Source organism: Acomys russatus, chromosome X, assembly GCF_903995435.1.
Source record: "Acomys russatus chromosome X, mAcoRus1.1, whole genome shotgun sequence".
NCBI classification, from domain to species: Eukaryota; Metazoa; Chordata; class Mammalia; order Rodentia; family Muridae; genus Acomys; species Acomys russatus.
Genome location: NC_067169.1, coordinates 76,823,923 through 76,896,011, shown reverse-complemented (window position 1 = coordinate 76,896,011; position 72,089 = coordinate 76,823,923). Strand labels below are relative to the sequence as shown.

The 72,089-nt window shown below is 39.7% G+C and overlaps 1 protein-coding gene across 1 annotated transcript; it reads right to left on the bottom strand.

Annotated features, from left to right (window-relative positions):
- Nucleotides 1–14,602: 14,602 nt before the first annotated feature.
- Cenpi (centromere protein I) lies at nt 14,603–71,252 on the bottom strand. The gene is made up of 20 exons (XM_051142496.1): nt 70,625–71,252; nt 68,848–68,985; nt 65,639–65,757; nt 65,239–65,346; nt 56,800–56,848; nt 56,421–56,467; nt 49,700–49,789; nt 49,143–49,271; nt 48,639–48,797; nt 48,280–48,400; nt 46,819–46,910; nt 45,704–45,821; nt 44,922–44,986; nt 44,029–44,123; nt 38,987–39,122; nt 37,279–37,403; nt 34,850–34,898; nt 34,204–34,422; nt 15,552–15,593; nt 14,603–14,923 (listed from the first exon to the last, which is right to left on the bottom strand). Exons 1-20 carry the CDS (start codon nt 70,839–70,841, stop codon nt 14,786–14,788), a joined length of 2,256 nt encoding a protein of 751 aa, XP_050998453.1. The 5' UTR covers nt 70,842–71,252; the 3' UTR covers nt 14,603–14,785.
- Nucleotides 71,253–72,089: the final 837 nt, after the last annotated feature.

Below are 72,089 nucleotides of genomic sequence, written 5' to 3'. Positions count from 1 at the left end.
ACAGAGACAGGCAGAGCTCTACAAGTCAAGTCCAGTATGACCTATATAACAAGTTTCTGGCCATTCAAGGATACATAATGAGACCCTGTCTTAAAAAACAAACAAACAAAAACAAGCAAAAGCCAAAATTGCTTGAGGCTGAGGGTGTAACAGAGTTAGTACTTGGATGCCCAGGACCTAATCAACTGAGCATGGTGGCACACACCTACCACCTAAACACTTATCCCTGTATGTTACTGGCTTAGGGTTTGCACTTTTCATACACATGAAACCAAACCAGATCCATTCTTTTGTTTATGGTTTCTTTTAATTGAAATTCTACTGTGAAATGGATCCACTGTGATGCAAGAAACTGGTTCACAATTTTATCACTGTGTAATCAAATATTCAGTCATATAAACAAACATGGCCAGCCAGTCAGGCTGTATTAATAAAGTAGGCAAGATTAGGTAAAATACTGAACTAGATAGCATGCTTAAAATGACCAAGACAATCAAAGCCTAACTACATAAATAGAAAAGCTTGAGGCAAAGAAAAACAGTTACAGCTGCTTTAATTTAAAAAAAAAAAAAGGCGAAAGATTTATACGATCTGAAGAGAAACCCCAGGGGTCCCACTCAAACTAAGGCACCAGCCAAGGACAATACAGGAGGTAAACTTTAAACCCCTTCCCAGATCTAGCCAATGGTCAGAATATTCTCCACAGTTGAGTGGAGAGTGTGATACGACTTTCTCACGTACTCTGGTGCCTCACATTTGACCATGTCCCCTGGAGGGGGAGACCTGGTGGCACTCAGAGGAAGGACAGCAAGTAGCCAAGAAGAGACTTGATACCCTATGAGAATATACACTCAGGAACAGTCATAGGGGAGGGGAATAATGGGAAAATGGGGGGGGGGAGGAATGGGAGGATACAAGGGATGGGATAAACATTGAGATGTAACAAGAATAAATTAATAAAAAAAAAAACAGGAAAAAAAAAAAAAAAAAAAAAAAAAAAACTACCAGGACTGAAAAGATTGCTTAGTGGTTAAGAGCACTTGGTGCTCTTCCAGAGGATGCAAGTTCGATTCCCAGAACCCTCATGGCAGCTTATGACTGGCTGTTTACTCTAGTTCCAAGAGATCCAAGGCATTCTACTGGCATCTGTAATCACCTGGTACACACAATAGTATACAGGCATCCATGCAAGGAAAACACACACATAGAATAAGAATAAAAAAAAAACTAATTTTAACCCAAAAAAACCCAAAACTATTATGTAGAAGAGAAATTAAACATATTCTTTGACTTTCCAAAGGCAAAAATTTGTGCCCATGGATAGATGGCATAAATAGGATATCCCCAGCCTCTTACCACTATACTATTGTCTGTATTTTTTTTCTTTTCTTTTTTTCCCCCTTTGAGACAGGGTTTCTCTGTGTAGCCTTGGCTATCTTGGACTAGTTTTGTAGATCAGTGATCCACCTTCCTTTGTCTCCCAAATGAGATTACAGGAATGTGCCACCATGCCCAGCTTACTATCGTCTCTATCAATCTATAAAATTTTTTGAGATAATTTGAACAGGTAGCCAGGCTATAGTAGCACTACACATATATAAATTAAATTTATCTTCATAGTTTTTTTACCTGAACCCAAAGTTTTCAAACTCAATAATAAATAGTTCTAGTATTCTCATTCTTTCATTCATTTATTCTCTTTCTCTGTCTCTCTGTCTCTCTGTCTCTGTCTGTCTCTCTCTGTCTGTCTCTCTGTCTCTGTCTCTGTGTGTGTGTTGGGGCAACATAGGCAAGACAACAGAATAGGCTAAGTACCTAGCAGATGCTAGCTCACTGTATAAAAATCACAAGAACTGTGTAATGCTCAGGCCTCTGAATTAGAACATTAGAATGCCATCTAAGTTTTACACTATTTGAAAAATAATTTCCTGTGCTTGTAGATCATGATGCAAATCATTCTTAAAAACTGTGACCCTGACTATGTGAAATTAACAGATAAAACAGCTGAAATTTCCCAGAGTCTGTGGATATGTAGGCAGATATGTGAAGAGTTTGTGCACTCATGCTGTTGTCAGATCAATTATAAAGTTCAAACAAGGTAAGGAAATTTTGAACACTTCATAAACGCTACATGTAAGATACATTACATTAGACACTGAATGATGTAAGTACAGGGTTTCAAAGACTCCTCAGAATAATAACCCTTGAATTTCAAACCAGTGCCTACTTAGGTGACGTGCTTTTTTTTTTTTTTTTAATTAAAAAATTTTATGTGTATGGGTGTTTTTCCTGCAGACATGCTTGTGCACCACATGCATGCAGTGCCTGCGGAGACCAGAAGAGGGCATCTGATGCTCTGGAACTGGATGGTTGTGAGCCATAATGCTGGACATTGATTGAACCCCTGTCCTCTACAAAAGCATTAAGTGTTCTTAACTGCTGAGTCAATCTCTCTAGCCACTAGGCAGCACAATTTTTAAGAAATAAAATTCTGAAAAATTTACTGGTGAAATTCTTGAGCAGAATTAAAAAACAAAAGAAGAATTTATATCTGATGAATCTGGAGTTAGTTTTATGAATAATGAACAAGCATAAAAATGTATACTAGGAGATTTTAGATCCTTGGATCAAATTTGTGTTATGAAAATGACTTTTCTAATTTTAAACCTATCTGAGTGCAGCGACAGAGGGTTTCCTTTTACAAGTTTACCAACACAGTAAAGAGCTTGCATGAGTGGTAATTGCAGAGGTGATCAATAATCAAAATTAGCTTTGTTAAAATTTCTAATCACATATAAGAAAGAGGTATAGACTCTCATATTACAGAAAATGGTAGGAGTAAGAAGGTCTAATAGGCCTCCAAATTCTATCTTAACATTTTGGCAATGAGTTTGTAATGTATAAGGATTTCAGTTATACCCTCTTCAATTTACTATTAGATATAGTACAATGAAAGATATGGTGTGGGATGTGGAGTCAAAAATAACACACTAATTAAGAAAAAAATCTCATTTAACAAAAAATAGCAGTGGTTGGAACTTTTTGAGACTAGAGGAAATGAAGACAGCGAAGAATTTTAATGCTCTTTTACAGATGTAGAAGAAAAGTATTGATGCAGTTTTTAAAAATCTAAACCAACGGATGAATGAATATGTATATTGGCTAGATAATTCACGTAATATGTTAATTTTATCCTAACTGATACATAAATCCACCACACTCTCAATAAAAATGACAGGTTGTTGTGGAAATCAGTAAGATTTGTTTATTTTAATCATTCTACATTTCATACACATTATCAAATATCACATTATAGTCCATAAATATAAAATGGTGATTTTTTTCCAATGAAAAAGCATTAGTTTTAAATGCACACAGAAATGAAAACATATTTAAAGCACCAAAGCAATTTTGAAATGACAACAAAGCCAGAGGGCTTGCACTATTAGAGACTTTCCCTAACACTACAGCAATTGAGGTAGTATGGTATTTGTGCTATGATCATCCAAAAAGACCAATGAAACAGGATAGAAAACACAGAAACAGAATTACCTCTATCTGCTTATCAGGTGGCATGAAACTCAATGGGAAAGCTCAGCCTTGTGATAAATATTGGAGTTCCTTCTGGACATTTATATAGAAAAATATAAACTATCTCAACACACACAAAATTAATTTGAAATGGATCACAGATTCTTTTTTTGGTTTTTGTTTGTTTGTTTGTTTGTTTGTTTGTTTGTTTGAGACAGGGTTGTTCTGTGTAGCCTTGGGTGGGCTGGACTCACTTTGTAGACCAGGCTGTCCTTGAACTCACAGCAATCCACCTGCCTCTGCCTCCTGAGTGCTGGGATGAAAGACGTGCTTCACTACTGCCTGGCTGATCACAGATTCTTAATGTATTACAGCCATTTGCATTTTTTGTGTGTCAAAGGCCAAATATTTTGGGCTTGGTAGTCCATACTGTCTCTCTCATAGTATACTGGCTATATCGGGACAGCAGCTATAGATAATATGGAAATGAAGAGACATAGTAGCTACATTCCAATAAAACATGATGAGGGCCAGATGTGGCTTTCAGATTGTAATGTACGGCTCTCCTTCTACAGACTCACATAGGAGAACATCTTGTTCTTAAAAATAGGCAAAGATTTCTTCACATATGAAATCAAGGGTTTCAACTTCATGAAATTGATGAATTAAACATCATTAAAATTAGAACTTTCCTGCCGGGTTTGGTAGTTCATGCCAATACAAAACTAAAACAGGAAAGTTCTCATGCCTGTGAAGCCAGCCTGGGCTATAGAGCAACAGGGTGTCTCCAAAACCCAAAATAATTTAAAACTTCTCACCAAAGCTCCTATTAAGAATATGAAGAGCCGGTGTGGTGGCGCACGCCTTTAATCCCAGCACTCGGGAGGCAGAGGCAGGCAGATCGCTGTGAGTTCGAGGCCAGCCTGGTCTACAAAGTGAATCCAGGATGGCCAAGGCTACACAGAGAAACCCTGTCTCGGGAAAAACAACAACAACAACAACAACAACAACAAAAAAGAATATGAAAACAACATGGTCACTCATGCCTTTAATCCCTGCATTCAAAAGGCAGAGGTAGGTGGTTCTTTATGAGTTCAAAGTCAGCCTGCTCTGCATACGAGTTCCAGGACAGACAGGACTACATAGACCTGTCTTAAAAAAGAAAAATAAGGTGGAGACTAAGGAAGACACATGACACTGCCTTTTTCCTTCCACTTGAATACATACACACATGCACGTGCACCCCCTTACACATGCATGTGAACACACAGACACTTAAGTAAACTTTTAAAAGTGGAAAAGTGGTATGTGATAGCATCATATGTCCATCCTAGTGGTCAAAATAAAACAGATGTGCACCTTTGTTGTCCCCTGACAAACAGACAGGGGTCATTCTGTTTCTTTGCTATCCTGTCCCATTGGTCTTTTGAATGATCCTAGCACAAATCCCATACTGCCTCAATTGCTGTAGTGTTAGGGAAAGTCTGTGATAGTGCAAGTCCTCCTGTTGTGTTGTCATTGAAAGATCTCTTTGGCTCTTCCAGGACTTTTCTGTAGAGCACAGAGTTACTAAAGCTGGCATACATTTCTGTTAGGCACATAAGTTTCTATATTCCTGCAACTTTTACTAAAGTTAAACATACATCCGCACTACAACCAGGAAGTCCCACTCTCTGTGCTAATATGGATGCTCATGTTCCCTGAAAGATACATAAAAGGTCACTCTTAGCATTTTGTTGTTGCTATTGTTCATGACTCTGAAATCAGAAAGCCAAATGTTCTTCTCCTCCAGAATGGAGAAACCAATTGTGGTAAATTCACATAGCCAGATCAGCAGACAGCTTCAAAGAACAGAAATATGTACAGTGACAGTCACATCACATCAGTGTAATGTTGAGCAGATCTAAAATATACAAATACACAGTTTGATTTCACTAAAGACAAGCATATTGAAGTATCTGTGTTAGGGGCTGGAGAGATAGCTCATGGAAGAGTGGGGAGATAGAAGGATCCAGAAGGTTCTAGAAACGTACAAGAATATCATCAAAGGCTGGCGGATCTGGACCCAGGGGAGTCTGCTCACACTACTGTACCAACTAAGGACAATGCATTCAGTAAACCTAGACCCCCTTGTTCAGATCTAGGCAATGGACAGCACATTCTGCAGAGTTGTGTGGAGAGCAGGGACTGACTCTGACATGAACTCTGGTGCCCCAGATTTGATCACCTGATAGGCTGTGATCATATGGTAGGGGAGGAGTTCCCCATCTCTCAAAGGTCTAGGGGAGGGGAATAGGTGAAAGAGGGAGGGTGGGAGGGGGAACGGGAAGATACAAGTGAGGGGCAAAACAACTGGGATGTAATCTGAAATAATAATAATAATAATAATAATAATAATAATAATAATAATATAGCTTATTATTTAAGAGCACTGTCTGCTCTTCCCAGCACCAACGTTGCACCTCACAGCTGTCTGTAACCCCAGTTCCATGGTATCTGATGCTCTCTTCTGACCTCTGTAGGCGCTACATGCACATAGTGGACTTACATATATTAATAGAATAAAATATGGTGTTGCTAGATCTTAAAATGGTGGTCCCTTTCAGTTACTGGTTGGTAGAGGTAAGTAACTGTTCTGATGTTCTAGAAATGCTCTGCCTCTTGATCTGTGTGTCAGATGATTGTGTGCACGCATGTCTTTGCCTGTGCACATGTATTAGTGTGGATGTAAATAGAGTGTTCTTACAATCTGTGACCTTTAGTGTGTAAAATAAAGAATATTTTAAAAAGAGAAAAGATGTTATCAATTCAAAGAGATTATATTATTACATCAAGATTTAATAAGTAAATTATAGCTTCTTTCTCTAATTGATAGAAGAGCAAATATCCAGTAACAAAAGCAGTCATTATTTTCTGCTTCAATAAGAGTGCTTTATAGCCAGGCGTGGTGGTGCACACCTGTAATCCCAGAGACAGAAACAGAGAGAGGGGGAGGGACGGACAGACAGACAGAGAGACTGTGGAGGGCAAAGGGCAACCTCAGGTGTCATCCTCAGGAACATCATGCATCTCATTTGAGATAGAATCTCTCATAGGCCTAGAGCTCACCAATTGGTTGACCAGCAAGCCAGGGATCTCCATGTCCCCTCTTGTGGAGGCCTGAGATTACAACCGCCAATCACCACAGGTGGCATTTTTCCTTGTGCTTAAAGGGAAGTATTTTATCAACTAAGCCACACCCCTCAGCCTACGAATACTTTTTTCTTCCACACACAGCAGGTGCGGGGGAAGGGGGCAGGGGGCAGAGAAGTGAACCAGGTGCCCTCTACATTCTTTACTCAGAGTTTTCAAGCATATTTTTTTCTTTGAAGGAAGTTTTGATTGTTTTTCACCAGAGGTCTAGCACAGGGCTACAATTCAAAATATTTACATTATGTAAAGCGCTTAGTTTTATTTTTCCATGCGAGGAAGTAGTAGCTGGAGAGGACATTAACTCAGTAATGTTAAAGTGTTAAATAGAGAAGAAATTCAATTTTCTTTACACTTGTATGATTTATTATAGTGTGGCTCATGCTTACAATATGTATTTCCTCTATTCCAGTATTGGCTTTGTGTGATGCTACTTGTCTTTGAAAAGAGGTATTTTTCTGAAGAAAATGCATGGAGCAGTTTGCAATATCATATGATTTTATTCTGAAAAAGGTATTTTAAAAAGTAGAGAATCTGTGTCAGCAGATGTGAAAAGGCTAGACTTGACTCCATTATGAATGACTGTAAGAATTACTTAATCTTTCAAAGCTCACCATTTCTTCACCTGTGAAATGAGACCGTTAGCATAATGGCTGCCATACCGAAGAAATGAAATCACCCATATAATATCTTAAACTATGAAATGGATATGGTACTACTCTTTAAATTACAGTAAAATTAGAGATTACAGAGATTTAAATTCTAGTTTCAAAAAAAAACTGTAGTCAAAAGCTCACTATAAAAATTTCCATACTGATGGTAATAGAAATCTGTTTTTTAATGGGAAAAGAGTACTTTCAAGTTCCATGGAATACAATACTTTATTACTGGGAAGATGAGTATAAATTAGTTTTGGAAGAAAGGAATTCATAGAAATGAGATGTTATCATGATGCCTTTATGCTCTAAGCCATTGGTAAAGGCCTAAGAGGAACCAAATGATACTCTTACACTATAAAGAAAATAAGAAGTAAACAACAGCATACATTAAATACATTGCCTTTAATTAAGACTGACAGGGGGGCTGAAACTTCTATTTTCAACTCTCCAACTCTGTGAAAGTCTTCAGACATTGTACAGGCAACATTTGTGAAAGCAAGCATCTGGGAGGAAAGCATGCGGAGGAGGAAGAGACTACTGGGCCTGACTCGGGCCTAATAATGCAATGCAAACTGCATCCTCTAGGAGGAGCACTTGTCAAAAACCAAATACAGAAAGCTGTACTTAAAAGGGGAGAGATTTCCAGGACCCTCTGGATCCTTCTATTCCCTCATTCTCCCATACTCCTTTCACCTAGAGTCACAATAGGATGTCCTCCCCTCTGTCCCACTTTCCTGGTGACTGAAGACTTTCATGGGACATGCCCCTTGGGCTAGTGTCCAGATGTAAGTGAGTATATACCATTTGACTCTTTCTGCTTCTGGGTTAACTCACTCATTAGAATCATTTCTAATTCAACCCATTTGTCCACAAGTTTCAGGAATTCCTTGTTTTTAATAGCTGAGTAGTATTCCATAGTATAAATGTACCACAGTTTCTTTTTCCATTCTTCTACTGAGGGACACTTAGGCTGTTTCCAGGTTCTGGCTATTATGAATGAGGCCGATATTATGATGGGCGGATCTGGGCCCAGGGGTTCTGCTCAAGCTATGGCACCAAGCAAGGACAGTAAGTGCAGTAAACTTCGAACCCCTACCCAGATCTAGCCAATGGACTGGAGAGTGGGGACTGACTTTCACATGAACTCTGGTGCCCCATATTTGACCACATCCCCTGGATGGGGAGACCTGGTGGCACTCAGAGGAAGGATAGCAGGCTACCAAGAAGAGACATGATACCCTATGAACATATACAGGGGGAGGAGGTCCCCCCCAGTCACAGTCATAGGGGAGGGGAGTAAGGAAAAAATGGGAGGGAAGGAGGGAGGAATGGGAGGATACAAGGGATGGGATAACCATTGAGATGTAATATGAATAAATTAATAAAATAAATAAAAGGGGAGAGAGATGAAAAACTGAAGTGATAGATAAGCTTTTTCAAAAAGATCCTGAAATCGAGCATGGTGGTGCACACCTTCAATCCCAGCACTTGTTCCACCGAAAACGTTATCACTGAGCTGTGATCTGTCTTCTGTATCTTCTGAATACAAGATTACCAAGTGATTTCAAAGTATTTTCCATTTTGTTTTCATTTCACAGTTGCCTTTTGTTTTGTTTTTAGACAGGGTCTTGCTATTTAAGTCCAGACCTAACTTAATTTTACTTTCATAATGGTGTTATTGGAAGCATGGAAATTCTTTTTTGTTCTTGTTGTTGTTGTTGTTGTTTTCCGAGACAGGGTTTCTCTGTGTAGCCCTGGGTGTCCTGGAACCCACACTGCAGACTAGGTTGGCCTCAAACTCAGAGATCTGCCTGCCTCTGTCTCCCAAGTGCTGGGATTAAAGGCATGCACCACTACACCTATCCTGACGCATAGAAATTCTTAATTTTTCTTTTTTCTTCTTAAAAACTTATTTTTTGTGTGAATTTCACAGCATACATCCAATCCCAGTCATCTCCTTATCCCTCCATATCTGCCCTCTATCTTTGCAGCCTCTCCCACAAAACCCAAACCAAGCAAACAAAAACAAAAAAATCTCACCATGGAAGCTGTGGTGTGTCACGATGTGTCCCACAGTACACCCTTTTGCCCAAACAGCTTTACTGCAAATATTCATTGCACTAAGTCATCTGTCTGGTTCGAGGCCTCTGGCTTCTGCTATACCATCAATACTGGTCCTCACGGGACTCCTCTAGGATATCCTGATGTTGCCCTGAGTCATGGAGGTCCTGCAGTTTGAGTTCTGCAAGACCTGCCTCTTCACATGCTCCAGTAGTTTATAGATGCAGTAGATGTTGGGGTGGGACAACTCAAAGCCCTGGATCTGGACTTGGCTGGTAGCTGAGTTGGTCAGCCCACCAGCTCTCCCATGCCTATACCACAAGGTCCAGCTCTCTTGCTTTGCCCAGGTAAAGGATGGGCCAGCTCTCTCAACTGCCACAGGCAGTATACCATGGCCAACGAAGGGTGGGGCCAGCTCTGCACAGCCCTCAGACATTAACATGGCCTCAGGTGGCAGCCCAGACCAGGGACATCTGCACAGCCTTTGGTGATAACACGGGCCACCAACATCAACACAGAACCTCTGCTGCTGCAGAGCCATGGATCCACCAGACGGGACCCTCAGAGGCATCATGGATTGGAACTTTCCCATGGCCTCAGGTGGCATCACAGGCTACTCCCATTAAGTTTATTTTCACCACCCTAGCATCTCCAGTTCCACCTCTCTTCATAGTGGACAAACGATTCAGCTTCTCTCCAATCTCTCAACCACATATTTGCTCATCATAGCCAGCATATGTGTGTGGGGGGTGGTGCTTAGTTTTGACATTCATTTTTCATTTATTCTGTGTGCCTTGCTTGGTTTTGTTTGCTTTTAATAGCTGAGTAGTATTCCACTCTATAAATGTACCACATTTTCTTCACCTATTCTTCAGTTGAGGTACATCTAAGATCAAAAACTCAAATGATGGCACATGCTAGCGAGGATGTGGAGAAAGGGAAACACTTCTCCGTTGCTGGTGGGAGTGCAAACTTGTTCAACCACTTTGGAAATCAATCTGGTGCTATCTCAGAAAACTGGGACTAGTGCTACCTTAGGACCAAGGACCTAAGGACCCAGCTATACCACTCCTGGGCATAGACCTGAAAGATGCTCCACTATACAACAGGGACATTTGTTCAACTATGTTCATAGCAGCTTTATTCATAATAGCTAGAAACTGGAAGCAAATTTTTGTATATGGCATGATATAGAAATCAAACCAGAATCTTTTGCATTTGGTTATCATTACTCCAGGATCACTCATTAAAACACTGTGACTGAACCCCACTGAGTTTCCTTGGCAACCAGGCCTCAGGTCAAATTACCCCAAAGGTATATATTTATTTCTAAATTCTCAGTTCTACTTCATTGACTTCTATCTATTCTTTTTTGTGCATGTGCTTATGTGTATGCATGTGATCTATATTTATTCTTTGTGTGTGTGTGCTTGTGTGTGTATGCACATGTTCACTCAAATGCCTGCAGAAGTCAGAAGGGGGTGTCAGATTCTCTGGAGCTGGAGGTACAGGCAGCTGTGAGACACTTGATGTGGGTGCTGGGAACCAAACCAGGTCCTCTGCAAGAGCAGCAAGTGCTTTTACCTGCTGAGCCATTTCTGCAGCCCTAATATATACTCTATTCTCACACCACACTGTGATTTCAATAGGCCCCAAACATTAGCACAACTGACTCCATAATGGAAGTGCCAATTCAGGCCATAAAACTGAGCACAGTGACAACCCCCTCATCCAAAACAAAAACAAAGATCTAACCCATCCAAGTCCTTATTTCTGGGAAAGTCTCCAAATGTCCTAACCTTGCTCATTTGCTTCAGTAGTTCTGTTTCTGGATAACACTTCTTGCTAACAGACATCAACCTATGATGTGCTTAATAGCTCACCCTGTTAAAGGCCCAGGGGCACACTGTAACCCCAAACATGCAGTTTAGGTACTGGCTGGCTAATATTACCTTAAAACAGTGTCTGGATAGTCTTTTCCAGTGGCTACCCACAAAATGTGTAGTAAGCTTTGAAATCAAGAAACGGGAGTCTTCTAGTGATATCTAGTTGTGTTTGTTCCTCAGCACTATTTTAGTAATTCAGAGTCCCCTACATATCTACTTTGGGGGAGAGCTTTATTAGCTTATCAATAAGTAGGTTTCATTAGGCCATTGTTTTTCAAATCTTTGCTTCTTTCCCTGTCTTCCTCTCTTAGCACCCTTATGTCCTCCTACCTGCTCTGACTTCTTTCTACGCTCACTTTACATGTGACCTCTTGTCCTCCTCTCTTGACCTTTCTTGTTATCTTTATATGATCTCCTGTTTGAGTTTTAAAAACAATTTGCTGGTTTCTGTAAGTGCCAGCTGGAATTGAAAAAAAAAAAGGATTGCATTAAACTGTACAAGAGCATGGTAAGTACTGCCTTAACTATATTCAGTCTTCTAGATGAATATGGAATGTCTGCATTTATTAGACTGTCTTTATTTTTAAAAGAACATTTTGACACGGCATATTAACTGATTTTGCAATGTTAAATGAACCTGGCATCCCTGGAGTGAGTTCCAGTTTTGTCACAGAATATAATTACTCCTTTTTTTGTACAGTATATTACTAGATTTGATTTGCTAATATTTCCTTGGGCTTCTTGTAGTTTTGCATCAAACTTAGGGTACCACTAATCATAATTTAAAATACTTTATTCTTTCCTTTTCTGTCCTCTTAAAAATATATACTCTTATGTGGATGAATGTTTGTCTGCATGTATGTGCATCATGTGCATACCTATGACCAAGGAGGGCAGAAGATGGCATTGGATCTCCTGTAACTAGAGTTACAGATGATTGTGATCCTGTGGGGGTGCTGAGAACTGAACTTGATGTATGTGGTAGCCATTTTTAGTTGTCAACTTGACTACTTCTGGAATTAAGTAAAAATCCAAGCCTCTGCACACACCTGGGTGTAGTGAGCTTTGGTTTCTTTAGAAACCCAGTTATGTTGTGTGCATTTGTTTTTGTCTTAATCCCAGGTGTTGGATATGGGGCAGCTTCAGATTGTCCACAGCTGCTAAACTATGATTTGCCTCATGCACTAGCAGGGGCATGATTTTTGCCAGATGCAGATAGTTTCCATTTGTAATTCTGGGGCCTCTTGAAAGGGCATAAATGCCAGAGCCCAGGGAGAGCTAGAGGTGAACCAAAGAAGAAAAGGGCAGCTGCTGCTCTCCCTGACGCTGCTGGCTCATCATTTGCTATTGCTGATTTGCTGGACTGCAAGATAACCTGACGATAAAGACTACACTTGCCCCAAGGAACTACTTCAAGGTCTATGCCGCCCCCTTTCCCCTCTTATCTTCTTTCTCTCCTACCTAGTGTTGGGGGTCTGGAAAGAATTAGGTTAGACAAGAGTTAGAAGGGAGGCAGAGTTATAAGAAGCCAAATAAATACTGTAAAAAAATACTCCTACACCTTGGAGGGATTTTCAGCTAATTGGATCATTTCAGGTAGGAAGAGTCACTTAAATCTGGGCCACAGCATCTCAAGGTGTGTTCTTTGCCTGCTGTTTGACCTTACTCACTGGAAAGTGCATTCCTTCACCAGTAACAGCCTACTTCATCAGGATTCTGGTGTATACTAAAGACCAGCTGAGACACTCAGCTTTGTGGACTAAACTACAGGATTCTTGGACTTTCTATTGGGAGACATCCATTGTTGGACTACTCAGACCAAAACCTGTAAGGAACTCTAGTAAACCCCAAATATATTCATTATATCAGTTCTGTTTCTCTAGAGAACCCTAATTCATGCATTAAATATTTAGAACTGCAATATCCTCCTGATGGAGTTTTCCTTTAATGAGTATCTAGTGTCCTTCTCTACCTCTTCTGATTAGTTTTGTTTTGAAGTCTGTTATGTCAGACATTAAAACTGCTATACCAGTTTGCTTCTTGGATCCATTTGCTTGAAATACTTTTTTCCCAGTCTTTTAACCTAAGGTGATGTCTGTCCTTGGTGGTAAAGTATGTTTCCTGGATTCACCAGAAAGATGAACCCTATTTTCTAATCCAATTTGCTATGTTATTAGATAATCAGGACCATTGATATTGAATTATTAATGAGCAGTGCTTATTAATTCCCTTTTAATTTTGTTGTTGTGGAGTGAGGAACAACTCCCATTTTCACTAAGTGCTCTAAGATTACTTATTGCTTGTGTCCTCTTAGTCTCTTCAGGATCAAGTTTTTTTTTTTTTTTTTCCTAGTGCCTTCTATAGAACTGGATTGGTGAACGGAAATTGCTTCAATTTGTTTTATTGTGGAAAATTTTTCTTTCTCTGGAGATTGGCATCAACAGTTTTGCTGGGTATAGTAGTCTGTGCTGGTACCTGTGGTCTCTTGGAGCTTATAGAACATCTGTTCAGTGCCTTCTGGGTTTCAGTATCTCCACTGAAAATTCAGGTGTTATTCTTAATGGGAATATATGAAATAGAAGTTGTTCAGTAGTGTTGAAACAAATTTTTTTTTGTTTTTGAGACAAGGTTTCTCTGTGTAGCCTTGGCTGTCCTGGACTCGCTTTGTAGACCAGGGCTGGTCTCGAACTCACAGCGATCCACCTGCCTCTGCCTCCCGAGTGCTGGGATTACAAGCCTGCGCCATCACGCCCGGCTGAAACAAAATTTTACAATGAATTTTGAGCAAAAATATTCTCCCTGTTATGGATTTTTGTTAAAAAATATTTAGAAGTACTCTTGAAGGTAAAATTGAAGTTAAGTTTATTTTGGCCAGGAAATTTAAATCCTGTATACATAAATACATACATACACATACACATTCAAATACATAGTGGTTTCAGGATGTCAAACCAATAAAATCAGAAATTTTTTTATCCTCCCCTCTTCCTTCACTCATATAATGACTAGCAAGGCAGGCCCAAGTAATCATGAGCTTCTCAGGACTGTTAATGTCACATGTGTTGCATCCTATTATTAGTAACTTAGAAAACCAGAAATCACCCCCAGGATTTCAGAGATTGCAGAGCACTCTGCATAAGTATGTCATTGCAGTAACGTACTTTATAGTAATTGTTCTTGTTCACGACCATAGACAAAATGCAAAAACAATCCCACTAGAATACAGCTATCTCTCTTCAGTGAGGGCAGAGCTGGACGGGGAAGAAGTTATTTTCATTAGTAAGCTAAATATCTGAATGCTAAAATTAAATTCAACAACACCAAGCCTTTCCTGAGCCACACACAGAAGGCCAGTCTGAATACTCCTTAAAACAGTCGGCTTATGAGCTGGCTGCGCTACTTGGCCTCTCTAGCACTGAGGAATTTAGTCCAGCACAGCCAGTCTGTTTATGTCAACATTCATCTAATGTTCACCGTTGTGTTATTGTCCTCTGTTTGGGATTCAGAAGAACGGCGGATACTACTTTTTATGAAAAGGTTTAAGCCTTGAAAACCCTCTGAAAATAAATAGTCCAAATACCAGTTCCATTTCTTCCCCTGCAGGTACAAAAAAAGGGGGAGTTACTCATTGAATGCATACACTTCTTCCCTCCCTCCTTTTCTTTTCTCCAGAAACTTACAACATCCTGAATGCATAGTACAAGCATCAGGTTAGAAGGGCTAGGTTCAAGATTAGTAAGCTAAGTCACTAAATTAACCCAAGGGCTACATATTGCTTTAATTATATTGGAAAAACATTCATCAGAGAAAGTACTGTGAAATGGAAAAGCACCACCATTGTCACATTATAGAAATTTAGTATCTAGAATAGATGACACAAAAGATATTCTGTTACTCATTGTCTATGCTGTGTACACAGGAGGATTTGTAGGATAATGAAAACACTGTACACAGTGTTCTTACATCAGGTCCATTTTAAATACATACACCTGTACTATTGCATGAGACGATGAATAATCATCATAGAAGAGTCAAGCTATGAACAGACAATGAAGGTCTATGTCAATAAACCTGGATGAAAGTTATTTGACTGAATTATGAAGGCAAACATTTCCTTTTCACTTTTTGGAGGCAGTAGAACTAAGACTTGGAAAAAATAAAGGCATACAAAATCTCTTGATTAAGCTACATGAAATCCCTCTGTGATAAAAGTAAATGTATTTACCCGAATAGAGTTCAGATCTACAGTCCTTTCTTCTGGGCTCTCCTTAAATAAAAGAAGGAGGAGGAGGAGGAAGAAGAGGAGGAGGAAGAGGAGGAGGAGGAAGAGGAAGAGAAGAAGAGAGGAAGCACATTAGGTTAGCAAAAGTCATCAGATAATAACCATGGTTCTTCATACTCTGATTCATTTTGCTAAGTTCTATTCCTATCATCACTCTGGGATTCCTTTTAAATAAGCACTTACTATAAACCCCTGTATTTCTGTTTCCCTAAAAACACAAATAGGACTATTTAGCTTGTTTGATTCAACTTTCATAAGTGGAATCTATCAAGAAAATTGTCCATTTCATTTAGATTTTCAAATTCAGATTCTTTGGATTTCCTTGGTGTCTGTTGTTACATCTCACTTTTCATTTCTGATTTTGTTGATTTGTGTACTCTCCGTCTGCCTTTTAGTTAGGTTGGCTAAAGGTTTATCTATCTTGTTGATTTTCTCAAAGAACCAGTTCTTGGTTTCGTTGATTCTTTAAATTGTTCTCTTGGCTTCTAATTTATTGACTTTAGCCCTGAGTTTGATGATTTTCAGCTGTCTACTCCTCTTAGGTATGTCTGCTTTTTTTCCTAGGGCTTCCAGGTGTGCCACTAAGTTGTTTGAATGAGATGTGAGGGCAGTGAGGGCTATAAACTTTCCTCTTAGCACTACTTTCATTGTGTCCCATAAGTTTGGGTATATTGTACCTTCATTTTCATTGAATTTTAGGAAGTCCTAATTTCTTTTGCACCATCCAAGGACAATATTCATATAAAGCATATGGACAACTCATTCTCCATGGTTGGGGATTGGGGAGGGGGAATGGGAATTGCTTCTGACATGAACTCTGGTGCCTGTGACTTGATTACTTCCCCCCTGGAGAGGAGGCTCTGCAGGCACACAGAGGAAGGGGATGCAGGCTATCTCTTGATGAGCTCTGATAGGCTGTGGTCAGATGGTGGGGGAGGAGGAGCCCCCTGTCAGAGGTCTAGGGAAGCAGAATAGGGCATAAGAGGGAGGGAGGGTGGAAAGAGGAAGATATGAGCGAGAGGATAACAATTGGGGTATAATGTGAATAAATTATAATAAATTTTTAAAAATGAAAAAAGCACAAACAGGGGAGCAGTAAAGGATAGTAGATAATTGAGCACCTAAGTTTAGCTAACCTATGACCTTTTCTTTTTATTTTGTACTTAATCATTAGTGATGGAGGGTGTTAAAGAAGCCTTTTCCCCTAAAAAAGGTGGTGTCTCAATTTCACCTTAAAGGACAAAGATACACATTTTCAGTTTTCCATATTGATCAGTCCTCTCTGGATTTTACTGGCATCCCCTGTAATAAAATATGGCTCATCTCTGATTTTATTAATTTATTGTTAGTTAGTTTGGCTAGGGATTTGCCAATCTTGTTGATCAATTCAGAGAATCAGCTTTTTGTCTCACTGAGTCTATATATTGTTCTTTTACCCTCTACTTCATTTATTTCTGCCCTAATCTCCATTATTTCTTGCCACTTACTATGTTTCTAGCAACCAGTACTGCATCATTAGTTTATCTGAAATCACTAGTTTCTTTATTAAAAGTTGCTGTGGGGCAGGTGGGTGTGGTGGTGCACACCTTTAATTCCAGCAGAGGCAGGTGGATCTCTTTGAGTTCAAGGCCAGCCTTGTCTACAAGGCAAGTCCTTGACAGCCAGGACTATAAGAGAAACGCTTTGTTGGGGAAAAGAAAGAAAGAAAGAGAAAGAGAGAGAAATAAAGAGAGAAAGGAAGAAAGAAGAAAGTTGTTGTGGGTTTTTTCCCTGATGACGTTCTTTTCTTTTAAAGAAAAAATTTAAATGAACTTATTTATTCATTTTATATCACAATTATAGGCCCCCCTCCTCCAGGTCCCACCCTCCTTCCCTCTTCCCCCTCCCCTTCACCTATTCCTGAGAAAAGGGGAACCCCACCACCACCCCAGCTTATTAAGTAGCATCAGGACTGAGCTTGTCTTCTTCTCCTGTGGCCTCGCCAGGAGAAGTGATCAAAAAGCAGACAACTGAGTCCATATGAGAGGCAGCCCCTGCTCTAATTGCTAGGGGACCCACATGAATCCTGAGCTGCCCATGGGCTACATCTGTGTAGGGGCCAAGGTCCAGTCTATGTATGGTTCTTGGTTGGTGCTTGAGTCTCTGCAAGATCCTCTGGACCCTGGGTGCATCCTTCCCCGCCACTTTTCCAAAAGACTCCCTACACTTTTCCCGATATTTGGTTTTGAGTCTCTTTGGATCCACTGCTGGGTGTAGCCTCTCAAAGGATAGCTATGTTAGCCTCCTGGGTTTTTGCCTGAATGTATATAATGCCTGGTGCTCACAGAGGCCAGAAAAGGGCATTGGCTCTCCTGGAACTGGAGTTACAAATGGTGGTGAGATACCACATGGCTGCTGGGTCTCTGCAAAATCAGTAAGTGCTCTTAAGCACTGAATCATATTTCCAGCCCTACTATGACTTTTAAGTAAATATTTATCACTATAAGCTTTCTCCTAGAAATGATTAGCTGTATCACAGAGGTTCTGGTAGGTTGTGCTAAAAGTTCATTTGATTTTAGGAATTTTTAAATTTTCTCAATATATTCAGAAATGTATTCTTCAGTCTCCATGTATCAGTGTAGTTTCTCTTACTGTTGGTTTATAGTTTTATTTCAATATGGTAAAAAGGATTACTTGTGTTTTTGGTGTTCATTACAGCTGCTTTGAAAACTGCATTTATACATGCAGAAGAATAAAAAAACTAGATCTGTATCTCTCTCTCACTTCGACAATAAATGCAAAATGAACCAAATCCTCAATGTAAGACCTGAAATTCTGCAACTGCTCAAGAGAAAACACTTCAAGAAATAAGCCTAGGCAAACACTTTCTGGAAAGGATTCCAGTAGTGGAGAAAATAATCCCAAGAACTGGCAGGTAGGATTGCAGAAATTTAAAAAGCATCTGTACAGCAATAGAAAGCATCAGCAGATAATCTACAGAATCACAGATAGTCTCTGCCAGCTAAACTTCAGACAGGGAGCTAGTATGTATAGGACTGCAAAAATTAAACATCACAAAAACAAATTATCCAATCAATCCATAAGGTAACAAACTGACAGACAGTTCTTAAAAGAAGAAATAAACATGGTTAATAAGCACGTCACAAAGGGTCTGATTGACATCCTTAGCTATGAGGAGAATGAAAATTAAAACTGCTTTGATATTCCATCTCAACCAAGTCAGAATGGCCACTAGGAAACCATGAGCTTTGAGATGGCTAAACACTTAAAAGCACTTGCTGCTTCTCTTGTACAGGATTCATCACCCGCCTGGCAGCTTACAACCCTATGCCATTCCAGGTACAGCACTTTTGACCTCTTATGGCTCCTGGAGCAGCAGACATTCCTGTGGTACACATACATACATGTAGGAAAACCCTCCATACACATAAAATAAAATAAACCACAATCAAACTAAAAAGGAGAGGACAACAAATGCTGGAGAGGACCCTTAGTACCTGCTTGTTGGAGAGGAAATGCTTGTAGCCACTATGGAAATCAGTATGTGTATTACTGTATTATTCACTGAAGTCAGGAAATAGAAACACCCTTTATATCCACCCATATATTAATGGATTAAAAATGTGGTACATATATACAACTGAATTCATTCAGCCATAAAGAAAATTCAAATCATGGTATGTACAGGAAAATGGATGGGAATCCACATTAGCATCTTAAGCAAAATAATTCAAACTTAGAAAGTGTGTCTTCTATCCTACATGGATCCTATATTTTGCATATATTTGTGTACATATGTTCATGTGTACATATGTAAAGAACAGAAGAGAACCCCTAGTATGGTTTTTCAAGCACCTTGATTTTGGAGACAGCATCTCTTCAGTGACCTGGGACTTGTCCATTAGAGTAGGCTGGCCCAGACCCCCAGCCTCCAGCGACCCAGCTTACTCTCCAGGACTTGGATTACAAGTACACACCTGGCTTTTTAAAATGTGGCTTCTGAGGATCAAACTCAGGTTCTTCTATTGCCTTGCAAGTACTTACTGACTGAGCCATCTATCTCCCTAACCCCAAAATCCTAGACTTTACTTTCTACATGTTCATATATGTGTGGGGGAAGGTATAAAACTAGAAAAGGGAACATGAGGAAATGGGGGTGTTAAGGAAGGAGGGAAGGAAGGAAAAGAAAGTAATAAAAGAGAATAATGAATACATGTGAATGAAGTAGATGGGAGATATTAGGGGAGGACACAAGAGAAGTTAAAAAGCAGGAGAATTGGAAAGGGAGACGGAAGATCAAGAACAACAACAAAAAAGGTAGGAAAATGCAATAATGAAGCCTAATGGTTTGAATGCTAAGCTAAAAAAAAAAGCACTAAAAAGGAATAAAGAACTCTGATGAAAGTAAGCAGTATTACAGTAGATGCTACGAAACTCTAAATCTTTACTTGGCTTTAATTATCACTGTATTCTCAGACATGATGCTTTTTAATATCACTAACAGGCAATTCTGCATATTAAACTTTTACAATGCAATGCCTTTGCTATCTAGCTTGTCTTTTGCTTTTGAAGTTCTAGGTCCTGTGATGTTAGGCAGGTACTCTGATACAGAGCTACATCTTCTTCACCTCGATGATGCTTTTTCATACTTAGCATTTTTATTTTATAATCCTGAACAAGTTGTTTCAGGTGTAGGTGTATTTTTAACCATACAACATTTTTACAAACCTGTTAGTTGCAAATTGACAAAAGCAGAGAGAGAGAAAGAGAGAGAGAGAGAGCGGCTTAGTGCTGGTAACAAAGCATTTCTTAAAAGATCTAAATGAGAGCCGGGCGTGGTGGCGCATGCCTTTAATCCCAGCACTCGGGAGGCAGAGGCAGGCGGATCGCTGTGAGTTCGAGGCCAGCCTGGTCTACAAAGTGAGTCCAGGATGGCCAAGGCTACACAGAGAAACCCTGTCTCGAAAAACCAAAAAAAAAAAAAAAAAAAAAAAAAAAAAGGATCTAAATGATACTAGTACCAGCATCCCAGTTATGGAAAGGTAAAGATTGCTGACCCTTCGTAGCTACACATTCCACATCTATGGAAAATCAAACCTAGAGTCAAAACTATTTGGGGAAAATAAAAAAACATAAAAATTTCAGCAGTCAAAACCCGAATCTGCTCTGTGTTGAGAGGTATGCTGAATCCATATAAATGGAATGGTACGCTGGCATGCCCTGCTGTAGTTTCCACACGGCACTCTGTTTCAGCGTTGTTCATCGAGCATTTGTGTACTGTTATAAGGCACAATGGTACTGTCTGTTCTGAACATGTACAGAATGTTTTTCTATTATTCTCCAAACAATTTAGTTAACACGTCTTCATGCAGAATTTACTCTCTACTGGATACTTAATAAGCAATTAAGGAATGGCTAGTTAAGCAATTACATTAAAAGTATAACATGGGATCCAAGATGGCAGTGAGCAGTGTGGACCGCGTTTGGAGGCTCCAGTGAACAATTCAGGGAATTGCACAGATTTCTGAGCCAGGAACACCGAGGTCCGAACATCACGGCAGCGGGAGTGCTCCACGGTTCGGAGGGACCAGGGTGCGGAGGACCTGCATGCCCCTGCACACAGGAGGAGCGTGGTTTTTCTCTGATCGGAGCGGCAGCGGCAGAGGCAGCAGCACGAGCGGCACCATCAGCAGCGGCTGAGGTTTGCAGCTCATAGCCTTCGGGTGGAGGCGATTGGTGTGGTGGCTGGTGGGAATTGCTGCGGGAGAGGGGACTCGGGGCAGGATTTGGGTCGCGTGGAGCCTTTGGACCCAGACTGGACTCGGCGGACAGTTCAGCCCCAGAGTCCCGGGTACTGGCCCGGCCCAGCAAGCAATTCTGCCTGAGGCACTAACTCAGCGTGGCCACAGCTCCCCTGCTGTGGCGCAGGCTTTGTTGAGCGCGCAGCTCCACACTAGGCAGCACCTCAGCTCAGTGGCAGCTCCCCTGCGGTGACACAGTCTGGGCGGAGCACTTGATTTCACCACAGGCGCTAACTCAGAGCAGCTGCAGTTCTCCTGCTGTGGCACAGGCTTGGCTGAGCACTCAGTTCCAACCTAGGCGCCACCTCAGCTCAGTGGCAGCTCCCCTGCAGTGACACAGTCTGGGCGGAGCACTTGTTCCACCACTGGCTCTAACTCAGAGCAGCCGCAGTTCTCCTGCTGTGGCGCAGGCTTGGTGACATGCTCAGTTCCATCCTAGGCACCACCTCAGCTCAGCGGCAGCTCCCCTACAGTGACACAGTCTGGGTGGAGCACTTGTTCCACCACTGGCGCTAACTCAGAGCAGCCGCAGTTCTCCTGCTGTGGCGCAGGCTGGACAGAGCTCTCGGTTCCACCAGCTCCAAGACTCTGGTTGGACACAGTGTGCAGTTTGAATCCAGAATTCCTGGCTGAGATTGGTGGTCAGTTCGGGCCCTGAGTCAATAACTGACCACAGCACGCACTTTGGGCCAAAAGGCCCTAGCGGAGCTTAGTGCGTAGTCCCAGCCCAAAAATTCTGGCTGGACCCTGTGTGCATTTTGGGCCCAAAATCCCTAGCTGAGCTTGGCAGACGGTTCAGGCCCTGAGAATCTAGCTGAGTTCAGCCCGTGGTTCGGTCCCAGTGCTCCTGGCTGGACTTGGCAGGGAACACAGAAGGCTGTGGATACCTTGGCCTGACCCAACGCTCATTCAGAGACCCAGAACAATTGCAGGATCCACAGCAGAAGGGGGCTGAGGATCACTGGCTGTGAGAAACTAGAACAACAGGGCTAACCTCCTAACATCCACACCAGTGAAGCTTTGAGCTCGCAGCCTAGGGAAATCGTGAGAAAACAAGTGAATCTATCGTCAGACACCCTCCATTCAACTCTGGAGGCTACCCAACAAAAACAAAGACGGCAAGATGTCTAAAGGACAACGAAAAAGCATACGCAAAAAACCCCAAAACAACATGGCGTCTCCAGTTTCCAGCTATCCCAAAGAAAACAACCCAGAGAACTCAAATACAACGGAAATACAAGAAAATGACCTCAAATCCTTAGTAATGAGGATGATAATGGAGGAAACAAATAAAATTCGTAATCAAATGCAGGAAGAGGCAGACAAACAGGTGAGAGACATAAAAGAAGCACATAGAGTGGAACTGGAAAAATTGCAGGATAATGCAAACAACCAGATGAAAGAAATAAATAAAACGGTTCAAGCTCTGAAGACCTATAAAGAGGCAATGGAAGAAACTCAGGAATATACAAAAAATCAGATGAAAGAAATCAAAAAATCAGTTCAAGATCTGAAAATGAAAATGGATTCAATGATAAACACACAGACAGAAGAAAAACGAGAACGGGAGACCTCAGAGAAGAAGGCGAGCAACACAGAGGTGAGCTTTTCTAACAGAATCCAAGAGATGGAAGAACAAATCTCAGGGCTAGAAGATACAATCACAGATATTGAATCAACCATTAAAGAAAATGCCAAATCTGGAACACTCCTGACACAAAACATCCAAGAAATTAAGGACACCATGAAAAGAAGAAATCTGCGGATAATAGGCATTGAGGAAAGAGAAGACATCAGACTCCAGGGCCCAGAAACTATTCTCAACAAAATCATAGAAGAAAATTTCCCCAACCTAAAGAAAGAGATGCCTATAAACATACAAGAGGCCTACAGAACACCAAATAGAATTGACCAGAAAAGAAAAACTGCCCGCCACATAATAATCAAAACACAAAACATGCAGAACAAAGAAAAAATATTAAAAGCTGCAAGGGAAAAGGGCCAAATAACATTTAATGGTAAACCTATCAGAATTACACCCGACTTCTCAGCAGAGACCATAAAAGCCAGAAGGGCCTGGACAGAGATCCTGCAAACCCTAAGAGACCACAGATGCCAGGCCAGACTACTTTACCCAGCAAAATTATCAATAACCGTTGATGGAGAAAACAAAATATTCCATGACAAAAACAAATTCAAACAGTACCTATCCACAAACCCAGCTTTACAGAAGGTACTAGAAGGAAAACTCCATCCCAAAGGGTCAAGCTACAACCAAAACTACCCAGGAAATAGATAACTATCCCATGGCAAAAACACAACTACACAAACGCTCGACTGGAAACAACATCAAAATTAAGACTCTTAACAGTCACTGGTCATTAATATCTCTCAACATCAATGGCCTCAATTCCCCAAGAAAAAGACACAGACTAACTGAATGGGTACATAAACAAGATCCAACATTCTTCTGCATTCAAGAAACACATCTCACCCATAATGAAAGGCATTACCTCAGGGTAAAATGTTGGAAAAAAATATTCCAAGCAAATGGTCACAAGAAGCAAGCAGGCATAGCCATTTTAGTATCGAACAAAATAGACTTTCAACCAAAATTAATCAGAAGGGATGAGGAAGGACACTTCATACTCATCAAAGGTAAAGTCAACCAAGATGACATCACAATTCTGAACATCTATGCTCCCAATAAAAGGGCACCCACATTTGTAAAAGATCTCCTAAAAAAGCTTAAACCACACATCGATCCCCACACAATAATAGTGGGAGACTTCAACACCCCACTCTCACTGAAGGATAAGTCACTGAAACAGAAACTAAGCCGAGAAATAACATCATTAACCAATGCCATGGGTCAAATGGATCTAACAGATATCTATAGAACCTTTCACCCAAACAAGAAAGAATACACCTTCTTCTCTGCACCCCATGGAACCTTCTCCAAAATTGATCACATCGTAGGTCACAAAGCAAGCCTCAATAGATACAAGAGGATTGAAATAATACCTTGTATCCTATCAGATCACCATGCTCTTAGGCTGCAATTCAACAACAACAGAAATAACAAAAAGCCTACATGTACGTGGAAACTAAACAACTCTCTGCTAAATGACACCTGGGTCAGGGAAGAAATAAAGAAAGAAATCAAGGAGTTTCTGAAATTCAATGAAAATGAAGAAACAACATACCCAAATTTGTGGGATACATTGAAAGCAGTGCTAAGAGGAAAATTCATAGCACTAAGTGCCTTTAAAAAGAAATTGGAAACATCGCACATAAGCATCTTAACAACACAACTGGAAGCCCTAGAAAAAAAAGAAGCAGAAACACCCAAGAGGAGTAGACGCCTGGAAATTATCAAACTCAGGGCTGAAATTAACAAATTAGAAACTAAGAAAACAGTCCAAAGAATCAACAAAACCAAAAGCTGGTTCTTTGAGAAAATCAACAAGATAGACAGACCATTAGCCAAACTAACTAAAAGGCAGAGAGACAGTATTGAAATCAACAAAATCAGAAATGAAAAGGGAGACATAACAACAGACACTGAAGAAATTCAAAGAATCATAAGATCCTACTTTGAAGGCATATACGCCACAAAATTTGAAAATCTAAGGGAAATGGATGATTTTCTTGAACAATTTCACTTGCCAAAGTTGAATGAAGAACAGATGAACAAGCTAAATAGTCCCATTTCCCCTACAGAAATAGAAGCAATCATCGATGCTCTCCCAACCAAAAAAAGCCCAGGGCCAGATGGTTTCAGTGCAGAATTCTACCAGTCCTTCAAGGGTGAGCTAATACCGATACTCTTCAAGCTACTCCAAAAGATAGAAATGGATGGAAAATTACCAAATTCATTCTATGAGGCCATAGTCTCATTGATACCTAAACCTAACAAAGACTCAACAAAGAAAGAGAATTTCAGACCAATTTCTCTTATGAACATAGATGCAAAAATACTAAATAAAATACTTGCAAAACGAATACAGGAGCACATCAAAGATATCATTCATCATGACCAAGTAGGCTTCATTCCAGGCATGCAGGGATGGTTTAATATACGGAAATCCATCAATGTAATCCACCATATAAACAAACTGAAAATAAAAAACCACATGATCATCTCCTTGGATGCAGAGAAAGCATTTGATAAAATTCAACACCCATTCACGTTTAAGGTTTTAGAGAGATCGGGGATACAAGGCACTTTCCTCAACATAATAAAGGCTATATACAGCAAGCCAATAGCCAAAATCAAAGTAAATGGTGAGATACTCAAGGAAATTCCTCTAAAATCGGGAACAAGGCAAGGCTGCCCACTCTCTCCATATCTCTTCAATATAGTACTCGAAGTTCTAGCCAGAGCAATAAGACAACAAAAGAAGATCAAGGGTATCCAAATGGGAAATGAGGAAGTCAAATTATCCCTATTTGCAGATGATATGATAGTGTACATAAGTGACCCTCAAAACTCCACCAGAGAACTCCTAAACCTGATAAACACCTTCAGCAAATTGGCTGGATACAAAATTAACTCAAAAAAGTCTGTAGCCTTCCTATACACAAATGACAAGCTTGCAGAGGAAGAAATTAGGAAAACCACACCCTTCACATTAGCCACAAGCAATATAAAATATCTAGGAGTTACCCTAACTAAGCAAGTGAAGGACTTGTATGAAAAAAAATTTCAAAACTCTGAAGAAAGAGATTGAAGATGACCTGAGAAGATGGCATGATCTTCCTTGCTCATGGATCGGGAGAATTAACATAGTAAAAATGGCCATCCTACCAAAAGCAATCTACAGATTCAATGCAATCCCTATCAAAATAACTACACAATTTTTTAAAGACATTGAAAGTTCAATTCTGAACTTCATATGGAAAAACAAAAAACCCACAATAGCTAAAACAATCTTGTACAATAAAAGGTGCTCCGGAGGAATCTCCATACCTGATCTCAAACTGTACTATAAAGCAATAGTAATTAAAACAGCATGGTACTGGCACAGCAACAGGCTGGTTGATCAGTGGAATCGATTCAAAGACCCAGATATCAATCCACACACATATGGTCACTTGATTTTTGACAAAGAAGCCAAATCCATTCAATGGAAAAAGATAGCATCTTCAACAAATGGTGCTGGTCTAATTGGAGGTCTATGTGTAAAAAAATGAAACTGGACCCATATTTGTCACCTTGCACAAAACTCAGATCCAAGTGGATTAAAGACCTCAACATAAAACCAGACACACTAAGCCACTTAGAGGAAAAAGTGGGAAAGAGCCTGGAACATATTGGCACAGGAGACAACTTTCCTGAACAGAACACCAACGGCCCAGGCCTTAATGTCAACCATTAATAAATGGGACCTCATGAGGCTGAGAAGCTTCTGTAAGGCAGGAGACACTGTCAAGAGAACAAAGTGACAGCCTACAGACTGGGAAAAGATCTTCACCAACCCTACATATGACAAAGGTCTAATATCCAAAATACATAAAGAACTCAAGAAATTAAACACCACCAAACCAAATAACCCAATTGAGAAATTGGGCTTGGAACTAAACAGAGAATTCTCAACAGAGGAGTATCAAATGGCTGAGAAAAACTTAAAGAAATGCTCAACCTCCTTAGTCATCAGGGAAATGCAAATCAAAACAACTCTGAGATTCCATCTTACACCCATCAGAATGGCTAAGATCAAAAACTCAAGCGACACCACATGCTGGCGAGGATGTGGGGAGAGAGGAACACTCCTTCATTGCTGGTGGGAATGCAAACTAGTACAGCCACTTTGGAAATCTATCTGGTGCTATCTCAGAAAAATGGGAATAGGGCTTCCTCAAGACCCAGCTATTCCACTCCTTGGAATATACCCAGAAGATGCTCCAGCACACAACAAGAAAATTTGCTCAACCATGTTCATAGCAGCCTTATTCATAATAGCCAGAACATGGAAACAGCCTAAGTGTCCCTCAGTAGAAGAGTGGATAAAGAAACTGTGGTACATATACACTATGGAATACTACTCAGCTATTAAAAACAAGGAATTCCCGAAATTTGTGGATAGATGGATTGAGCTAGAAATGATCATAATGAGTGAGTTAACCCAGAAGCAGAAAGAATCAAATGGTATATAATCACTTATATCTGCATACTAGCCCAAGGGGCATGTCCCACGAAAGCCTTCACTTACCAGGAAACTGGGACAGAGGGGAAGGCATCCTATTGGGACTCTAAATGAGAGACGCATGGGAGAATAGCAAAATAAAAGGATACAGAAGGTCCTAGAAATCTACGAGTAGAACAATATGATAGGCAGATTTGGGCCCAGGGGTCCCGCTCAAACTAAGGCACCAGCCAAGGACAATACAGGAGGTAAACTTTAAACCCCTTCCCAGATCTAGCCAATGGTCAGAATATTCTCCACAGTTGAGTGGAGAGTGTGATACGACTTTCTCACGTACTCTGGTGCCTCACACTTGACCATGTCCCCTGGAGGGGGAGACCTGGGGGCACTCAGAGGAAGGACAGCAAGTAGCCAAGAAGAGACTTGATACCCTATGAGAATATATAGGGGGACGTAATCCCCCTCAGGAACAGTCATAGGGGAGGGGAATAATGGGAAAATGGGGGGGGAGGAATGGGAGGATACAAGGGATGGGATAAACATTGAGATGTAACAAGAATAAATTAATAAAAATGCAAAAAAAAAGTATAACATATATGTACACTGTACTGCACAGGCAATTAAAAGACGACTTAAAGACAGTTTCCAACTCAATGATGGTTCAACTTACGATATTTCAACTTGATCATGAACTCAGTGGGGAAAAAATCTCAACCTATGTTAAAGAGCAGCTGTATACAAGAGGAGATGCACAGGGTTTTATACAAATACTACATCACTTGATGAGACTTCAGCATCTATGGGCCTTGTCACCTATAGGAGTTCCCTAGAGCCTGACAATATCAAGGGTCAAACAGATTTGTGGCTCCCACTTCAGGCAAGTTTGGAATGTGTGTTTTTCTGATTTTATCTTCCCCATTTTGTTTTTGGAGGATTAACACAGTGTCTCCAGAAAATTTTTGCCAAGCTACTGCAATTTATCAAATCTGATGGCAACCTGTCTGTGCATGCTCAAACAGCAAAGAACAAGTACTACATGGTTGCTACCTGGCTGCAAATGATCACATGCTGTATCCTGATCTATGATACACATGGCAGTGACCACACGTAGTTTGGAAAATGATGACATACTGATTAACTCGATATTTTATTTATTTCACTAACTTCTTGCCTTTCTCCTTGTGCCCCAAGCCCCCATTTCAAACTGTCTTCATAACATTTTGGTCCTAACTGTCTACAGTCACCTGAAAGTTAAATAGGTCAAAACACAGTTCCCACTTGCTGTTCCCCATAAACAAGACAACAGCTCCAGTTCTTTTGTTAGAATTCTTCCCCATAAACAAGACAACAGCTCCAGTTCTTTCGTTAGAATTCTTCTTACCGGTAACTAGAAACACACCAACCCAAACAAAAGTCCTTTCTCTTCCTACCATCAATCAAACTACCATCAGCACTCCTGCCTGTACCAAACACATGTCACAGTAGTCCCCTTCCATTAGTCCCCACTGGAACCACCTGTACAAAAATCACTATCAGGAGCTCATCTAGACTCCAGTAGCATCCTGGTGATGTTCATACTTCCATTCATCCCTCCTCTTATAAAAACAATCCTCTACAGAGAAACTAGTCGTCACTATTAAACACTGGCTCACTGTATTACAACTATGCTGAGAAATCTTCCTACTGTCCCCTACTGCATTCTTGAACAGACCTGTAAGACAGATGTCACCCATGTCTTTTCAAACTTTTCTAAGGCCCTGTCTCAAAAACAACAACAAAAACAATGTCTTTTACATAAGCACTATAGACATTCAAAATATATCCAAGGGGGGGGCCAGCAAGATGGCTTAGTGGGTAATAGTGCTTCCTACTAAGCTTCATGACTTCCTTTTGGTTACTGGAACCTACGGGATTAAAGGAGAGAACTGACTACTACAATTTGTTCTCTGACTGCCATACAAGTGTCATGGCCTATGAGAACTCCCCCAAACACACACACACACACACACACACACACACACACACACACACACACACACACACAAACACAAATAAATAAATGTAAATTGTTTAAATAAAATACTTCAGGGCTAAGGCACTTAATACAGAGAGTCTCATTGACTTGAAATTTTTATGACTGAATATATGAATAAGGTAAAATTTTATAATTAAATCATACCACCATTATATCAGAGGTTATAAGCACCACCTAAATGGTACAATGTTTAGATAGTTATCAGTTAGTGACTGGGGCTCAAGACAGTCTTCAAAAAGACAAACAAATGCCAGGCATAGTACCTGTAATTCCACCATTTGAGACACTGAGACAAGAGGATTGCCTCAAGTTCCATGCCAGCCTTTCCCATTCTTAAGAAAGGGAAAAGAAATAGGAATGTAATTCCCTTTAACTTTTGTTTTGTTTGTTTTGTTTGTGAGACAGAATCTAACTTTATAGCCCAGGCTGTTTCTAACCTTACAGTATAGTCCACGCTGCCCTTGAATTCAGTCTTCTTATTTTAGCCTCTAAGTGCCAGGATCATAAGTATGTATCACTGTGCCTGGCTTACTGTATTAGCATAAAGCCGGTGTCTTCTGAACTCTATAGAAACAGTTTCAAGAATCAACAAAAATGGCAGCGTCACATCTTGCCAAATGTACTATCTATGCTGCTAAATTTTCACCTTCCAGAATGAACCTTCATTGGATATTTTAAAAATCCTTTTATGACCTAAAACAGTGTATAAGTTACTAACCCCCTAAACTTGTTGACCTGTGTTCAAGGTCCTACTATTCATTACTCTGGAGAGTGAATGGTCTAAGTTTCTCTCATTCATGCTCTATCCCTCAGGAAAAAAATACCTTCTAGCTTACCTCTGATTCAGTACATACTTTTCCAACTAAGAGTTAGAGAAGCTGCAATGTACTGAGAAAGTATGGAGAAATGAGCATCCATTCATTGCTGGTGGAAATATAAGACTATATAACTTCTACTTAAAAACAAATTAACAATACCCCCCAAATCATTTAGAAAATGTACCTTTGAAGGCAATTCCACTTGTAGTGGCTTCATCCAATATAATACTTGCATATATGTGAAGAACTACACACAATAGTTTATCTTAATACAATTAAAAACAAATCATCAAAAATAAGGAATTGCTTTTACTTATATAAAATTCATACAATGGCAAAGACCAGAAATATTAAAACAGCCCTTTATATAATAATAATAAACAAAAACCATGTTGGAGATAGAGAGAATATCAAAAAAACTTTAAAATAGACTGCTAATAAGGACCAGAAAACTGTTTTGAGAGAATATCCTGGACACCAGGATGTTTATCAGCATCTCTGGTCCCAGCCACTAGATGTCAGCATGCTCACTCTCCAATTGGTAAAAACCAAAATTGCCCCAAGACATTATAAACCCTGTTGAGGAGAAGATTGTCCTTGGCTTTGAGTTGTTGCTTTCAAGTATTGAGAAGCAATGACTAACAATGAGAAATTCTCAAAATACTCCTGACTTACGATGCAAATTAATCAATATATAGTAATAACTACTACTATCCAAGCAATTACTACTATATGCCAAGCATATTGAGCACATCACAAAATGTACTGTTCACAGCACAATCAAATAAATATATATTAGTATTCCTCCTTAGCAGATAAGAGGAGCTGGGTATGACTGTACTTAACCTTAATTCCAGAACTCAGGAGACTGATGAAGAAGAGTTAAGTGTTTGAGACTAGACCAGGCTATTCAATGAAACCTTGTCTCAAGCAAAACAAAACAAAATCTTGACAAGATAACTGAAGCCCAAAAGCATTTTAAAAACCTTGTCCAAAGCTGGGTGTGGTGGTGCATGCCTTTAATCTCCAGTACTCTCAAGGCAGAGGCAGACAGATCATCAGTGAGTTTGAGGCCAGCCTGGTCTACAAAGGGTGTCCAGGACAGCTAAGGCTACACAGAGAAACATGGTCTCAAAAAACAAACAAAAACAAAAAACCTTATCCAAGATCAAAGTTATTAAGCAAAGTCACAGAATTTGAGCCATGTAATGATGTCTGTCCAATGTTTTGATTTGTTTGCTTTGAGACAGGGTTTCAACATTTATTCAGGAACATCTGCTATGTGGACACAGTGATGCACCCCTGTAATTTCAGTACCTGGGAGGCTGAAGCAGGAGAATTCTAAGATTTAGGCCCATTCAGACTACATAGGAAGCCTCTGTCTCAAAAATTAAAGGTAAAAACTAACAAAAAATTAACTGAAAATTTTCTATTAAACCTCAATTAGAACAGCAAATGTCTGAGACACTGGGCCCATGATCTGCTCCTTCTTGAAGCATATAGCTAAGGGTTATGGCTCCCTTTCCTCACCAAGATTTCATGCTTAGCAGAAAGGCTACATTCTAGCTGCAACCATCCAAGAATAACAATGTCCATCTTTGTTCTAGCATGCTCATTAGCCAGAGATCTGGCTGAGGTATACCAAAGACTAGAAGCTTCTACCTTGCCCCATGTCTAATACAGAGGCTCAGAGGATTTTCTAGAGGAGTAAACAGTTAAAGAAAGAGGTATATATACACTAGAACTTTACTCATCCATAAAAATGCAATTACATCATTTGCAAGAAAATGAATAGAATTAGAGATCATGTCTAATAAAATGAGCTAGATTCAAAAAGACAAATATTAGCATTTTCTCTCATATGAAGAATCTGTATTTTGAAACTTTTATATAGCCAGTGTGGTAGTTTAAGCATATAATCCCAGCATCTGAAAGTTGGGAGCATGAGGATAAGGATTTCAAGATCACCCTCAGTCACACAACAAGTGTGAGGCAGCCAGTTAGTAAGATTCATCTCCCACACTCACTCACACAAAGGAACAAATGTGCGAATATTTTTTACAAAGAAAACATAGAAGTGGCCAATAAGTGTTTAAAAAAAAAAAAAAAAGCCAGGCGTGGTAGTGCACGCCTTTAAGGCCAGCACTCAGGAGGCAGAGGCAGGTGGATCTCTGTGAGCTCAAGGCTAGCCCAGTCTACAGAGTGAGTCCAGGACAGGCAAGGTTACACAGAGAAACCCTGTCTCAAAAACAACAACAACAACAACAACAACAAAAAGGTATCCAGTTATCATGGCAATGTAAATCATTATCACAATTCAATATTATCCCATACCCTTTAGTATAGCCAAAAATAAAAATATAGATAATAAACATTGGAAAATATGCAGAGAAAATGGGATTCTCACATTGTCATTTTGCTTTTCTTTTGCCATTCTTCCTTTCTTCCTTGCTTCTTTGCTTGCTTGCTTGCTTCCTTACCTTTCTCCCTTCCTCTCTCCCTCCCTCCCTCCTTCCCTCCCTCCGTCTCTCCCTCCTTCCTTCCACTCTTCCCTCCACTGTGTATCTAGGACAGTCTCAAATTTTCTACTCTCTTAACCCCTAACCTCAGCCTCTCATCTGCACTACCAATCCTGTTTGGTGTTTGCTTTTGTTTGGGGTTTTGGCTTTGAGTCAAACCAGCTTGGAACTCTTGATCTTCCTGCTTCAGCCATGAACATAAACAAGGGTTTAGCTAAGGTATTTATTGACAGCTTTCCCAAATACATACTGAACTGAGAGCAACTTCCAGTGGCTCTTGTTCATTACATGTATATTTGAGACATCTAGTCAATGACTGTTTTCTTAACTCTGTGCTGTTTTCATTGTTAGAGTTTTCAATGTTCTGCTGGTGAAGAGACTTATGAATCCAAATTTTTCCAGCATATTTGTAATCCTAACACTATATCATTGATGCATTTGATATACATACCTATGAACAGTCTTCAAGTCACTAATAAGGTTAATGGTAATTTTGCCAATGATTTAAGAAGACACACACACTGTGTCACATGCCCACTTATCTTCAATACATCAAAACAACAGGCTTCAATGAAGAGCCAAAAAAAAAAAAAAAAAAAAAAAAAAAATCATTGCCCAGCTTAGGCTTTTAATCTTAGGATGAATACACAGGAGTTTCTACTTCTATGAAGCCTTTCCTTACCTGGTGGCACCACCAAAACTCAAGCAGAACTGAATCTATCTATTTTTCTTTTTCCTTTTTCTTTTTTTTTTCTTTTCTTTTTTAAATTAATATATTTTATTAATTTATTCATATTACATCTCAATGGTTATCCCACCCCTTGTATCCTCCCATTCCTCCCTCCCTCCCATTTTCCCATTATTCTCCTCCCCTATGACTGTTCCTGAGGGGGATTACCTCCCCCTGTATATGCTCATAGGGTATCAAGTCTCTTCTTGGTAACCTGCTGTCCTTCCTCTGAGTGCCACCAGGTCTCCCCCTCCAGGGGACATGGTCAAATGTGAGGCACCAGAGTACGTGTGAAAGTCAGACCCCATACTGTATCTGCCCTCACTTCACTTCATCATATTATATAGTACTTTGTTGATAACTCTGTAACAAGGCCAGGATCTCTTAGAGGATAAAGATTTCTTTAAATTCTTTAAAGCCCAGCACCATCACCAAAATTTTCTCAGCACTAAAAAATCCAAACATGCCTTGCAACTCAGATATAACATTTCCTACTTTCACAGTCAGTGACCACATGTCTAAGGACATTTTAAATGCACTTACCTGTAGCAAAAAAGAAGCTGCATAGCTCATTAGAGAAGGATGGTGGACTAAATTTAAGCTGTGCTTATATTCTGTTCCTCCAGTATCTTCTAAGTTCTGGGGATCAATGTACATTCCTTTCTCAAATGGTTTGGATACCCATAGGCAATAAACCATAGCTTTCAAATAGAAATTAAATTCCTGATAGATTTTGCTGGGAAGACTGAACTCGTATTTTTCCTAATGAGAAAGAAATAAAATAGTCATTAACACCTACTATTCCTCTTAACAGCTCCCATATAGCTATACTTGATCATTTATAAAAATGGTGATTTACCCTACCCAGATCTAGCCAATGGACAGGACATTCTCCACAGTTGAGTGGAGAGTGGGGTATGACTTTCTCACATACTCTGGTGCCCCATATTTGACCATGTCCCCTGGATGGGGAGGCCTGGTGGCACTCAGGAAGGACAGCAGGCTACCAGGAAGAGACTTGATACCCTATGAGCATATAGAGGGGGAGGAAGTCCCCCTCAGTCACAGTCATAGGGGAGGGGAGTAAGGGGAAAATGGGAGGGAGGGAAGGGATGGGATAACCATTGAGATGTAATATGAATAAATTCATTTTAAAAATGGTGATTTAACACAGGTTTATCCTTCATACCGTGTGTAAAACGTCCTTTTTCTTTGCAGCTATCAAATTAGTGCGATACCTAATAAGAAAAGGAAACATATTAGCATGTTTAAAATGCCATTGGATGTAATACTTACGAATCTACAATAAATTTGTTAAAATGTACATTTGAGGGCTCGAGAGATAGTCCCATATTAAAGTACCTGTCATAGAAGCACAAGCACCTGAATTTGGATCTCTAACACTCACATAAAAACCAGGTTTGGTTCCATAGATCCCCAACCCTAGTACTGTAGCAGTGGGGAAGAAAACAGACAAGCAGGTCTCTGAAGCTCACCAGCTAGCCAGTGTAAGCAGGCAGTGAGCTCCTGGTTCAGCTAGAGGCCCCGTCTCAACAGATACAGTACAAAAGCAATAGTAGAAGATACCCAACATTCACCTCTGACCTCCATCTGAATATGTTTTTTTGTTTCTCTTTTTAGAGACAGGATTTCTCTGTGTAGCCTTGGCTGTCTTGAACTCACTTTGTAGACCAGGCTGGCCTTGAACTCACAGAGATCCACTTGCCTCTGCCTCCCAAGTGCCTGGATAAAATGTGAGCACCTCCTATGCCACCACCACCACCCATCTCCATAAAGAATTTTTTAAAGATAGGGTTTACAGGTGGAATTCAGTATCAGACCACTTGTCTGGCATGCAGAAGGGTATGAGTTCAATCCTGAGAACTACAAAAAAATAAAAATAAGATAAATAAAAAGAGGCTCAAAATTGAGTTGGAAGATGACAAGATGGCTAAATGGGTACAGTGTTTGCCATGAGGTCCGACCACTGGGGTTTGACTTCCAGAACTCACAAGTACAAGGAAAGAACTGACTACAGAAAGTCGTTCTCTCCTCTCCACATACACACTGTGGCACATGCATACCCACACATACATACACAATAATGATACATCTAAAGAGCTAAATCAAACATTTTAGATGTGATCTTATTGTAAATAGAACTCAATAGAGAAGAGACAACGAAAGACCTTCTTTCAGAGTTTCACTGTTAAAGAAAGCAGGGACTCACTAATATAGGACATACTTTCTTTATGTAAAATAAGGTGCGGCCGACCAGGATGAGAACTGAGAAGGCAAAGACTCTACACGCAGCCTCATGACCTGACCTTTATCCCTGACCTCACACAGTGGAAGAGAACAGGCTCTGTAAACTTGTCCTTTGACCTCCACATACATTGTTACACACACACACACACACACACACACACACACACACACACACATACACACACACACAGAGCCAAATAAATGTAAAAGAGTTAGTTTAAAGGTACAGAAGAACAATGAAATCCAGAAATGTAATTTTTTCTTATCTGAGAACTGCCATCTATTTCTACATATTTTAACATTGACAGGGCTCTACAATTTATCTCTGAGGGGTCTAAACTCAAGAGATTAAAAATAATCTCAATCCACAAGTAAAAGAACAAAAGGCCAGAAATGAAGCTTAGAGGGTCACACAACTGGCACTAAATAGTTCCTCTTGCCTCCCAGGAAAATGCTCCTTTTACCAGAGAAACTACATACACTTCAACAGTTATCAACGAAATGATTAATATTTCTTTTTTTCCCCGTTTTTGGTTTTTGTTTTTTCAAGACAGGGTTTCTCTGTGTAGCCTTGGCTATCCTAGACTGCTTCGTAGACTAGGCTGGTCTCAAACTCACAGAGATCCAGTTGCCACTGCCTCCCCAAGTGCTGGGGTTACCAAATGCTGGGTGGCACGTACCACCACGCAGACATGACTAATATATCTTTAACATGTAGAGATTTTAATTAACAAAGCTAAATGTAACAGTGCCATTACATAACAAACCAATCCATAATGAAGACTTTTATTTCTATATGCCCAGTAGGGCGGATTTAAAAATAACACAGCTCCAGTTTTAGTGTTTTGAGGTACCTCTATAATGCAGCGTGAAATCACTTTTAAAGCGAAATATGGCAGACTCGGAAAGACAAATACTATATTTTCTCTCATTTGTGGATGCAATATTTTACATACACAGAAAATATCAATTATATATTCATGTGATAAGAAAGTAGAAGCAAGACTGGAGAAAGGAAGTGGACTAGCAGGAAGGGGCAGGGAGGAAAAAGCATATGGGAGCAAATACAACCGAGCATGATGCACTGCAATGAGCATGTCTTTAGAAGAACCAGCACAATGTATGAGTATAGCACAATAAAAAGTTTAAATAATAAAAATAATAACATAGTTATCCCAGCCTTATATGATTATATTAGAAGGTCATATACCCCAAAAGCAATGTTTGCTAGTTCCAGAAACTCTGGCAGAAAATTGATAGGAATTTTAATTTTATTACAGTTAAAGGATGAAGAGAGAAATATGATATAGTAATTCCTAAAGCAATTTAAAGGAAAATGCGGGCTTGTACCTGTACATAATGTAACTGAGTTGGTTCAAGACACTGGCATCCAGGCTTAGAAGTGCAGAATGGAAGACCACAGGTGGAAACAATACCACCAATGGAAGGCCATAACTTATATATATGTCACATACCTTTTGGAAAGAATGTTAATATCAATATATAGGTTATTTTCCATAAATCAATGAAGTTTACTCAAAGAATAATCAATATATGATAAGCAGTAGTCTATCATTACATTTGAACCTATCTAACTCTTAAATAAAAATGGTAGCTATAAGTCTATTTAAAATAAAACTCATCAAATGTCAACTTTAACTCAGGAAATTATTTCTATAAGACCATTATTAAAATATTTCATTTAAGTTGGCCAGTTGGTGTATGCCTTTAATTCCTGTACTCAGGAGGCAGAGGCAAGCTGTTCTCCGGGAGTTTAAGGTCAGCCAAGGCTATACAGTGAGATCCTGCCTCAAAAAAAATATTATCATATGGTGGCTTAAAACCAGCTGTGACTCCAGTTCCGGAGTCCCTCTTCTGGCCTCTGTGGCACCAAGTAGTCATAGAATGCACAGACGTAAGTGCAGGTTAAACACCCAAACAGATGAAATAAAAGTAAATAAATCTTTAAATTTATCTTAGAATTGGAAAAACATGTTAGAGTAAGGGAGCATTTCTTTCCCCCTATGTCTCCCAAATATTTATTTACCATAATCAGTTAACTGGCAACCTGAAAAACAAAGGAACATAGTTTTCTAAGCAAATATGTAAGAGAGGCTAGAAATATGTCTCAACTCACAGCACCACAAAAACTAGGAGTGGTGATGAAAGCCTTTAATCCCAACTTCCAGAAGAGAGATCAGATGATCCTCAGCCTGTTGGCTAGATGTATATCAAGGAGATATAAGGCAGAGTCATTTGGGAATAGGGAACCTAATTGAGAAAAGGGCCCTACCAGACAGGAGGACTATAGGCAACACTGTAGAGCATGTTCTGGATTGGTGACTGATGTGGGAGGGCCCAGCTCACTGTGGGTGGTGCCACCTCTGGGTCTTGGATTTTATAAAACACCATCCCTGTGGTGTTTTATCATAGCAATAGAAACTCTAACCAAGACAAGAGTACACATCAAAATTTGTAGCCACTCTGGGCTACACAAGACATACCTCAAAAACAAATAACAAACAAACAAAAACCCAACTAGGTATTAGTGAAATGAAGAAAGAAAATTGGGGAAGGAAGATTATAAGAGCTACTTTGTGGCAGTGACGGTTTTATCCATGTTAAATACTATAAAACAGAAGGACTAGAATTACAAAGGTACTAGGTAGCATTAAAAAAAAATCAAGCAGTTGGAAAGTTAGGAGTACAAATTTGAAGATGCAAGATAACATTGTCTTTTGTACTGCTAGGGCATGGGGATAAACATCTATGAACAACAACAAAAATGATGCTTCTGTGTAGGACCAGCTGGTTTACAGGTCAATGTACAGTAAAGTGGCATTTTCTTCTATACATGGTCTATGAAAGTCAGTTGTTCAGATGAAACTACACTTGCTCTATTAAAGTCAGTTATTCAGGTGAAAATAAATCACTGATTTCAAAATGTGGCTATTTTAACTACATAGTAAGATCATAACTTACCCTAATGACTATACCTGAAATGTAAATCACAGGGTGATAAAGTGACTAGCTATCATAAATGTTATTTGTGCATTACCTTCTCATAGAAGTCCAAAATAAAGTGCAATAACAATGTACTGTTGCTCTCCAAGCGCATTGCAATCACGGACAGCCAGCTGACGTACTCAATCAACTGCAACACAGAGTTCATGGATCCACCCAGAGTTGTCTCTCTGCAATGAGAAATCATAAAACTCAGATTCACACCAGTAAAGGAGCTGTTTCCAAGCTAGAGGTAGGCAATATAAAGCAATAAATGGACATAGGATTCAAAAACTGTGAGTTCTCCACTGCACGATTTACTTTCTTTTTAAAATAAAAGCATAGTGATTAACCATAGTATTAGTCTTGATATTCGGCTTTCTTTCTTTTTGCTTTTGTTTTGAGATAGGGCATCATGATGTAGTCCTAGCTATCCTGGAACTCCCTACTACATGAGGAGGAGGAGGAGGCTAGCCTTGAATTCAGAGATCTGCCTGCCTTTGCCTTCCAAGAGGGAGGTTAAAGACGTGCGCCACCACTGCCCAGCACTTTTGTCTTCTAAGGAGAACCATTAAGATCAACTCATAGAACATCCTCAGCAGCTAGATTCTGTTAGCAAATCTGAGAAGAAAAAAAAAGGATTAAGCTTCAAACAAATCCTGGATAATGTTACAATATTGGAAAATGATTGCAGTCAATATGTTTGTCTCCAGTAATTGATTAGCACTGAAATCTAATACTCCTCAATTATGGAAATCCCTTAGTGAAAAATAAAGAAAACTCACTGAGAATGGGTATAACAGTTCAGAGAAAAGCGGAAAATGAACAAAATACATAGAAAAAAATGATGTCATTAATCCCACACAGCACGTTTCAAAAACTATAAACATTCATTAGGAATCTTTTCCTATGTACCAGTAACACAGCAGCATGCTGAATGAAACCCGTAATTCAGCAATCAGTATCCAGTTCTGCCTGAATTCCTCAGTAAAAATATTTTCATCAGAATTCGATATAATCCTAAAGCTGAGTAAGCAGAAAGTTAGCATATTTCAATCTCTAGTTAAAACCCCCTCCGGGGTTTGGAGAGATTCCCCAGCATAAGACTACGTGTTGCTCCTGCAGAGGACCAGGAGTTCAATTCCCAGCAACAGGGACAGGGCCGCTTACAACCATCTGTGACTCCACTTCTAGAGGATCCAATGCCCTCTTCTGGTCACACCACGTGCTGCACAGACATGCATCCAAGTAAAACACACACACACACACACACACACACACACACACACACACATAAAATCACATCTGGATATATTGTATTCTCTCCTAAATCAATAAGTATAATCTCTTAAATGACAATATATAAAGTGAGCAGTTCAGACCATCCATGTCTCACATGTATCTTTTAATCCAGTTAAAAAGATTTAGAGAAGACTGACAACGGCTATGCACTGATGAAACGGTGATGTCTAATACGCTACAGTCTGTGATGATATAGTGTCAGACTTAAGAGATAGTGACTCTCCCACCACTCACTGCCATGATAGTTCAATGACAGAAGAAGCAGGGAAAGATTAGAGAACATGTAACAAAGCAGATGATAACCAATGGATAGAGGTTCCTTGAGCTTTGGAAGGACTTCACAAATGTGCATCCTACAATTACAATGACTGATCCCAGCAACCTTTTCTTTGTTAATGTGGTGCTGGATATACAATGCAGGTTCTCATGCATGCTAGCTAAGTGCTCTACCACTGAGCAACATCTCCAGCCCCAGAACAGACTTCTTGGTGAGTGCTTCTGCACAAATCACTGGCATTCTAAATAAACCAATTCATGGTTCAAAGACTGACTCCTATTCCTACCCTCATCCCCCGCAGTGTGTTCAGCATTCCTAGCTGCCACCTGCTAAATGATAGTAAGACCCTCTTTCCAGTCATTGCTTCACCCAGAAATGTCCCTGGAAAGTGCTACTGAGATGGTATTCTACCCTTCTCTTCTTTAGGATTATCACTACAATTTACTCCCTTCTAGTCACTTATGCAGCAAATGGTCATATAATAGAAATATAACATTATCTAATTTTTCGGAAATGAATGACTGAAAACTTATGAGCTATATTGAATTTGTTTGTTTTATTGGTTAATCTTTGTATGTACATGCACGCACAGGTACAGAAGTCACAGTGCACATGTAGGGGTCAGAAGGCAACTCTTGGAAGTCTGATCTCTCCTATCTTGTGGGATCTGAGATTTGAACTCAGGCTGTGAGGTCTATACTCTAGCACCTGCTAAGCCATCTCCCTGGTACACAGACGATATTATTTCATTCTAAACATTATAACAAGATTATCTAGGCATGTGCCCATTTATGTGCTTAAAAGGGTTTAAAAAACACTGTTCCTTTTTAGATGTTCTCCCTAAATTTATGACACAATTATGAAAAATCTGGGCTAAAACCTAGCTCCCTGGTAGAGCATCTGTTTAGCATGTATGGGCCCTGAGTTCTATTCCTAGCACCACACAGAGGAGGAGGAGGACTTGTAGAAGCCACTACAGAAATTGTAAGGTATTTAATTCAGGGGTGTCTGAGATATTCTGCAAGATGGCCAAAAGTTATTCAAGCGAACACACTATTCCAGTAGTATTATTTTTGTAAGAGTGGTTCTCAAACTTTGGCTTTCACTAAAAATGTGGAAATGGTAAAGCAAATCACTGAAGCACTGCAGGGTTTCACTCAGTAGATCAAGAGCAGGGCCTAACAATTTTAATATCTGAAAAGTTCCAAGTGGTATTGATACTACCAGTCTCTTTTTCAAGAACTGGAGCTTCATTACACTTCTTCCCTAGTTGAGCATGGTGGCACACATTTTTAGTTCCAGCACTCAGCAGGAAGAGGCAGGCCTCTGTGAGGTTGATTCTTTATTTAATCTGGCTTCTCTCTTGGCCCAGAATTGCTCTACTTGCCCTCAAACTACTCAGCGATCTGCTCTAACTTTCTGGCTTCTTTACCTTCTCTGGCTCTTTCCGTCTTCACCTCTGAAACCTATCTCTCTATTACTGTCCTGGTAAAACTGCCTCCTCTCTTTGAAAACTGCCTCTTAAGTAGCTTCCCTTTCCTCTCTCTTCTCGTGAGAGTTGGGCATACCCTATCCTATCAAATCTTTCGCTGATTCATCACTTTTTCTGTCACTCAATTAGACATCACTTTTAAACATGGGTGCTTCACCTTCATTTGGGATTAAAGGCATGTACCCACACACATGGACTTAAGCTTTTCTTTACCTAATACTTGCTCTATACCATACTGGCCTTGAACTCAGATCTGTTTGCCTCTGTCTCCTGGATTAAAGGGGCATTTGTATTCCAGCCAGATCTCACAGACCTAGAGGTCTTCGGATGTGATCTCTTACGAGAGCAGCCATGTTCTGAATTAACATTCCTCTACAAAAAAGTCATTAAATTGGGTTGATAACTATTGAAGCTGAATGATGGGATGTGTAGTGGTTAAGCTTGATTCGTAACTTGAGATGCTCTAGAATCAGCATGGAAACCAAGATCTAGACATGTCTGTGAGAAGTTCTCTAGGCTAGGTTAACTGAGGTGTAGGAAGGCTGACCCTGAATATAGGTGGTACTCGTAGGTGGTACTCGTCTATGGGTTGGTGTCCTGAGCACAAGCATTCATCGCTCCCGACCCCCTGAATGTGGATGCAATGTGGCTAGCTGCCTCATGCTCCCACAACCATGCCTTACCCACCATGATGGACCACATTCTCTCAATCGTGAGCCAAAACCAATCCTTCCTTCCTTAAACTGCTTTTGTCGGGTACTTTGTTGTTGCAACAACAACAAAGTAATATGCCAGAGGTTGTTAACATTTTAATCTTTGTGTTTGTGTTTGTGTGTGTATGTGTATACATGTGTTTCTATCTTTGGAACTTATTTTTATTGTCTACTTACAATTTTAAAAGTATTTACTCATTCTTGGGAATTTCGCACAATGTATTTTGATTATTTCACCCAACCCCACCCCTCTTTAACTCGTCCTACCTTCGGATCACACCTCAACTTTATGTCCTCTTTTTAAATTTAATAAGCCATCAACTCCATATTTGTGCTATCCATATATTTCTGATGGTCATTCACTGGGGCAGTCAGCCGACCAGGGTGGAGTCTTCTGGACTGTCAGCATTCTGATCGCTGGCTCCTGTGCAGGTCTTATGCAGGCAACCATGGCTACTGTGAATCCATAAATGCAGTGGTCCTATGATGTCCATAAGACACCATTTCATCCTAGTCTACCCAGACCTCTAGCTCCTATAATCTTTCCATCCCTGTTCCACGATAGTCCCTCTTATCTCTTCTTTTGATTATGTTTACAATTTTCTATAATATAAGCTTTTTTGAGGCAAGGTTTCTCTGTGTAGCTTTGGCTGTCCTAGACTCCCTTTGTAGACCAGGCTGGCTGGCCTCAAACTCACAGCAATCCACCTGCCTCTGCCTCCTGAGTGCTCAGATTAAAGGCATGCGCCACCACGCCCGGCAATATAAGCTTTTTAAAGCACTAGAGAATAATGTGGCTGACAGACTAAAAGAGAATCCATATAGGCAGAAAGAATCAAAATAGCCTTATTATGCAATTTCTTGAAATTCAGTCTTTCACTTTGAGGTAAAGCATATACTGAATGGAAATTCAAATTCTTTTTTAACTCCAAAGCCAAGAGAAATTAATACATGTAACCAAAATACACCCCAGGAACAAAAACTATCATTAAAATTGGCTATATATATAAAAATTCATTACATAAAGTGAATTAAAGTAAATAGAAGTCTAAGCTGCATTGTAAGTTCAGCTTTCCTTTTTTGCTAAATTATCTAGAGCCAAGTGACTCAAAGGGATTACTTTCTTGTTCATCTAAATAGTAACTTGGAAAATTGACTTTTCTTTAGGATTGTGGGAATGAAATGTGAAGAGTAACTAAAACATTTCCATAAAAGTTCTCCTAAGTATTATATATCTCATGCCATAATCTTAGATTCCATATGTGAACATTTTATGTAGATCATCTCTCTGGACTGCCACAGAATTAACTCACAGGGGACTGTCTGTCACTGGTTGCACGTGGGCACTCGTAGAAAGCCACAACAGCCAATTCTGCAATAGTTCTTTCAGAGTTTGAAGAACACTACACTGAGGAGAGAAAACAAAACAACACAAAATCATCCAAAGCAAATAGTAGTCAGATCTAAGCGAAGCTTAGAACTCAAATAGTGGCTACTCCAACATTTTTGGTCTCCAAAGCACAGATAAATGCAAAAGCCCAAACTGATGTTAGCATTTTTTTCCTAGAACAAACATACTTCAACAAGACTTCCAGCATAGCCTAGGAACAGAGCTTTCTGTAAATGTGTCCTTTCTGACACATATTATATCATCAAACAAACCAGCACCCTTGGCCATGCATGGTGGTACGAATCTGTAATGCCAGCATTCAGCAGGCAGAGTTAGGGAGATAAGGAATTCAAATGGAATCTTAACTACGTATCAAGTTTGGTGCCAGCCTGGGCTGCATAAGATTCTATCTCAAAAACAAATCATCCTTATGCTCCCCTCGGAAATTATCTGACGTTGCTAGCAGTAAGAGTTCTCAGAAGAGTAAGACACTCTGCTCACTTTGTGGTCTTTAAGTAGAAGCTCCTTCTCTTATTGGTTATAAAGGTTAATCTTCTGGAACTCTGGAAAACAGATGCTGTGAATCTCTGTGTTCTCAGACATTTTACTCTGCCTTCCCTGAGCCTCATTCATAATTCCTTAACTACCTTCCCTTAGTCTCTTTTTTGGGCTGCAAATTAAATACTGTTCTCTAATTTTGATTCATTTTCTGTTCCCTTTTCTCCTTATCCCCAACCTCCATGTGAACACATGAGTAGATTGCTGTTTTTTTCCTGAGTATAGTAAGATGTATTTGGTTTGGTTTGGTTTTTTTACCTTGAAATAAATGGTTGATGTAAAGAAGAGGGGTGTGAGATGATCAAAAAGAAGTGGCTTCACCTCTAGGAAACAAAATAAAAGTATTCAAATTTTTAAAAACATATTACATTGGATTAAATAAGTTCAAATTCTGATAGTTTAAATGACAATGTCCTGTTGTAGTGGTTTTTCTTCTAGGCCCCAAGCTCCTTGAAAAATGAAATTCAAGATAATTTTACAAATACCTAGACCATGTAGCTAGGCTCTTCTCTGACTAGCTCATAACTTAAAATAACCTATTTACTAATCTACATTTTGTCACATGGCCAGCTATCTCTGCTATCTCTTCCTCATATCTTGCTTGGGTGAATCTCTCATGGGCATGGCTCTATCCCAGAATCCTTTCTGCCTGCCAGATGCCCTACCTTCTATTTCCTGTCTCAGCTATAGGTCATTAGCTTTTTATTAACAGGTGATGCTTCCATACAGACACAAGAGAATCCTTCTACAATGTCCCCCATAAGCTCATATGTTTGAATGCTAAGTCGCCAATCGGTGGCACTATTCAAGCAGGTTTAGGAATGTTGGCCGTGCTGAAGGAAGCTTATCACTGGAGGTGGGCTTTAACGTTTCAAAGTCCAGTGCCACTCCTAATTCACTCTCTGCTTCATGTGGTACCGTCATGGATTCCAAGCCTCTAGAGCTGAAAGTCAAAGTAAACTCCACCTAAGTTGCTTTGGTCATGGTGTTAAATCAGAGCAAAATAAAAGTAACTAATAATATGTTTTCATGATACATACCGGAGAAGCTACTGAATGGAATCCAGGCCAGAAGCTGAAGAAACTGTGACCGACAGGAGAAGCCATCCCAGAGAGGCAAGCTTTTATACAGGAAGGTTTCACAGGAGCAAAACCCCTCCTAAAACACATGGCGATCATAAAATCTTACATAGAATTACAAACAGTCTCTACCAACCACTTTATTTTGTGGTGTAGTTGTTTCAGATGGCATGAGAGCATCTAGACAGTGCCAATATACAAGTTCCAGCTTCAACTGCAACTCCAAGATACCCAGGATAAACAATCCAGCTGCCAGGAAGTATGTCACATTCTAATGCATTTGTAGCTATTAAGAACATAGGTGTGCACCTAAACTGCACACCTGTAATCCCAGCATTCGAGGCGTGGAGGTAGGATGATCTGGTCAGGAGTTCAGAGTCATTCTCAGCTACATATTCACTTTAAGGCCAGCCTGAGCTAATGAGGCCCTCTCAAAGAATTAATGAATTAACTAACTAGTTACTTAATTAATTAAAAAGAAGATAAGTCATGGGCTGAGGACATGGCTCAGTGGTAGAATAAGTGCTTGCACGGTATGCAGAAGGTAGTGGGTTTGATCACTAGCACTTTCCCAGCCTCCAAAAAAGACACAAGTAGTATCCCTGTAAGATTCATACTCCTGGCTAATTCAATCAATTGAATGCATTAAATCCTTTGTTTTCTTAAAATCATAGAACTTTGCATTCTATTTAAAAATTTAAATTTATTGTTTCTTCGATATAATAGTACAAAAATAAACATCAATCCAACTTGGCTCTATAAATTTCAAATTGAGCAAATACTATTTTTAAAAGATGCCAAGAATAAGGAACATTAGTAAATAAAAATAATAATCAGTGACGTTAGGCACTAGGGATTAGGGCATGGCACAGTTTGTAGACTGCTTGCCTATTATACACAAGGCCCTTGGTTTGATCACCAATATTGCAAAATATGAGATGTAACAGTACATGTCTGTGATCATCAAGCCCTATCTTCAAAAAAGAAAAATGTCAGGTACTAAAGACAACACTACAATGGACATCCAAAGAAAGCTTAAGAATGATGCAATCTATAGGAAACAAACGAAATCTTACTTGTAGGAAGCACTGCACCCTGATGACAGTGTCCAGGAAGTTTATAAATTCTTTTTCTTGTTCAGAATCATTAATATTATACCATATACATTCTAGAACAGAAATAATAAATATAAGCATCTGGTTATGCAATAACAAAAATGATTAAAAAATATACTTGTCAGGGCTGGAGAGATGACTCAGAGGTTAAGAACATTGACTACTCCTCCAAAGGTCCTGAGTTCAATTCCCAACAACTACATGGTGACTCACAGCCATCTATAATGTGATCTGATGCCCGCTTCTGGCCTGCAGGTGTACATGAATGCAAAGCACTGCATACCTAATAATAAATAAGAAAAATATATATTTGTCACAGCTGGGCATGGTAGTACACACCTGTAATCCCAGCACTTGGGAAGCAGAGGCAGGCAAATCTCTGTGAGTTCAAGCCAGCCTGGTCTACAGAGTGAGTTCTAGGACAAGCCAGGGTTACACACAGAGAAATATATATATTTGTCACTTCTCTGGAGTGACAAAGACATGACAAATTTAAAAAGTTGTAAGATTCAAATACCCTGGCTAAGCGATATTGTAGATTCTAACAGGGATTTGGAACTGAGTCTCAGCAAATATGGCACTGTAGGGGGGAATTTATAGTAAAAACACTGAAAACAAAGTTTACTTACAGTGACCAGAGTTAGTTTCATGTCACAGTAATCCAAGTGACTATAAATGCACAGTTGAAAATAGAGAGGGTGAGTGGAGTTTAAGCTACAAGTGGTGAGGATTTACAAAGTAAAAGTCTAATAAACTGTATCGTATCTCCAATAAAGAAAAGCCAAAGGAACAACAGCCTGTAGTGAAGAAAATTGACTTGAAAGACTTGAATATTCAGGGAATGCTTATCCAAGAAATAAGTAATCTTGACAGTCACCAAAATTACTAGAGAAAAATGTCACTGTGATTAAAGGAAGTGGTCAGGCTTTATTATGGCTTGCCCGAAAGACTCCCCACTGCCGCTTCCTTTAATTCTATAGTAAGAAAATTTCTAACAACCAATGTGTTATTAGAGGAAGTAGTTCAGTTGCTACACATGAGCATTTTGGTCACCAGAAAGAATCACTCCTATTATAAAATAAACAGGTGACATGCTGTCTTGTAAACTGACTTTCTCTGAGTTGGCTTAACATTAATCTAATTCTTACATGGTCCCAGGAATACAAAGAAGAACTCTGAGATTAAGACCAGTGATCTGGTAAATTCCGATGACCATCTAGCAGTGTCTGCTTAACACAGCTCCTTTTTTAATTGTCTTAAAATAACACTACAAGTATTCATGTTCAAGACATATTATTACCAGAGAAATGATTACAGCATATCAAACTCCTCTGGTCTAGAATTTTTCATCTAGAATGAGAAATCTATTTCCTATTGTCTTCTCCCCTTTTCTACCCTGTGCTTGACGCCCTCAATTCTTACCTTCTTGTAATGCTTGACTCAACCAGTAACAGAGCCTCAGGAAGATCGACTCATCGTTGACACAATTAATATAGTGAAGTAGCAGAGAGTTGTTTAGCACAGAGCTCATCTGAGAAGGTAGCTGTAAACATGGAACAATCTGTCACCAGTTAGTATGTGAAATGTAGGCCACAGCAAGAGGGTCAACATTATATAGGTAAAGTACAACAAAAACAGAGGGCCTGGGGCCTGGGATAAGACTCAGTTAGCTATTTATTTCCCTAGCATATGGGAGGCTGATGTCAATCCCAAGTCCTGAAAACAGAGCACCTATACAGATCAGGCAATTCAAATCAGCACCTGTTGCAGCCACCACGTACCTCTAAGCAATGAATGTTCTGTAGGAGTTGAGGGAAACTTCGCAGCTCTTCTAGTGGAAGTGATGTGTCACTGCTGAGGTAATCAAAAACACTCTTCTTCCCCCTACATTCTTTGTTAGCAGAATTTACTGCTGGTATAACTGAGTGAGAATTCCATTTCTCAAAGAGAAAGATAACACAAGTATTGATCAATGCACTAAAAAGACAACTTGGATGTGCTGATACACTCTTTTAATCCCAACACTCAAGAGGCAGAGGCCAAGGCTAGTCAGCATAATAAGTTTCAGGCCACCCAGGGCTATGCTTTAATCAGATACGCTCTCAAAAATAGATTAAAAATAAATAATAAAATCAGTCACTAAGATGCTTCACTTAATGGGAGCCTGACTGTGGTATGCATAGAAGACTAAGTTATCAGAGTTGATTTAAGTATCTATGCTCACCACCATCTGAATGGGTACTACTTGGAAAGCCACAAGTCCTTTGATGCTTCAGATTACTTACTCTTTTCAGACAACGGTCCTTAGTCAGACCTAAGGTCAGCTTTGTAGGTTCTGGAAGAGCTCCTTGGTTCCTTAGCTTCATAGCAAACAGAGCTGAAGTCCACAGGCTTTTTGAATTATTAAAATAGATCTATAAATTTAGGTGTAAAGTACAGAAGATTAGGTACTCATGTGTCAGAGCAACATAATGAGTCCAGAACTATTAGCTGAATACATAATAATTAGGAAATACTTACACCCTTATAAATCTACTCAATGTTGTTTCTCTCCTAATCATGCATATAAAGGAATCAACAGAGGAACAACCTCTAATACAACAACTCCCAAAAGAGTGGGGAAAAGATTGTAGTTCAAATCTCTATATTAACTTTATGAAAAACGATGCATTTTTCCATGGGCTATGGTGCACACCTATGATCGCAGCCTTTGGGAAGCCAAGGAAGGAAGATGAGTTGGAGGCCAGCCTGAGCTACCATACCACAACTCTTTCTCAAGCAAAACAAAATAAAGAAAAATGTATTGAATCTCAGTAGGACTTATCTCTCAGAAATCCCTTACCTTCCTCCTTGCAGGCAAAGATACAGAAATCAAAGCAGGAGCAAAGAACTTATACAGCGACAACAAAGCCTGGAGATAAGGCTGCATTCCCTGAAAGAAAGAAAAAAAAAGAATTTTTCATTCTTCAATTCAGTGGCCAAATACAAAGTTAAGAGCTAATACTAAACAAAAGGTAATGATAAACCAAGTCTAAACTTTCAGACTCTAATTTTACAATGTGACAGAACTATAAGAAGAAGCTACAGAAAGTATAGAAATGAGTCGTCATCCAGACGTGGTGGCAAACACCTTCAATCCCAACAATCAGGAAGCAGAAGTAGAAACAAGTGGAACTCTGAGTTCAGAACCAGCCTGGTCTACATAGACAGTACCAGGCCAGCTGGGGCTGTGCTGGCTAGTTTTCCCTGTGACACAAGGGAGAGTCATTTGGGATGAAAAACAATTTTTATTGAGAAAAAGCCTCAATATGATTGTCCTGTAGGACAATCTGGAGGGCATTTTCTTGATTTATGATTGACATTCGGTGGCCTAGCCCACTGTGAATGGGGCCACCCCGGGCAGGTGGTCCTCTGGTGCATAAGAAATTAGGCTGAGCAAGCCATGAGGAGCAAGTCAGGAAGCAATGATCCTCCATGGCTTCTGCATTAGCTCCTGACTTCCCTGACTACAAGCTATAAGATGAAATAAATTCTTTCCTCCTCAATGTGCTTTTAGTCACAGCAATAGAAACTCTAAAGACAATGTCTCAAAAAAAAAAAAAAAAAAACACAGAAAGAAGGAAGGAAGAAAGAAAAAAAGAAAGAAAGTAGCCAGATTAATTTTTATCAACAATATTTTTTTTTTCTTTTTTTGGTTTTTTGAGACAGAATTTCTCTTATAGTCCTGGCTGTTATGGAACTCACTCTGTCAAACAGATTGGCCTCGAGTTCACAAAGATCCTCCTGCCTCAGCCTCCCACATGCTGGGATTAAAGGCATGCGCCACCACACCTGGCTTTTATCAACAATCTTAAAACAAATTTCTCCAATGGCTAATCTCCTGTTTTATGAGTGTTTCCCTATTCTGCCTGTATTTTAGTCTTAAAACTCATACTTGCTAGCACAGCATGGCTTATTGAGAGTGGTAACTTGCTCAAGTTCAATATGTATTGCTCCTTAGGGCTAGAGAGTGAGCTTAGCTGTTAAAGCCACCTGATACACTTGCAAAAAAAGACTCAGGTTCCATTCCCAGGACCCACATGATAGCTCACAGTGTCTACAACTCTACTTCCATGAGTACTGTCACCCTCTTCTGGCCTACTTGGTCACTGTACACATGTGATGTACATATACACATGCAGGCAAAATACCCATGCATACAAAACAATTTTTAAAAATTTAAAATAGTAGCAAGGATGTGGTAGGACATGCCTTTAATCCCAGCACTCAGGAAGGGGAAGCAGAGGCATGAAAAATTCTGTGAGTTTGAGGCCAGCATGGTCTTCATAGCAAGTTCTAGGACAGCCAGGGCTACATAGTAAGACACTGTCTCAAAAAACAATTAATTAATTAATTACACTTGTTTTTTAATTAGACATCAAGGAGGTAGGACCAAGAGTGAAATTCAAGAAAACATAGCAGAGGTTAATTTGTTAATTTAACAAGAATACTTGATCCTCATAAATCCTGGCAAATTCAGGAAGGCCAATGAAGCTAATGATATGCACTGTAACCCCTTTTTCATGTACTTGCTGTTGTTGACTGTTCCATCTTTATAGCTGCCCTCTCTTATAAGATACAATAGTCAAGCCACTTAATAGGACCAAAATAAGTCTTCAAAAATATTAACTTCAGAACTGAGCAAACAGCTGTTGACAAAATGCATGCCTGGCAAGACTTGTGACTTTCATGCCCAGAACCTGAGTTTTAACAAGTCACCTGAGGCAGTGTGTGCTTATAATCCCAGTGTTAGAGAGGCAGAGCCAGGTGTTCCTGAGGTTCACTTGCCAGGAGTTCACTGGCCTGCCAGCCTAGCCTACTTGGCAAGCTTCAGACTAGTGAGAGGCCCTGACTCCAAAAAGATGGATAGAGATTGATAAGATGGCTCAGTGGGAACAGCAACTGTAGCCAGGCCTGATGACATGAGTTCACTCCCTGGGACTTGAACAGTGGAAGGAGAAAACCAACTTTGGAAAGCTGTCCTCTGACCTCCATAAGATATACCCACATATCTTTGCAACACAAATGGGGGGAGGAGAGAGAGAGAGAGAGAGAGGAGAGAGAGAGAGAGAGAGAGAGAGAGAGAGAGAGAGAGAGAGAGAGAGAGAGAGAGAGAGAGAGAATATATTGAATTGATTGATTTTACAATGACTCAAAATCCAAATAAATAACCAAGTCTTTTTACTAAATTTTGCTGAATTGAATACTATACAAAGTAAGACAGCAAATGAGCAAATGAGACTTAGAAACACAATAGAGTCCTAACAGTCATACGGATATAGCAGGAGAAACACATTGTTAGATGAGTCCATTATTGTGTGAACATCATTGTTCTGGTTAGTTCTTTATCAGTATAACACAAGCTAGAGTCATCTGGGAAAAGAAAAGCTCAACTGAGAAAATGCCTCCAGAGATGAACAGCACTGACTGCTCTTCCAGAGGACCCAAGTTTGATTTCTACCACCTACATGACAGTTCACAATCATATGTAACTCCAGTTGGTGGGAATATGACTCCTTTTTGGGCCTCCATAGGCACTCTATGAGCACTGTGCACCGATATACACAGTGACAGAACACCTATATACATAAAACAAACAATTTAAATAAATTTGTTTTTAAACAAAATGTCTGTCAGATTGTCTTATAGGCAAGTCTGTAGGGCATTTTTCTTGATTAATGATTGATGTGAGGAATCGCCCCATAGCACTATGAGCTGCACCATCCTTGGGCTGAGCAAGCAATGGGAACAAGCCAATAGGCTCTGCTTAAGTTCCTGCCTTAAGTTCTGGCCCTGACTTCTCCCCAATATGGACTATAAACTGTAAGCTAGTAAACCCTTTCCTCTGAAAGTTGCTTTTTTCACGGTGTTTTATCACAGCAATAGAAGGCAAAGTAGGACAATCATAGACTGTACTTAAACAAACTTAGATGGTATGGCCTAGTGTCAAATAATTAGGTTATATGGTACACACCATTGTATATGTGGTCAACTGTTAACCAAAACATTACATGGAACGTGACTATATTCCTCTCACAGCTACCCATGTAGCCCAGGCTGGCCTCAACCTTGCCATGTAGCTGAAAATGACTTTAAACTTCTGCTCCTCCTGTCTCCACTTCCCAAATGTTAGGATTACAGGTATATGCCTTAATGTCCAATTTTAAGTAGTTCTAGGACTTCAACTCAGGACTTTGTACCTGCTAAGTAAGCACTCTACCAACTGAGCTATAGATCTTGCACAAAATTTCTCAAATTTTTACTTTTATTAACATTATACATTAGTATATAATATACGTATTAACTAGGTTCAGTGTCATAGCTCAATGCAACAGTTTAATCCAGCTTGCACTGTTGCATTGCATTGTTGTACTATTGCACTAGTCCTACCTCCCTGCATTCCCTGAAAATAGTCTTTCAGTTGTTATTAATATTGCATATTAACACTGATACTTTTTAACATCTACATCCTTTTATTTATCATTAATGTCTTCCAGTTCCATCCAATTTGCAATGAAAAGACTTCATTCTTTTTTATGGCTGAACATACTCCATTTTATATATTTAACATATCCTTTTTATTCAGTCATTTATAGACAGGCATCTCAGCTGATTTTATCTTACCCCATGCAAACAGTGCCACAGTAAGTAAGGGCATGCAAGTACCACTTGGCTATATTGGCTTCACTTATTTTCCATGTGAATCCAGAGCACTACATCATATGGTAGCCCTATTTTTAGTTTGTTTTGGGGGGCAGGTGGGTGGGGGGAGAGATTCCATATGCTCTTCATAATGGCTGTACTAATTTAAGTTCCCACCAATAGTATATGAGTCCCCCTTTTTATTTTCACCTAAAAATAGAAATTACTTCAAATCAGCTATACTACTCATGGGCATATGCCTAAAGGAAGTCACAACTAGAGGCACACTTGTTTACACATGGTTATTGCTGACTATTCACAATAGCAAAAACATGAAGCCAAGGGACTAGAGAGACATTCTGAGGCTAAGAGCACCAGCTGCTCCCTGGGTTTCAATTCCCAGGCCCCACATAGAAGTTAACAGCTGTTTGTAACTCCAGTTCTAGAAATCTGCTGCCTTCTTCTGGCCTCTGTGGGTGCGCACTGCATGCACATTGTATACACATCCATGCAGAAAAGCATCCATATATATAAAATAAATAAATTTAAAATTTTTTAAAAATATGAAACTGGGCCGGAGAGATGGCTCAGTGGTTAAGAGCACTGCCTGCTCTTCCAAAGGACCCAGGTTCAATTCCCAGCACCCACATGGCAGCTCACAACTGTCTGTAACTCCAAGATCTAATACCCCCACACCAACGCACATAAATTAAAATTAAATAAAATATTTAAAAAATAAAAAATAAAAAATAAAAATAAAAATATGAAACTGAGATGTCAAGGTGAACTGATAAAACATGACAAACATACACAATGGAGTTTTATTCACTCATCAGTAAGAAAGACTATAACATTTGAAAATGGATGACCCAGAGATCGTGATAAATAAAATAAGTCGAACTCAGACAAATATCATGTTTTTGCTTCTGTGAGGAATCTAGATTTAAATATAAATATATAGGCTAGCACAATGGCATATGCCTATAATCACAGCAGTGGAGAGGCAGAGGTAGGAAAACTGAAAAAAGTTCAAGGAAGTCAGGTCTACATAGCAAGTTTCAAGTAAACTAGTACTACATGGAGAGTCCCAGTCTCAAAAAGATATATACGTGTGTGTGTGTGTGTGTGTGTGTGTGTGTGTGTGTGTGTGATATATATATATATGACATGAAAGTAAAATGAAGCCTATGAAGGGGACAAAGGTGTGAAATAAGGAGGAGAAAAAATTCAATGGAGAAGACAAAAAAAATTCCATGTTTTCTCTAATACATAGAATCTAGGTAGAACTCTCTGTACATGGACATATGTGTGTGTGTGTGTGTGTGTGTGTGTGAGAGAGAGAGAGAGAGAGAGAGAGAGAAACAGAGAGAGAGAGAGAGAGAGAGAGAGAGAGAGAGAGAGAGACGAAAGCAAAAAGGAGACTATCAGAGGGGAAAAGGAATCAGTGATGGGGGAAAGAAACAGAAGAGACTGGTGGTACAATGATATATTAAAATTCCATAATGAAACCCATTAATTTTGTTTGTTTGGTTGGTTGGTTTTATTTTGTTTTTTGAGACAGAGTTTCTCTGTGTGCCTTTGGCTGTCCTATACTCGATTTGTAGAGCAGGCTGAATTCGAACTCACAGCAATCTGCCTGCCTCTGCCTCCCAGAGTGCTAAGATTACAGGTATGCACCTCCAAGGCCGGCTGAAATCCATTATTTTGTATAATAACTTTAAAAGGTAATTTAAAATCTTTCAAAGGGGCTGACAAGATGGCAGATAAAGGTATTTCCTAAAAACCCCAAAAATTCTGAGTTTGAACTTCAGGACCCACATGATGGAGGGAGAACTGATTCTTGCTAACTGTCCTCTGACTACCACATGTAAGCTGTAGAATGTAGTATCCACATGTGTAAACACACACAATATATATATATATAAATAAACAAGTGTGATTTTTAAAGACTTTCAAGCAAACAAGCACAACCAGTCCCTTTTATCCACACTAGCATTTGACTTGCAGGATAGCAGGTAGCCATTCCAACTTTGATGAGGCAGTACCTTGTGGATACGCATTTCCCTATGGCTAATGATATTGACATTTTTCATAGATTTTTTTATTTATATCTAATGACAGCATTTTCTGACACCTGTATACTCATTACAGCACTTAAGCTGGACTTATATAAACCAGGTAATCCTTCGGCCTCTGCTTCCTAAGTGTTGGGATAACATGCATGGAATGTTTTGCCAGAAAATATACTTAGGGGATTAAAAAGACAGTTTAGTATAGGGATTGCCTTATAAGTACAAAGGACCTGAGTTCAATCCCACAACTCACATTAAAAAGCTGTGTATTGTGGGGGGAGCATATGCTTGAAATCACCAGGCTGGGGAGGCAGAGGCAAATATCCTCCAACAGAGACAGGTGGATCCCTACGGCCCGTTGGCCAATGAATTCCAGGCCAATGAGACCCTGTCTCAAGAAACGCATCAGCATTTGGAGACTGATACATTAGGTTGTCTTCTGTCCTGTACATGCACCACCACCCCCAACACACACACACATAGGCAGGAACATGCACATACATTATTTTTTTTAAGAACATACCACAGACACCTTTAGGACTTATATTTATGACTAACTGAACTTATCTTTTGGTAAAAATTAACATACTGTACTGGAGATTGACCCATGGCCTCATGCATGCTAGGCAAGAGTTCTAACCACTCATCTATATTCTCAGCTTTAATTGTGATATTCCATTTTGTTGACTGAGTTCTCCAGGAAGTAAGTTCCTTCAAGCTAATGACTCACTTGACTTTTTATCTCCAAAGCCCAGCTCAATGCTTAGCTCAAAGTGCAACTTGATTCTCTAAGGTTTTTTTGGCACTCACCATTTTGGCCTGAAGATCAAGCAATTTTCTCACACGAAATGGTTTGACTAAAAAACAGAGAGAAAGGGAATTCTAAGCATTTGCTTCAACAAAAGAATTCAGTTATACTTATCACCATGTAATTCAAAATAATTTTTCACAACACATTAACAATATAAATACCCTTTGGTTAAGCTACCATGCAGATGTCTTAGAGAAAAGTACTAAAAACCAATTTTCAGAAAGTGAGTGTTGTCATATAACTAATGCTAGTTACTTATATAATAGCTATTGATATAATATGTATAACTAACTAACTTAGTTATTTAAATTTATAAAGGACCAAATAAATGCTGATTCTATAAAGCAAAAGTAATATAAATGGAATGAAAATACTTACCATTCTCCTTTTTGGTCAGTAAATATAACAAATGGCAAACATAGGGGCACTGTTCAAATACAAAAACAAATAGAAAATGACAATATTATTTTGAACAAAATAACACCATATCCTCCACAAATGTCCATTATATGCTAAGTAAAAAAATTTTAGGGCTTCACTGAACAATAATTTTACAAAAAAAATCTCCTTATTACAGGATAGGCTGAACATTCCTTATAAAAAATGCTTGATACTACAAGTGACTAAAGATCTGATACATGTCCATGCACTTAATAAAACCACTAAAGGATGATACCTAAGTCTAGACACAAAATTCACTGGTGACTTATATATACTGTATAGAGATAGCTTGAAAGTAAATTTACACAATGATTTTCCTGTGTCTGTGTTTTGAATGTGGCTTGTTGCATGAAGCAAGGAATTTTCCACTTTTTGTCTTTATACCCACATATGTGTACGCATGCACACACCCTTGCATGTGCACACTTAGAGATAAGATTGAATTGTTGAATGCTTTTAATTTCAGATTTTCAGGGTAGGTAAGCTCAAATTTGTATGTAACAGTGGTTTTTTGTTTTTAAGAAAAAGGTTTCATTTGGCAATAAGTGAAGATTTTTGTTTTACCTTTTTTTTAAATTTTTTATATATATATTTATTCTTGTTACATCTCAATGTTTATCCCATCCCTTGTATCCTCCCATTCTTCCCTCCCTCCCATTTTCCCATTATTCCCCTCCCCTATGACTGTTCCTGAGGGGGATTACCTCCCCCTGTATATGCTCATAGGGTATCAAGTCTCTTCTTGGCTACTTGCTGTCCTTCCTCTGAGTGCCACCAGGTCTCCCCCTCCAGGGAATATGGTCAAATGTGAGGCACCAGAGTACGTGAGAAAGTCATATCCCACTCTCCACTCAACTGTGGAGAATGTTCTGACCATTGGCTAGATCTGGGTAGGGGTTTAAAGTTTATGGACTGTATTATCCTTGGCTGGTGCCTTAGTTTGAGCAGGACCCCTGGGCCCAAATCTGCCTATCATAATGTTCTACTTGTAGGTTTCTAGGACCCTCTGGATCCTTCTACTTTGCTATTCTCCCATGCTTCTCTTTTTAAAATTTTTGAAGACCTATTTTAATATGTATGACTGCTTGCTTACATGTATGTATGTGTACCATATGCCCACCTGGTGCCCTTGGAGGCCAGAGAGGGTGGATCCTCTGGAACTGGAGTTACAGATAGCTATAAACCATCATCTGGGTGTAGGGAACTAAAGCCAGGTCCTCTACAAGAACAACAAACGCTCTTAACTGCTAAGCCATCCCTCCAGCCTAAAATTTTTGTTTTAAAATATAAAAACAATATAGACTATTTTGAACAAAATTTTAACCAAAATTTACTTAGAAAAATGTGGTATTTATACACAATCGAATTTTTCAGTCATAATTGAGATTGAGATCATGCCATTTGCCAGAAAATAGGTATAACAAGAGATACTCATATTGAGAGAATTAAGCCACTCTCAGAAAAACAACTATTATGTTTTCTCTCATGTGTGGCTCATAGATTTTTTTAACATAAAAACATGAAATCACATATGTAAATAGGACTTGAAAGTAGAAGCAAAACTGTGTAAGGGAACAAAGGGAACTGATCAGTGAGAGGAAGGATAAGAAAAGGGCAAGACAGCAAAGTCTAGGGAACATGCTCAATGTCATATATACTTGTATGAAAATGTCCTGATGTAATACAGTTCCATGTACAATGAATACATACAGTAAAACTTCCAGAAGTAATTTTTAAAAATTAAACATTCAAGTAGCCAGGCATGGTGGCACACGCCTTTAATCCCAGCACTCGGGAGGCAGAGGCAGGTAGATCTCTGTGAGTTCGAGGCCAGCCTGGTCTACAAAGCGAGTCCAGGACAGCCAAGGCTACACAGAGAGACCCTGTCTTGAAAAATAAACAAAAACAAAAACAAAAAACAAAACAAAACAAAAAATAAACATTCCTTTCAGTACTAGATCTTGTTTACTAAGATACAAAATGAGAACTTTTATCCTAGGAGCTGCAGTGATGGCTTAGTGGCTATGAGCACTTGTTCTTACAGAGGACCCCAATTTGACTTCCAGTACACAACAAAGTGGCTCAAAATCACCTGTAACGCTAGTTCCAGAGGATATAAATGCCCACTCTGACTTCCTTGGGCACCTGTCTGCACAATGTACAAATATATACACGCAGGTACACACAAATACACATAAACGTTTTAAAACTTTGGTCCTGATTTCCCACTTTACAGCATTTTATTCTATTGTTTATTACTGAAAATATCACCTTCAGTGATGCCTCATTTTCTACTGGGTAGAAAGAATCTGTGCACAGACTCTGTTCATGTTAAGTAGATGTTCTGTCTCTGAGTTTCCATAATTTGAGTAACAGCTTGCTCTACAGTCTATCAAATAGGATCTACTTGATACATTTTTTATTAAATTACTAGATGACTGATCTTCTTCATTTAAAGTGTCCATCTGCTGAAGGCATAGTTCATTTGGTAGACGGTTTGCCTAGCATGCAAAAGCCTGGGTATCCTTGATTTCTTGGATGGTTTGTGTCAGAAATTTTTCAGACTTACCATTTTCTTTGATGGTTGTTTCAAGTTCTACAATAGTGTCTTCTACTCCCAAGATTCGTCCCTCCATCTCTTGAATTCTGTTAGAGAAGATTAGGTGTGCATTACTTGCTTTCTTCTCTAAGTTCTCTTGCTCCTGGCTTTCTTCTATCTGTGCTTTTATCATTTTTTCCATTTTCATCTTCATATCCTAAACTGTTTTATTGATGTCCTTCATATGATTTTTCTGAGTTTCTTCCAGTGCCTCTGTATAGGCCTCTTTAATGTCTTCAACCTGTTTGGCTGTAACTCCCTGCTTTTGTTTAGGGATTTTATTCATTTCCTCCATTATCATCTTCATTACTAAGGATTGGAGGTCATTTTCTTGTGTTTCAACTGTGTTTGAGTTCTCAGGGTTGATTTCTTTGAGATAGTTGGGATTCAGAGATGCCATATTGTTTTGGTTTTTGTTGTTTATGTTTTTATGCTGACCTCTAATCATCTTGTTGTCTCTGACATTGAGAGGTAGTTTCTGGTGTCCTTCTCTGGATCAGGCAGGTGACCTGGTTTCACCTCCAGGGGACTTTACTCCACACCCTGGGCTCCCCACTGGGTCAGTAGAAGCTGGTGTTGGTGCTCTGCAGCCCAAAGATCAGTTCAATATAGTGTAGATAAAGCTGGCTATCCTGCCTTTGGTTGGGTTTGAAACCCTTGTACTAGGGCACTGGGGCTCTGGGGGCCAAGGCTCAGTAAGCCCTGGAGTGCCGGAACCCCTGCTGGCTTGTGGAGGTTAGCTAGGATTTTACCTGATCCGTCCAGGCTGGGGGGCCTAGGTTCAGTCCTACTTGAGAGAGCAGATACTGCCCACTGGCTTGTGGGAGTTGGTTGAGCTTCTGCCCCAATCCCTTCAGGCCAGTTCAGTACTGTCTGGGCATGTGTGAGTACTCCTCTGGGTTTCGGCAACTGGTCAGGCTCCGCCAGCACTTGAAGGAATGGTTCCCTGGGTTGGGGCAGGGGGTTAGTATTCTGCCCGATCCCCTCAGGCCAGTTCAGACCCTCCTGAGAGTGTGGGAGCCCCTACTGAGCTGTGGTGGCTAGCTAGGCATCTGCCCGGTCCTCTCAGGCCACATCAGTCCTGGCTACATGTGTGTGTGAACAGTCTGTTGGGATAGAGGTTTCTGCCCAGTCCATTCAGACCTTGTAGCCTTAGATCAGTCAATTCCAGTGTGCAGCTTTGGAGCTATGGCTGTAGGGAGTGTCCACAACTGCCTGGGCCCCCTTGTGGGCCCTGGGTCCCTCTGTGGACTGTCAGGTCTCGATCCACACTCTTTGCTCCCCCTGGGCCAGTGGGCCCACAGATGGGTCAGAGAGACAGAGCGCATAGGGGAGGCAAGCATGCTCAGTGCTGAGCTTTGGTTTTGTGCTGGTATGGTCGCCTGCCCTTGGGGCTTTCTCAGGACTTAAGGGTCAGTCTGAGGTCAGAACCACCTGTTTTCCTGTGTTTTTCCCAGGCCAGCAGCTCCAGGCTGGAGTTACACCGCCCACAATTCAGTCTCAGATATTGAGTCCCTGATATAGCGTAACGCAGCACCTCACTGGTGGGAATGGATCCAGACTCTAGGAACTGGTCACTCGTCCTCCATGGGCCAGTTGGGTGGCCCAAGGTGCGACCCAGCTGTGCTCTGCACTTTGCAGACCCCTCTCACACCTAGGGTTCTTCAGGTCTTGTGATCTGTAGCTCCCAGTCTTGTCCCTAGTCTCCTTCCTGCAGATCAGATATCCTGTATGTTTGGCACCATCTTGCTTCCCTCAATACATGTTTTTTAAACAATATTCTTTAAATGAATTTGTATATTAGTAGTCATTACCCTATAGTTTGAAGTATAGCATAATCTATACTGCTTTTTCTGCACTTAGAAATGGATCCAGAGCTGGGCGTGGTGGCACAGATCTTTAATCCCAGCATTCAGGAGGCAGAGGCAGACGATCTCTGTGAATTCGAGGCCAGCCTGGTCTACAGAGTGAGCCCAGGACAGCCAAGTCTACACAGAGAAACCCTGCCTCAAAACAAACAAACAAACAAACAACAACAACAACAACAAAATAGAAATGGATCCAGATAGACTCTAAGCATAATTATAAGAAGAAATAATTTAGATTTCAGTACAAATTCATTCCCTCATACCCCTAGGATATGCACCATTTGCAATATTATTCATCATGTTGAATATAAAATGAATGCCACACAACTGCTGGCCTGAGGCTCCAGCCAGTATTATGGGGAATGTGACATTCTCCTTTAATCACATCTAGAAAGGGGAAATCCATATGTATCTCATACATTGTAGTTGCCTTGACGGCAAATATTTAACTGTCACATCTGAGTCATCATGCAGCCAGAATCCGATCCAAATCTATGAAAATAAGAAATAATGCTTTTAAAATCTAAGCCCTGCTGCTAGCCACAGAACCTTACTTCCAAGTACAACCCCAGCACTCTGAGGAGGCTGTAAATTCAAGTGATCCTAGACTACACTGGACACTCTGTCTTAAACAAGCGAATGAACCAAACAGAACATGGGGCCAGTGAGATGGTAAAGAGCACTTTCTTCACAAGCCTGATGTCCTAAGTTTGATCCCTGGAACCCATAGTGGAAGGAAAGAACCAAGTCCTCAAAGTTCTTCTCGGACATTCACATGTTTACCATGGTAGGAACACAACCAAACTCACACAAATGCATTAGAAACACAATATATTTTTTTTTCATTTTCTTTGGTTTTTTTTTTTTTTCGGTTTTTTGTTGTTTTGTTTTGTTTTTTGAGACAGGGTCTCTCTGTGTAGCCTTGGCAGTCTTGGACTCACTTTGTAGATCAGGCTGGCCTCGAACTCACAGCAATCCACCTGCCTCTGCCTCCCAAGTGTTTTTTTTCCATTTTCTACAAATGAAAAAACCTTAGAGCCTTTTCCCATATTTGTTGAGATTGGTGATATTTGCATAAATATAAGTCACTTAGAAAAAACACTTAAAGGTTTTAAGAGTTAGTTCAGTGGTTAAGACTACATGTTACTCTTGAAGAACACGGCAGCTCACAGCTGTCTGTAACTCTAGTACTGGGGGACCAAAGGCCCTCTTCTGACCTTCAAGGACACCAGGCATGCACATAATGCATAAACGTATATACAGACAAAACACTCATACACATAAAATAATTAAATCTTTTTTTAACATTAAAAATATCATATTCATTTTAAAATGCCAGTAACGGTCAAGCAAAATAGCTCAAGAGGTAAAGTTACCTGTTGTCAAGGCTGATGACATGAGTTCAATACTGGACACTGGACCCCACAGGCTGCAAAGAGTGAACTAAGTCCAGCAAGTCACCATCTACCTCTCCACACACATGTTATGAAATGCACAACCACATATACACACAGAATAGATAAAATGTAAGGGCAGCAAGATGGCCTTTACCCACTGAGCCATTTCCTGAGAAAGAACCAGGAGGATCATGTGTTTGAGGCCAGTCGGGGCTAGCTACACATAAAAACTTTATTTCAAAACAAGGCAAAATCCAAGTGTGGTGGCGCACGCCTTTAATCCCAGCACTCGGGAGGCAGAGGCAGGTGGACCACTGTGGGTTTGAGGCCAGCCTGGTCTACAAAGCGAGTCCAGGACAGCCAGAGTGATACAGAGAAACCCTGTCTCAAAAAACCAAAACCGTGCCAGGCGTGGTGGTGCACGCCTTTAATCCCAGTGCTCGGGAGGCAGAGACAGGTGGATCGCTGTGAGTTCAAGGCCAGCCTGGTCTACAAAGCAAGTCTAGGACAGCCAAGGCTACACAGAGAGACCCTGTCTTGAAAAACCAGAAAAATAAAAACAAACCCAAAAATGAAACAAAACAAGGCAAAAGCAAAAGCAAAACTATCATCATATATTTGAATGCTTGGTCCCCAGTTGGTGGAACTATTTGGGAAGGATTAAGAGGTACGGCCTTGTTAGAGGAAGTGTGTCACTGAGGGACAACCTGACTGTAGTCTTTCTCCTAATTGATACAATTTGGCACTACTAGATATAATTCCTATAAAACTACTTTCAACATATTGTATTTAATTTTTTTCAGTAATTGTCTCACTGAGTAAATAAAGTTCAGGCAGAGTGTACTGGTAAACACCTTTAATCCCACCACTACCAACAGAGAGGCATATAGATCTCTGTAAGTTCTTGAATAGCCTGTTCAACATTGAAAATTCCAGGGCAGACAAAGCTACACAGTAAGATCCAGTCTCAAAATAAAACAAAGTTCAACCTCTAATCAAATAACCTCTGCAATCTGTTCTCAACCCACGTTTCTCAGTTTTACCAACCATTATCACCCAATACCAACTCCCACTAAGTCAGGATGTTCTATATGTAAAGTCTCCTAAAACACAATTTACACATCTCACAGCTTGGCTGGAAACAAATATTATTTACTTCCAACAAATCCCTAAGTCACAGAGCATGGTGGAACACCAATACTAGGCAGGCAGAAGCACATACATTTCCAAACTCAAGGCCAGCCTGGTGTACAGAGCAAGTTCTAAGCCAGCCAGTGCTTCATAGAGAGACTCTGTCTTTAAAAGAAAAAAATCCCAAATTCAATTCATCTTTCCAAGGCCCAGCCCAATGCTTACATCTTTTATAATGCTTTTATTAATCACTCTGCAGAGTTTCATTCTCAAATATAGTAAAGTAATTACTATCTTTGTGTTATTGTTTTACTTTGTCTCATAATTCAACTTTTAAAAAATGTGTAGGGTGTTCTGTCCGCATTTGTATGTCTATGTACCACATGCATGCAGTGCCTGAAGAGGCCAGAAGAGGGCACCTGATCCCCCTGAAACTGAAGTTACAGCAGATCAAAGAGAATCAAACCCAGGCCTTCTGAAGGAACACGCACTGCTGTTAGCCACTGAGCCCTCTTTAACCTCACAATTCAATTCTTAAATTGTTACCTTCATATGATTCATTTAATTCCCTTGCTACATTTTTTACATTACTGGACTACAGAAAGCTAAATTTTAATCTGGTGACTAGAGTGGTTAAGAGCACTTGTTGTTCTTTCAGAGGACACAGGATCAAGTCCCAGTACCAACATAGACGCTCATATCTGTCTATAACTCTAACTCTAGGGTACCCAATACATTCATCTAAACTCCATGGGCACCAATAGAAAAATAAAATTATGCCTACCTAGTACAAGGCAAAAAACAGGATGGCAACATGAATTGTCACAAATAAAATCAATGCATGAAATCCAGTCCCAAAGCCAAGAGGAATTAAGTTAGATGTCTGCCTTACATGGTCTATGAACTACTGACCGTCCTTGAAAAAAATCTTCTAGGTAGACAGTACACTGATTTCTTGGCAGTATTAATGTTCTTGGCAGGAACAATTATTCTATTTATTAAAAATAAATAGCTCCATTTGCAACTTGTGAAATATAATGATCTCCTCATTGCTTCTTAGGTCATTTTTGCAGGGTCAAGAAAATTCAGAGTAAGTTCCCCTAAAGATTTTGCTGATGTGGTTTAAAGGGGGAAATGGCAATCACTGAGCTAAATCAACAAAACTCTATCTGTAACATTATTTCCTTACAAGATCTACAGCAAATTTCTCAGATTCGTTAATCTGTGAAAGAGGCAACAAAGATGTCTACCGTGTAATTCTTTATACTTTCTGTATTCTTAATGTATCTTAAAATAAGTACGGAGCACACACTAGGAGGCATGCTAGCATATACTAATATAGCATTTGATTGAAGCTTAACGCTGATCAGTGCTTACTTACCAGAGCATCATCTTGCAATGAAGCAAAAAAGAAGCCATAGAGCAAATTAATTTGCTTCTTATGATCAATAAAGTCAAACATTGCGACCAACCAACGATAAAAAAGTACCTGTTGACAGAGAAAATACAGTCCTTACAGAAATGCAGCTAATTGTCACAGAAGAGCTTTAATCCCTCCTCAGTGCCATTTTAAAAGCTTCTAGCACCAAACAGGATAATAGATTTTTTTTATTTCTTAGTAACAAATTCAGTTTGAACATGGTCCTTTTATCAAGCTAGATTGTTCTGAAACCACAGGTTACGCACAAAAGGCCACTGCCATTACTTCCTAAGTGGCTCTTCTTTGCTAGCCCATAAGTGGGTTCTGAAGGACTTACCATCAAAATATCTAAAAAGATTACCTTGGTATTATCAGAACACTTGCCAACACAGAGCCATGATACTGCCTTAACCACAGAATCTTCTGATATGTGCGTTTCTGGAATCATGCACTTTAACATCCTTGTGTTTATAGCATTCCCTGGAAAACAGATCAAATCTAAATTAAACTGGATTTCAGTGTCTCAATTGTTCCTTTACTATTATTCACAAAACCTCAAATGCAAAAAGCAAATTATTTTGCCAAAGCTATACAGAGAAACCCTGTCTCAAAACAACAACAACAAAAATAACCAAACAAACAAGAATAAAAAATATTAATTAAAAAAACAATTTCCCTGAGGTGTCTAGGTTTCATTTTTTATTATCTTCCATTCCTATATCCACTACCCTCTTTAAACTTTAAAACAGCCTCACCACTACATGCTTGCCATTTCACAAGCTCAAAGGGAAGAATGCTATGCTTACTCCATTTCCTCTAGTAACTTCTGAAATTAGTTTACAGTCTAAAGCAGTGGTTCTCAACCCTTTTGGGGGTCATATATCAGATGTTTACATTACAATTCATAGCAGTAGCAAAATTACAGTTATGACGTAGCAACAAAATAATGTTATGGCTGGGGCTCAGCGTGACATGAGGAACTGTTTAAAAAGGAAGGTTGCAGCATTAGGAAGGATGAGAACCATAGGTCTAGAGGCTCTATGCTGTTCTTATACCATTTCTAGTGTACCTATTTCTTAAAAACACATTTCAACTTTCCCAGTGAAATGTAATGATCCAATATGGAGAACAACACAGGAGTGCCTAAGAGAGAAAAAAGGAATTCTGATGGTAACTTTTGACCTCAGCAAATTCCAATTTAACATAAAAATAAAAAAGTAACGGCCAGGTATGGTGGTACACACATTTAATCCTAACATTCAGGAGACAGACACAAGCAGATTTCTTTAATTCAAGGCCAGCCTGGTGTATCAAGCAAGTTTCAGGCCAGCCAGGGCTACGTCAGGAGACCCTGTCTCAAAAAATAAAGAAAATGAAATTGATCTCAACAGAAACCAACCAAACACAAATTGCTAAAAAGGTGGGAGAACCAAAAAAATCTGAATCGACCATTGAAGACTAGCTTAACTTTCTAAGAACACATAGAACTAATCAGGTAAAAGAACAGAAATAAAAATTAATATGCTGAACTCAGTAATGTGTTACTTTTAAAGTGCAAACATATAAAACCACACTCCCATCCACTTCCGTAAACAGAATGGAAGGTTACACATTAATATGCAAAAACAAGAAAATGGTTTGTAGTTAAAGCATAGGTTTAACAGCTATACCATTCGAATAGAGAGAACAGTGGCAATGTGGGCCATAAACACTAGAACTAGAATTTGGAGATGTGATTTTTCTAGTTCTAGCTTTGAGATCAAGTCTCTTTAACCACTCCGGGCCTGTTTTCACCTCTTTTGTTTTACCATCTTCTGTATTTATGTGTGTGTGTGTGTGTGTGTGTGTGTGTGTGTATGTGTGTGCGTTTACGTGTGTGTGTGTGTGTGTGTGTGTGTGTGTGTGTGTGTGTTTACGTATGCGTCCCTATACAATGGCACATGTGTGGAGGCCAGAGGACAACTAGTGGAAGAGTGAGAATTGGTTCTCATCTTCCACTATGTGGGTTCCAGGGACTGAACTCAAGTCCTCAGGAGTGCAGGCAGGCCTGCTGAGCTAGCACGGTGGCCCATACATATTAAAATGAAGACAAGCTATCTTGAAGGCCTGGATATCAGTGAGAGAAAGCTAAAAGTAAAAAGAAGACTGAGAAGGTGGGATTTCTTAGCTCCTCGCCTCCCTCTCACCCTAACCAATGAACACAGGACAGGAAACACTAAAGAGAAAAGCATCCTGAATGCCAGAGTCAGAGATAGTGGAATGAAGACAGTATAAATAGGAACTTGTCAGATAAATAAATGTAAAGTGATGAAAGACACTAAGTGATCTTTTAAAGTCCTCTTTTAGAACATTATTTATCTATGGTTCTGGAAAAAAAAGCTAAAAAATGTTTCCCTGCATCTGGTGACAAGAGCCCCACATGCATCTTCTTTGTAAAGATGTGGTAACTAGTCACTTTCAGCAATATGCACATAAATCCTCTTGGCTTATGAAGGAGTCTGAATACAGGAAATCTCACTTCATCATTTTACTAGGTTACTCTTTTGGAGAGATTAAGGTAACTGATATCAATGCACAACTTCATACAAAAAGTCACAAAGGCTTGGGGCTTGGAAGTTAAGAGAACTTGCTGCTCCAGAAGAGAAAAGAGGTTTGCTTCCCAACACCTACATGGTGGCTCACAATCAGCAATGCCAGGAGGGTACTCCACACACTCTTCTGACTGCCAAAGACATCAGGCACACACAAGCAAAACTACTCATACACTTAAAGCAAAAATAAATAAATCTTTAAAAAAGATACTGGCGCCCGTCTGTACTCCCAGTACTTGGGAGAAGGGTCAAAGCCAATTCAGAACTAGCCCAGTCTACTTAGCAAATTCTAAGTCAACTTCAACTATATTATTGTGTCTCTGAGAGTGTATGTGCTTCTTAGTTTTTTTTTTCTTTGCTTGTTTTATTCTATTGTAGTTTGTTTATTTGTGTATTTTTTTTCCTAAAGAGAAAAAGAGCATGGAGTGGGATGGGTGGGGATTATCTGGGAGGATATGAAAAAGTGGAAAGCATGATCAGAATATCCTGTACAAAAAAACTCTTAAAAATATTTATTTATTTATTACATACACAGGGTTCTGCCTCCATATACACTTGCACACCAGAAGAGGGCACTAGATCTCATTATAGATGGTTGTGAGCCGCCATATGGTTACTGGGAATTGAACTCAGGACCCCTGGAAGAGCAGACAGTGCTCTTAACCACTGAGCCATCTCTCCAGCCACAAAAAAAAAAAAAAAAAACTTTTTTGAAAAACAGGGTTTCTCTGTGTAGCCCTGGCTGTCCTAGACTCACTTTGTAGACCAGGCTGGCCTCGAACTCACAGTGATCCACTTGCCTCTGCCTCTCTTGAGTGCTGGGATTACAGGTGTGTGCTACCACACTTGGCTTAAAAAGCTATTTTCAAAAACAAAAACTAGATTTCCTTTCAAAAGAAAAAAAAACAAATAAAAACCAAAACTGTCTGAAAGACAAAGGTAACAGGAAAGTGATGACAAATGTATCAGCTCAATATACCGAATTTGCCACTGAGTGCCACATTTAATAAAACATCAATTGCTTCTGGAGCTAAGCCATTTTTCCAAGCCACATTTTCCACAGTTTTCATGTGTTTTTCCAAGATCTTATCTTTACTCAGTGAAGCTTTCTTGGAACCTGGAAATGGAAACAATATAGAACAGTGAGACCTTGACAATTCTTTCAGTGCTCATCCTCAACAATTACAACCTTGTTAAAGGACCTGTTAAAGGAGTAGACTAGTGCAATAAATGTCTTCCTTTAAACAAGCAAACTTGAGAGTTTATTACTCAATACTCAGCAGCAACAGAATCTTCAGTGAAGAAAACTTCCATCATGCCTTGACATCTCTGCTATACTATACTACCTGAAAAAATTCAACTTAAATGAAAACCTCTTTCAATGTGGGACAATTCCCAAAATCTGCAGTGTAATGAATTACCTAAAAACCTTTTTATGTATGTGTAAGTATGTGTACAGAAGACAATGGGGATGGAATCTTCCTTTATCACTCGGCATATTTGGGGTTTTGTTGTTGTTGTTTTGGTTTTGGTTTTGTTCTTTGTTTTTTGTTTTTTTTGAGACAAGGCTTCTCACTGAACGTGGAGCTCACCAACTGGGCTAGACTATCTGGCCAGTAAGCTCCAGGGAGTCTCCTGTCTCTGCCACCCCAGTGCTGCCATTATAAGCATATATACCATGCGAAGAGTTTTACATGCATACTGGAAATTTGAACTCAGATCCTTATGTTACAAAACATGCACTTCGCCAGGCATAGTGACATACGCCTTTAATCCCAGCACTCCAGAGGCAGAAGCAGGTGGATTGCTGTGAGTTCGAGGCCAGCCTGCTCTACAAAGTGAGTCCAGGACAGCCAAGGCTACACAGAGAAACCCTGTCTCAAAACAAACAAAACAAAACAAGCACTTCAGCAACTGGGCCATCTCCCCAGAGTACTAGAAGCCTTTAAAAAGGCACAGTGCCAGGTTTCATCCCACACCAATAAAATCACATGGCTAAGGGTAGATAATAAACATGAATATATTTTAAAGATTCTCAGGTGATCACAGCGTCTTCCAACCATCTATACTGAGATGTCTTGTTTTGTTTATAGAATATATAGTGTTATATAGTAAATATAAATGACTATTAGATAAACTTTTGAATAAACAAAAATATATTTCCTTTAAAAAGGATCTTAAAGAATGGATGTAATGTTGCACACCTATAATCCCAGCACTTAGGAGGAAGAGGCAGGTAGATCTCTGTGAGTCTGAAGCCAGACTAGTTTACATAACAAGTTCTAGGACAGCCAGAGCTATACAGTGAGACCCTGTCTCAAAAAAAGTCTTAAGAAAAAGACACGAATTATTTTTGGACAGCTTCCCACTATATAGCCCAAGTTAGTCTTGAATTTATGTTCCTCTTACCTAAGCTTTATCCTCAGTACTGGAATTACAGGTACGTGGACCACTACATCCAGCAATTAGAACTAAAATCATTTTAGAGGGAAATAGGGCTTTGGTACCTGGGGCTGTAACTCAGTTGATAAAAGTACTGGGTTCTATCCCCAGCTCCACATAAACCGTATGAAGCAATGCACTCCTGTAACCTTAGCAATGAGGCATCACAAACAGGCAGATTGGGAGCTGAAGGCCACCCTCAGCTACAAAGTGAGTTCCAGACCAGCCTGGGATACAAGACACACAGTCTCAATAAAAAAGTAAATGAAATCTAAACAAAACAAAGCAAAATAAGGAAAACAATCTGCTTTTACCTTTCTGAAAGTATTCTACTGCTATTAGCAGAGCATCTTCATCTTGACCATCAGCATCTTTAGGTTCTTCCACTAAATTGCTTTTTTTCAAGATACTCTTCAAGTTGTCTGATTTCTTTTTTACCGTCCAGCCTAAGAGACTGGTCTGAGAACTATTAATGCCTTGAGAATTTCTGTTTCGTAGCCAGTAGTTTTGAGTTGCCATTGCTGGATGCATGCTCTAGACAGAAACAAGTGTCAAGTTACTATTAATTAGCTAGAGACAATGGCCCTTTTTTTTTTGCTTGAATTCCCATATGCAACCGGTATTTAATGACTAAGAATCCAGGAGACATAACTTGACCTGAACAGAAATAGATCAATAACTTCCCAATGCAAATAAAGATCAATTAAAATCTGACAGCACATATTCCCTTTTAAAATGGCTACACCATTTAAGTACAAAACCATACCATCTTATGATTACAATCTTTTTCCACTCCTATTTTTTTCTACCTCTACTTGATTTTTCTTTCAATCTTTATAGTCCTTTTTTGTTAGTTCTATGTGAAAACTGCACAGTTTAAAAAGGTAACTAAACCAGGTGTGGTAGTACACATCTTTGATCCGAGGAGTCTGGGATGCAGAGGCAGGCGGATCACTGACAAAGCAAGTCCTAGATGACCAAGGCTACACAGAGAAACCCCGTCTCAAAAAAAAAAAGGAAAGGAAAAGGAAAAAAGCTAACTAGTGCCCAGGGTAGTAATATTAGCCATTTATTAATTCACACATTCAATTAATACTATGTGTCATCTTTATGTCAAATATAAGTCTAGTCACCATGGCTGTAAAAACAAAACATCATGGGGGCTGCAGAGATGGCTCACAATTCCCAGCAACCACATGGTGGCTCACAACCATCTATAATGAAATCTAGTCCCTTCCTCTGGCCTGCAGGCACACATGAGGGCAGAATATTGTACAAATAATACATAAATAAATCCTTAAAAAAAAACATCATGGTACCTAAAGTCATAAACCCTACCCTGGGGCATGAGGGTTATAAGCCAATGAATCAATACATGACCAGTGCAGTGAAATGACAAAAACAGGATAGAGCAGGAATCTAATTTGAAGTAGGTATTCAGAAAAGGCCATTTGTGGTGGTTTGAATGGGAATGCTCCCCCAAAATAGGCCCATACGTTTGCATACTTGGTCCCCAGTTGGTGGAATTGTTTGGGAATGATTAGGAATGTTGGAGGAGGTATGCCACTGGAGGTGAGCTTTGGTTTCAAAACTCCACACCGGTCCCACTTAGCTCTCTGCCTTGTGCTTGTGGGTCAGACATAAGCACTCAGCTACTGCTCCAGTGCCACGCCTGCCTGCCACCATGATGGTCACAGACGCCACTACTCTCTGGCATAGTAAGCCTCAAATTCAAAGCGTCCTTTTATAAGTTGCCTTAGTCATAGTGTCTCTTCAGAG

What these genes read in the sequence shown, in the direction of transcription:
- Cenpi (XM_051142496.1), bottom strand. Translation starts at nt 70,841, where the DNA reads ATGCATCCAGCAATGGCAACTCAAAACTACTGGCTACGAAACAGAAAT. An exon ending in AGAACATTCATTGCTTAGAG is followed by an intron (nt 48,401 to 48,638) that starts GTACGTGGTGGC and finishes CCATGTTTACAG; the next exon opens with CTACCTTCTCAGATGAGCTC. An exon ending in TTTTGGACTTCTATGAGAAG is followed by an intron (nt 37,404 to 38,986) that starts GTAATGCACAAA and finishes TCTTTCCAAAAG; the next exon opens with GTATGTGACATATATATAAG.